Source organism: Monodelphis domestica, chromosome 2 (assembly GCF_027887165.1).
Source record: "Monodelphis domestica isolate mMonDom1 chromosome 2, mMonDom1.pri, whole genome shotgun sequence".
Lineage (NCBI taxonomy): Eukaryota > Metazoa > Chordata > Mammalia > Didelphimorphia > Didelphidae > Monodelphis > Monodelphis domestica.
The window spans coordinates 157164136-157236224 of NC_077228.1; the positions used below are offsets into that span (position 1 = coordinate 157164136).

The following is a 72089-nucleotide window of genomic DNA, read 5'->3' on the forward strand; positions in this document are numbered from 1 at the left end:
GTCCTACAGACTTTTGGGATTAGAAATTACCTTAATTAGACTCTAATACAAAGGTCTGTTAGAAATTTATTAAACCCTAATACAAGGGCCTATTATGAATTTATTCTTGGTTACTCAGCATTTTACATACATATATTTTGACATTTTGTTTCTGGTTTTGAATTTTTTTTCTTTCTACCAAAAGTTTAACTTTCTTCCATTTTTTTTCTTTATATTTTTGGGGTTTTTGTTTTTCCCTTCTTTTGATAATTGACTCATACAATCCCATAATTCAACCATGCATCCTCTGAGCTGAACTGGATGTTTCTCAACACCAACTTCAGGGGAGGATTGTATTTTAATAAGAATACAAGATTTAAATTTTTGTTCAAGAAAGATCTTCAAGGAAAGAAGCATGCTAACTCCTAAATACAAAGAATGAACTGTTGCAGAAAGATGCCAGAAAACCTACACTACAAGATCCAGAACAAACTTTGGGTGTGGTTGATTGAACTGAAGTTTGATTGAACATTTATTTGAATGTATACTCTTATGCCAAAAGGGGACTGTCCCCTAATTGGTTTTTGTCAATGTGCCCAGCAAACATTGGTTTTGCTGTCTTTCTTCTATTTCTCTCTTTTATCTAACTATTGTAGTTTCCTCTTAGAAGGTGAAATTATGTATGCATCTGCAGTTAGAAAATTTGGAGGTGCAGGATGATTATGTTTAGTGATCAATTGGGGAGACTAGCCTCCCAATCATCATCAGGGGGATTGTGAACTTTAACCTACTTAACCTACCCTACTTAGTCTAACAAAACAGGAAGGCCTACACCCCTACTTAAGGATTAATTATTGAGAAGGATGGCCTATGAAGGACATGTGCTAGCAAATGACAAATCAGAAACAACTGATAGACCCCTGGGCTGTCCTAAGTTAAGCTTAAGCTACCATGGGTACATGTGAGACATAGGAAAGTGATGTAAAAACAGTCTATATATTTGGTGTCACTTCCTCTCTCCAGCCTGTTTGCGCAGAGAGGTGGCTCTGGCGGTAGCATGTTGAACGTCTTGGCATCTTGGCGTGGCGGCAGCTATTGTCCAGCTTTGGCAGTGAGCTTCGTTGATATAATACTGGGAGAAGCTTAGTAGCCCAGCTCAGGTGAGGCATCTTCACTGAGCTCTCTTAGAGTTTAGGTTGATTCTTTTCTTCTTTACCTTCCAAACACGATCATCTTAGGAAAGCCTCTGAAAAAAACTTGTGGCAGATGTTTTTGAACTCCCCTTGGTACAGGCCAGGTGGGAGAAATCCTATACCCTTCCCTCTCTCTTCTCCTTAATTCTTTCCCTCTATATTAATTAAACCACCATAAAATTTCGAAACTGACTTGGGTATTTTATTTGGGATATTCCCTGGCGACCAAAATTAATTTAGATTAAGTTACAACCCTAAAATTATTACCCTTACATAATCTAGAGTCCTATTTGGTCTGATTTGGCAAAAACCAAGTCAAATTTTACATCATCCCTTTCTCACATACTTTCCCTTCCCCAAGTCCTTTCTTCTCACCTCCACTTCCTAGTAACCTAGGATTCTTTCAATACTCAGTTCAAATCCCACTTGCTAAAAGATACCTCTTACTCTCCATCTCTACCAGTGCTTTCCATGGGATTATCTTCAATTTAAACCGCATATATCTTCTACACAGTCATTTGTATATTGTCTCCCACTTTAGAATGCAAGTTTCTTGAGGGCACATTACTGCTTTTTCTTTTTCTTTGTGGATGCAGCCTTTAGCATAATAATTGGAATATAGTATGCCCTTTATAAATACTTGTGGATTTAGGTTTATCTACTCAAATTTATCTCAGTTTCCTACTTTCTGATCATGTGAGTGTACCTCAAAAGAATAGTGAGTGTTTTCCAAACAGGCACATGTCAAGGTTCTGTCTTATTTATGTTTTTGGTCACTCAGAAGCTGGAACTCCCTTTTATAATAAAGGCTAGAGATATAGTAACTATTTTTTAAAAAGCATTTTCCTGACTGACTGAATTAGTTTAAGAGCTTGCCCAGTGTTGCAGATTAGAAAAATGCTAGGAAATTTAACATCAATAAAATTTAGGGATGCCCCCAATATTGACTGGATTTTGTGAGTGAAGTGAAGGGCACAGATGCAAAAGATACTACAGAGGAAGAATCAACAAAATTAGATTGATTCTAATTTTATAAATCTGTGTGACCTGGAGTATGATGGGGTCCTTAACAGAAGTTTACATGAGGTGCAAATTCAGGGGTGGAAGGGAGACAATGAGTTCTCCTTTAGGTGTATTGAATTTAAGACACCTTCAAGAAAAAACAAACAAAAAAAAAACTAGGAGATATTCAGTGAGTGTGCACTTGAACACACAAAAATATATTGTATGGATATGTATGTCAGTCATGATATAAAATATTATTCTTTTCAATTTTCCAGTACCATTAGCCTTTTGCATGCATTCCAGTACCATTAGCCTTATTTTGCAATAAACTTTATAAATCAGGACAGAAAGGGTTCCCAAAATCTATCACTTGCAAAAAAAATTTTTTTTACCAGTCTTTTCCAGCATTATGTAGTAGGCTCTACCTTTGTCCGTTTCCCCTCTCTCCTTCTGCTCTCGTTATACTCTTTCTTGGCAAACTAATTGACTGTCACTGGCCCAATTGCCAACTCTATATAGTCAATCTTAATATCTCCTCTCAACTTCAGTCCTCCTCCATGAAGTCTCTGCCAAATATGCCCTCCTAGTTTTCCTGGAGGAACCTTAAACTCAATATGTCTAAAACAGAACTCATTATCTCCCTCCCAACCCTTAGATTTGCTCTTCATCTAAACTTCTGTTAAGGATTCCATCATCCTCCAGGTCACTCAGAATTGTAAGATTGGAATCAACCTAATTTTGTCGATTCTACCTCTATAACTTCTTTTGCAACTGTACCCTTTACTCTACTTACACTACTACCCTGGTTCCTGCGCTATCAAACCTCTTCTGGAATATCTGCCTGTTAATTGGTCTTCTTGCAACCAGTAAAATTTGAGCTCTGTGAGCACAGGTATTAGTCCCTTTATGAATACATAGCATCTAGTAAGTGATAATTACTACTCACTGTTATTTTTCAAGTACCAGGGAAAATGCTGATATGACAGCTTCTTAGATTGACTTTGATAAATGCTTGTTGAATGGAACAACAAAGGCTTTGAGAAGTACACATACAGTGAGTTCATTTTCAAATTAGATTAAAATTCTAAGTCTGTCTAATGTGTTAACTACATTTTTTTTTCATTGAGCTGATGATCCAAACTTTAATTGTGCTACATTAAAGCCAAAGGTCTCATCACACCCAGACTGTGGAAAAAAAAACCTTTGGATATTCAACAGTGTGTTTTATATAACTACATTTCTAAAGACATTCTGTATATTATATACCTAAGTGTCTCAGTAACAAATGTGATGTAGTTAAAGGAATATGAGTTTAGATCCAAGAAAAGGCTGGTTTTGAATATTGGCTCTGAACCATAGAAGCTCTGTCACCCTGGGAAAGTCACTGAATCTTTCAAAGCCTGAGGTTGCTCATCTGCAAAACAGGAAAAAATAAGACTTGTACTACTTATCTCACAGAATTGTAGTAAGGAAAGTGCCATGCATACTTTTAAACACTAAATAGCCTCATTTTTATAACTGATCATTATCATAACCTCAAGATGAGACTTTTTCTCATCTTTTTTTTTTTCATTTTATAGATGGGAAAGCAAGCCACAGAGAGGTTAAACATCATGTTTACTTAACCCAGCCAAAGGATGTCAGAGCTAGAATTAGAATTCATAAGGCCTGAGCTTCCAGCTCTATTACCTAGCCTTCTGAGTGATATTACCTCTCTATGAGTACATCAAAGAATTCCAAATTTTTAAAAGACAATATTTTCAATATGAGTCTCCACCTGTTTTCAACTACCTTATTTATTTTAATATTTGTAAGAGATAAATAAGCAAACAACAACAACAAAATATGGGGAAAGGACTTTAAACAATTTTTCTTCTTGGTATAATAATAATAATAAATCAAACCCTTATGCCACTTTAAGTTACACAAGACTAATGCTGCACCTGGATAGGAATTTGATTTTCATGACATGCAAAATTGATTAAGAGGTGAACTCTTCTTCCCCCCTTCCCCTGAACATATTTATAAACTTCAATGGGGCAAATTCCAACTAATATTCTCCAAACCATTTCTCATTTCATAATTAACCCAAATCATGCACACGACTGCAAGAGGAAATAAACAGAAAGCTTTAAGCATAAATAAACCATAATGGATTGTTAATCTTGTATAGTCAATCCAGCATTAAGACTAATTTGATCTTTTAAACATTTTATGGAAAACATCTGTCAAGACTTCTTTGGAGGAGCCACAAAGGTTTCAAGCACTCAGTTATCATAAACCTGATGGCATAAAAGCCAAATGGGCTGAGTACCAATCAGACACCACTTGAAACACACCACTCCTTAGCTGACAGGAAAGCATTTAGCACAAACGAGCTTTACTTTCGGCAGCTCTGCACAGCTGTCACAATTTCTTGCAAAAGGCTATCTCTGTTTTCCTTTGTAACCTGTGGGAAAAAAAAGAAAAAAAATCAGCGCTAGGCTTCAGACTTCCCATCATTCCCTTTATTCCTTCAATGGATAATATACTAACTAAAGGCACCAAAAAATTCACTGGGAAAAAAACATGTAGATATGTCCCAATTAAGAAGCCCTTCCAGGTCAATCTGAAGATGTTTCTGTGTGATTTCAGTCTCTACACTTGAAAATAAATCAATTAATATTTATGAAGTATCTGTCTACTATATGTTCTCTTGAGGGCAGCTAGGTGGTAAAGTGGATAGTGCATTGGCCCTGGAGTCAGGAATACTCATCTTCCTCAGTTCAATTCTGGCCTCAGACAGTTATTGGCTGTGTGACCCTGAGCAAATTAATTAACCCTGTTTGCCTCAGTTTCCTCATCTGTAAAATGACATAGAGAAGGAAATAGCAAACTGCTCCAGTATCTTTGCCAAGAAAACCCCACTTGGGGTGATGAAGAATTAGATATCACTAAACAATAAGAATCACATGATGAGCTTAAGGATATGAGCTTTCTCAAGAAGATTATACTTTGGATAGGGAGATAAACTTATGAGGAACAAAGAACCTTCTAAGATGGCATTTATCTGAGAGAATATAGGCACCCCTTTAATCAATTGGGGAATAGCTAAACTAATTGTGGCATATTATTATGACAGAATACTACTATGCCATAAGAAAAGATGAACAGGCTAATTTTAAAAAATGGAAAGATTCCCATGAAATTATGAAGAGTGAAATGAGCAGAACCAAGAGAACATTATATATTGCAATAGAAATATTGTTTGAAGAGTGATTTGTGCATATTCATCTCCAGTGAAAGAACTGATGTGCAGAAATAAGCACAATATAGTTTTATACATACATATATCTTTTTGTCAAATGATGCCTTCTTTGGTAGGGGAAGAGAGAGAGAGAAGGTGTATTTTAATGTAACAAATCAACAAAGAAAATTTAATTTTTAAAAAAGAAGTAACATGGTACAGTGCAGAGAGACTTGGTTCTGGAGTCAAATGTCCTACGTTCAGATTCTGTGACTATGGGCAATTCATTTAGCTTTCCTAATTCTTTGTTTCTTCATCTATAAAATCAATAGTTTGGACTGGAGGGTCTCCAAGGTCTCTTCTAGTTCCAGGATTATAATCCTTGTAGGCTTCATAAACCTTATCAGGGAAAGCTCTATATTTTATTTAATTATGTAACAATAATAATTATAGCTGACATTTATATAGCAGTTTAAGATTTGTAGGCATTTTAGAAACATAATCTTCTAAGAATCTGTGATTACACTTCTCCAACATAGCAATTTCCTCTATCAATAGAGCTCAACCTCTCTATGGCTTAGTTTGAGATGTCTGAAGTGATATGATTGGTTAAACAGCTGGTGTCAGGGGTAAAGTTTGAAGGCAGTTTTCAAATCAAGTCAACAAAAGCTTATTAAATATCTACTATGTGCACGCATTGTGCTAAGTGCTATGGCTAAAATAAATAAATAATTCAGTCTCTGCTCTCAAGGAGCTTACAATCTAATGGGGAAGACAACATACAAACAACTATATACAAATGACATATAAACAGAATAACCTAGAGGTAATCTCGAAGGTGCTAGAATTAAGAAGGATTGGGACAAGCTTCCTGTAGAAGGTGACATTTTAGCTGAAACTTGAAGGAAGTCAGAGAATGAAGAGAAAGAAAATTCCAGCAATGGGGGACAGTGAGTGAAAATGCATGTAGTATGGGGATCGAGGGGGCAGCTGAGTCACATAGCAGACAGAGTGCCCAGGCCTGAATTCGGGAAGACTCATTTTCCTGAGTTTAAATCTTACTTCAGACATATTATATCCTCTTCATCTAATCAATAGTTTATTAATCTGTTTGTTTGCTTTCTGTCTCCACCATTTGATTATTAGCCCTTTGAGGGTTGGGACTATCTCTTGCCCCTTCTTATATCCCCAGTGCTTAGCACAGTATGTGGCATATAGTGACACTTAATATGCATTGACTGAGGGAAAGGAGGGGCAGCTAGGCAGTGCAGTGAATAAGTTGCCAGGCCTGCAGTCAGGAAGACCTGAGTTCAAATATGGCCTCAAATACTTCTAATATGTGTGACCTTGGGCAGTTACTTAAAACTTTTTGCCTCAGTTTTCTCATTTGTAAAATGAACTAGTGAAGGAAATGGCAAACCACTCCAGCATCTCTGTCAAGAGAACCTCAAATGGGGTCATGAAGAGACAGATGATTAAAAAATATTTAACAACAAATAGCAATGGAATGTCTTGTGAGAGAAACAGCAATAAACCAATTTCAATCGATTGCAGAGTGCATGAAGGAGAGATAAAGTATAAAAAGACTGTAAAGGAAGTTTTCCTAACTATAATTGCAGCATTCTCTCCATTATGCCACACTGGATTTTTAGGTTATACAAATATATGGCTATTATTATTATTCCCATTTGGCAGATGAGGAGACTGAGTGACAGAGCAGTTATATGGCTTACTCAGTCACTCATCTATTAAGTGGTGGTGAAGCATAAATTGGACCTAGGTCTTCCCAATTCCAAGTTCATCCACATTATCTTACCTCTTTTATTAATTATTTTCCAGAACCCTGAGCAATGCAATTCACAGGCAAGGCATGAAATAACTGTTAGATTAATGAATGAGTGTCAAAGAATGTCACAAAGTGTATAAAGTTACCAATGATGGCAAATAGTGTAAGACATATGATATAGTTATTGAGAATTTGTGACATGCTTCCAGGGGAAACACATTTAACTTCTATAGTTGCTAAAAATATCTTCAGGACATATAAAAACTAAAGGATGAGGACATCTGATCCATGTAGAAGAAAACAGAATTTAAAATTTAGAACCAAAGAAGCCTCAGGGATACTACAGCAACTTTTATCAGAGCACTCAATGTACTCAGTGCCTTGACAAGACTCAATGTTTCCAAAAAGCCAGTTGTTCATTCCTTTAGGTTTATGGCTCAAATGTTATTACAACAAATACCCCATCAGAGCAAAAAGAAAAAAAAAACTGCCAAAGCCCAGCCAATGTAGTAGTGACTATACTAAAACCTTGGTACAACATGAGGATGGAGTCGACTTTGTCTTGGGTCTGAACTGAAATAAAACCAGGCTCACCATTTTGCCCATTCCCACTGTCTTCTTGTAAGGGCTCGGATGAGCCTCACTTTCTGCTCCAATAACACTAGAGGGATTCGAAAATAATCTGACTTCAAGATGGAAAGACTGACTTTTCAGGAGAAAAATACCATCTCAGAATCTAGCGTGTAGATAGTGTATAATGCCTCAGTAAAGGACAGAGAGTAATCTGACATGATATGGGGAAAGGAGGGCATTCATGATATGAGAACTCCTTCCCCCGCCATCCTCTTAACAAACACAAGACAGAAAAGAGCTAAAGAAATAGAGTTAGACAACAGAAAACAAGGAAAAAGCAAAGGAGGAAAGAGACATAATCAATAAGACAGAGCTAGAAAGAAACAAAAAGAAAGAGGGATGTGAGCAAACCTTCTGATGCAAAGAACCAGCTCGCAATTCCTCAAGGTAAAAAATAGCCAGAGGGAATGCCAGTTATGACATCTTTCCTTGTCCTGTGTATGACTCTCCAGCAAACGAAATGGATACATAATTAGAGGGTCAGTGTGGCATAGTAAAAAGAATGTGGTTTTTTTGAGGTAGATGTCTGGCATTTACAACATACTTCTAACTCTTGCTGCAACCTTGAGGAAATTAGTTTCCTTCTTGGCCTTGGTTTCCTCATCTGTAAAACAGGATTAAAAATGCTTATACTTCCTGTCTTGTGAGGACTGAATGGGATCATATAAAGAACTGTGTAATTCCCAAAGGGTTATTATATGTTAGCTATTATTTTTTCATGTCCAACTCTTTGTGAACCCGTTTAGGATTTTTATGGCAAAGATACTAGATTGGTTTGCCATTTCCTTCTCCAAATAATTTTATAGATAAGGAAACTGAGGCAAACAGCTTTGTTAAGTGACTTGTGCCCAGGATCATACTTCTGGGAAATGTCTGAGGCCAGATTTCAGCTGAGGAAGATGAGTCTTCCTGACTCCAGGTCCAGTGCTCTATCCACTTCACTACCTAATTGTCCCCTTATACTTCAATTATTTCCAACCTAGCTAAATTGGTTCTCAGAAAACAGACTGTCTCTGGGTCCAGGCCACCCAAAGCTAGCCCTCCACTGTTACAGCCTCTGAGACAATGGGGTCCCCTCCACATATGATAATCAAAACATTTTGTTTTTTTCCTCAACATAGTTCTGACATTACTGAAATAAATACTTCAAAACTCCTTGGCCATCCAATATGAATGATTTCATATTGGGCAACTCCAATTTTGCTCAGAATAAATATGACTTAATTTAAGAGTGAAAAACACATAAGATAACTGCAAATGAACAATGAGGTAGAGAAAGTGCCATTTCCTTAACGGCCATTAAGGATAAAGACAGTGATTTCATTAGTACAAAGAACTCCTACGTGAGCAAACTGTCTACAAATGCTGGTTGGCACCCTCTCTTTATCTTAGAATGTCAAAGTTATCTAGAGCAAAGAGGGATTATATAATCTGCCCAGTGGCTAGATTTGAACACAGTTTTTCCTGGTACTGAAGTCAGTTTTTTACTGAATGTGCTGATAACTCTTTATGTGGTCTACTCTGATAAAATGTAAAGCTCTTTGAGAGTAGGTAGTTTCTCATTCTTTATAATTATATAACTTCATATGTGTGTGCACATGTGTATGTGTACATGTAAAATTATATATGTAGAATCTAGTACAAGATGTGTAGAGCATAGAAGTTGAATGATTAATCACAGCTAGGTGGCACAGTGGATAGAATGCTGGACATGGAATAAAAAGGTCTTTTTCTTCACCTATAAAATAAGGATAATAATAGTACTTACTCCCTAGGGATAACATTTGAGATAATTTTGTAAAGCACTTTGGAAACCTCAAAATGTTATATAAATGAGGTTATTATTATTAAGGATGAATAAGAATGACCCAGGATTATAATGTTGAAGAAAATCAGAGCCACACAATTCTTTAATGACTATGTAATCCAACTTCCTAATTTAATGATGAGGACTCTGATATGGACAGAGACTGGGCAGAGCACAAAGAATAAAAAAAATTATGTTTCTTTAAAGACTTTCAGGTGGATGGACAGATAAATATATGGAGAGAATAATGAGCTCTGTGCTAAGAACCCCTAAACCAGGTAGTTACCAAGAAATGTAAATCTAAAATATATAAAATATTATATATATATATATATATATATAACATATATAAATATGTGTTCTTTCTTAAGAAAGGTATTTTTTGCTTAAATTGATTCACTACTAGAATCAAATAACCATTTTCTAAAATAATTACATTAAGTAAATTCTATAAAAGAACATTAAAAATATCATAAGACAACTAAGTGGTACAGTGGATGGAGTGCTGGGTCTGGAATCAGGAAGATCTGAATAGAACTGGCCTCAGACACTACTAACTAGCCATATGACTCAGAGCTAATCATTTAACCTCAGTTTCCTCATCTGTAAAATGAGGCTAATAATAGCACCTCACTACCAGAGTTGTTCTAAGGATAATAAAAGATAATAATTGTAAAGTGCTTAGCACAGGGTCTGACACATTTTAAGCACTATATAAATGTTAGCTATTAAAATTCTCTGATATATCTAATATATATTATGCACATTATATAATGTGTAATAGTATAAATGAAATTATATAATAATCATAATAATTGTTACTATTGCTATTATCATTATTATGTTTCTAAAACTGGATTCAGAAGACTCACTGTCTAGGATCTAGCTAGAGTGCCAAAAAAGAATGGAAAAATCATTTTCAATGATTCTAAATAGATTTCTCCTTCTATTCCAATAAGTACCTTTTAAAAAGATCAAGAAGAGTTGGACACACCTGAAAGTGGCTGAAATGACTATGTGCTAAGAGAGCTATCTTTAGAGCTAAGAAGATCTGAGTTCAAGTCTTGTCTTTGATATATATTAGATATGTAATACTTGGGTCTATGTCAGTGATGTCAAACTCAAAAAGAAATGGAGAGCACACATAAGGATTCTTGACTTAGAAAACTACAAATGAACATAATCTATGCTTTTTAAATTTTTTATTTTGATAAAAATTTCCCAATTATATTTTAATCTATTTTGGGCCATACTCAAGGCAGTTTTGTGGTAGCGGACCTATGGCCTGCCTCTATTCTGGGCAACTTTTTAAGGCAATAAATTTCAGGGAAGGTGTTGACCTGCATTAATAGAGGGAATTGACAACACAGGACTAGTCATTTACCAGAGGAGTAATTTCTATCCTAGAGAAGAGAAAATGTTGGTATTGTCTTCATTTCTAATCCTAGAGAGGGGAAGATGTTGGTACTGTCTTGAATTTATAATCCTAAAGAAAGGAAATGTTAGTATTGTCTTCATTTCTAGTCTTAGAGAGAAGAAAATGTTGGTATTATCTTTAGACTTTAACTTCTAGACTTAAAAGTCAATTGACTATCACCATTTGTCTGATCTGTTAGGACTTTTAGATTAGATTAATTTTATCCATTCCTGTTTCAAGACCTGAACACCAGCAGTTCCCAAGACTTCCAGACTTGGAATTTGTACCTACTGACCTCTTGATAACTTAATCTGTATTTATGGCCAATCATCTTCCATTACCTATCTCCCTAGAAACACTATATTCATCACAAAGAACTCCTTATCTATAAGATATATATATGATATAAGGCCCAATAAGAGAAAGAGCAGAGAACATCTAAGCTTTCTGCAACTTTAGAAAGAAAACAATTTGAAATCCTATAATCTTTGAAAAATAAATTGAGTCTTTAATTATGTTCCCCAAGATCTCTCCGCTTAAGGGCCTGGGAAGGCTAGGTTAAGTCTTCATGCTTTGTTGCTGCTTTCATGAATTCATGACTTAAATGTCAATAGTCATATCTATGGTCATATTGACTATGGTTACATGGTTACATGATGACATACAGCAGCCTGAATGCTAGTCTACAGCTATTGTCAATAATGAGTCCTTAAATGTATTTACACTCCTTGACTTCATTAACTTGCATTACAATGGTCAGTTATAAGCACTATCACCAACTAGGAATGAAAAGGAAACAGAATAATAGAGAAGGGAGGAAAACCTAGAAAAGTAAAAAAGATGGTAGAAAATAAGGTAATTCCAGACTTCAGAGATCTACAATTATATCATTGTAGGGGGACATCTTCTATAGATGCTAATAACATTTCATTATATCCCAGTAAGAGTTTTGTCAGTTGACTTAGCTGAAAAGATTCAGCAGCTTGTAGTCTTCTGGTATTTCTTCTCTTTAAATTTTACTTGGTCAGCCAAGGGCCATCCATTCCTAGACCCATTCTCATAGAGTCTATATCTTGGTAGGAACTGCCAATATGTTGAGATAGCCAGTGGTAGTCTCTCGGTGATCGAGAATGACTATTGTCTTTGTGCAGTTTCATCTAGGGTGTACCCTCATGTGGCTTTGGAGTCCAAAGGCTGAGGCGCAAATTTTGTGGCACATGGGGCATGGGACTCCAGTTGTTATGGGAGGTGCTAGCCTCTGATAACCAATAAGTCATCTCCAGTAGAAGACAGATAAGAAAGACAAGATTTATATTTAGTAGAGAGCCTGTGGAACCTGTATCTTTCCTATGTCTTAAGCTAACAGTCTTTTCTTTAAACCACGTTGCTTCTGGAAGCTATGAGTTAATGTTTATCACCAAGCATTTATTAAGCACCTGCTATGTGCTAGGCAATAGCAATATAGTTCCTGTTCTCAAAAAACTTATATTTTTTAGGGTGAAAGAACAGGTATACATTTAAGCATATAAAAAAATACAAAATAGCAGCTTAGAGGAATCAGGAATAGTCTCTTGTAGTAGGTGACACCTGAGTTGAGTTCTAAAGGAAATTAAATATTCCAAGGGTATTCCAAGGTAAGGAGGGTGAAGAGACAAAGAGGTAAGATGAGAAATATAGGGAGATTTTCAACTCCTCCTGATTCTGGTCTGGTCTTTGTGGCTTAGCCTTATGATTTGATTTTAAGTGTTATGAATTCCCAGAAAGTCAGATACATGCACATTAAATTTTAAGGGTAAAAAGGCACTCCCAAAATAAATACAAATTATTTTTGGACTCCTTGCTGTTGGGGTCATTCCCTCCTTACATGTTTGGGACAACAGAGTTACTTATACTTACACTGAACACTTTAACATCATTTCTGTTTCTTATTTCTTCCACAAGTGTCAATGGCTTTCCTTTAGGGATGGGTATTGTGCCAAGGATCACAGTCCCCGGGCTGGAGAGAGTCTGACGCACAGCCTGAATGAAAGTCTGACTAAAGAGTTCCATTTTCCCAATCTCATCAATGATGCACACCTTCTTCCCAGGGTTGTGGCCAGCATCTGCCTGTGGATTTTAAAAATATATTAAATCTGATACCAAATTCCCACTGTGTAAACTGAAGACATTTTTCCTTCCTCTATAAACATCCCAGTCAACCAACAAGATCTGAGTTTAAGTTGGTGAATACACCTGAATAAGTCCACTATCCTTTGGATATTAACCAGTTACTCATGGGAAACAAATAATTTTTCTAGGGAATCCAGAGCCATTTAATAAATGATCTCTGCCAAATCTGACTAGGACTATGGCTACCTAGAAAACTTTCTTTCCCAATGGTAAGTGACTGACATTTTTTTTATATCCTTACCCTCTATCTTAGAATCAATACTAAGTATCAATTCCAAGGCAAGAAGAGCAGTAAGGGCCAGGCAATTAGGTTAAGTGACTTGCCCTGGGTCACACTGCTAGGAAGTGTCTGAAGCTAGAGTTGAATCCAGGACCTCAAGGACCTCTTATCTCCAGACCTGGCTCTCTTTCCACTAAGCTACCTAGCTGCCTTTGTAATTGATATTTTGATGAAAGTTGTTTCATCACCACCTATTTAACCACTATAGTTATTCCAATGACCAAGCTTTTTATTTGCATTCCTGAAAACAAAAAGAAAAAGGACTCAACCATTCTGTAAGGAAGATGGAATTATGTTAAGAAAGTGATTAGACAGACTCATAATGAAAAATGGTATCCATAGCCAAAGAAGGAATTGTTGGCCTTTGATTACAGATCAAAGCATGCTATCTTCCACTTTATTTCCTTCATGAGTTTTTTATTGTATGTGTGACATGTCTTCTATCACAACATGAGCAATCAACTATGAAATGTGTTTATGCATGAAAGCATCGGTATAACCTGTATCAGATTATTTACCACCTTGGAGAGAGAAAGAAAGGGAGAAAATCTGAATCCTAAAATGTCAGAAAACAATTGCCAAAAATTATTTCTACACGTAACTGAAAAAATAATTTTAAAAGAAATTGACCTAGACATTCCACAGCTAGACACATGCCTTCAAGAAGATTAAAGATAGAAAGATTCCAAAATAGTCTGTAATAGCACTTCTTGTAATAGCAAAGAAGTAGAAACAAAGTAGATGCCCATTGATTAAGGAATACCTAAATAAATTACAGTATCTGAATATGAAGGAAGATTACTATTCCAAAACCATACAGAGAGGCAGGGGAAGGCATATATGAACTGAAGTAAAAGTACATACAAAGAACCAGGAAAATAATATGCACATATAATACACATACATATATGCACATACAACGAAAACTAAAAATGCAATTTTTAAAAAGTAAAATTAAACTCTGCAAATATAATGACCAAACTTTTGTCCTAAGGAAAAGACTAAAAAAATAAAGCTTCCTCCTCTATATGCAGAAGGAACTCTAATAAAATAAATGGCTATGGAGAACTGCCTATTAAGTTAGACTCATTTGGTGTCTTGTTTAGTTTTTCTGAACCTTCTTTTTTCTCTTTCTTTTTTAACATTTGTTACAATGGATAACTCCCTGGTCAAGGAGGAGGAAAAATATTTTTGAAATGAAGGTGAAGTCAAATAAATTTTTTAAAACAAAAACAAAGTCCAAGTGACCCAAGCTTAAAGGAAATCAATATGGAGCTCAAAGAAAACTAACAGTAATAAAAGTCATATTTCCATAGCACTTTAAAAATTACAAAGCACTTTCCTCATAATAACCTATTGTGGTAAGTAATATGTTATTATCTCTACTCATTTTAGAGAAAAGGAAATATCAGTTATTAAGTGTCTTTTCTCTGACCTCTTTTAAACACAATTTCCACTAGATCTGTACCTAATTTCCATCTGAATCTTGATCTTCAATTCTATGGAAAGTGTCTTTCATTTAGAAGAGGCTTAATAAACACTTGTTGAATTAAAAATAGGGGAGTCTTGCTTGATGCATGAGAATATACCCACGTCTCCATCAATTGCTATGGGGAGGGGTGTGAAAAGATTTCCAAACACATAGGAAGATGTTACAGACAAAAGAGTGGTTGCCATAAACTGTTACAGATAAAAGAGTGGTTGCCTTAAACTATTACTGCAAAAATATGGTTTCAAGACTTTAAATTGACAAAACTGTAAAGATAATTTTTAGTGTCTTGATTTTATATCAAAAATAAATTGGTCTCCATGGGAAAAAAAAACCCAAATATGAAATTCCCAAGTCAGCTGGGTTTTATGGAGATTTTGATTAATACAAATTAAGGAATTAATGAAAAAAAAGGAGAGAGAACAAGAGAAATATAGTATGAGGGGGCCTGAGCCTTAAGAGAGACTAGTCAGTCTTTTATCAACTTACCACAAGATTTTGTTCCAAGCAAAATTCTAGTGTTCAGAGAGACCCTCCAGTTTAGCTCAGAAAGCTGCACTCAGTTCAGAGCCCCAGCAGCCTCCTCTGACTTCTGACCTCCAATTCAGCTCCAAAGCTAAATTCCATCCAGAGCCCTCCAGCTCCTTCCTTTTAAAGAAAATTTTCTCCTGTCACCGCCCCTAAATTTCTACATCTACAGTACACAGTACACAGTTTTCCAAAGGACTGACCATTCTTAATTCACACCTGAGTAGACTAAAACTTTTGAGTAATTCATACTTGAATAGACTAATCTTGTCCTTTGCAAGTTGCCTGATTAATTTGATCTTCATAGGTACTTAGCACCCTTTTGTATTAGATCTAAAAATAGACCTAGCTTAAGGGCTTGGCCTCACTATAAGTATGGGTTAAATAATTTTTTAATTGTTCAGTAAGGAGTTTACAACTTTATCTTCCCCTAAAGTATGCCTAAGTATGGGTGGAGTAAGGTTAGAATTCCCACCGACATTCCTAACCAAAGTCCCTTCATTGTTTTAAAATGGGGAATGGTCCTAACCAAATGTTCTAAGGTAGAGTCTGAGAATTTTTAAGATTCAAAAGTCTGAGAAATTTTAAGATTCACAAAAAGATGGTCACTAAATGTAGGTAGGCTTGTTCTCCCTACCCCTGTGATGTCCTTTCTGCCAATCTATTTCCATCAAACATTTACAAAATCTAGTTTCCAAGAAAAATATTAGTTAACAGATTTATATTCTTAAAAAACTATGAAACAGATGCTGTCATAATCCTCATTCTATACAGAAGTAAAAGGTGGCTAGATAGCATGGTGATAGAGTGCCTGGTCCAGAGTCAGGAAGACCTGAGTTCAAATCCAGACTCAGATACTTACTAGCTATGTGATTCTGGGCAAGTCATTTAATCCTGTCTGCCTCAGTTTCTTCATGTAAAATGTGCTAGAGAAGGACATGGCAAACCACTTCAGTATTTTTGTCAAGAAAACCCCAAATAGGTCACAATGAGTTAGACATAACTGAACAACAAAATGATTTGCCTGTGATCCCACACTAGTAAATATTAAGGGCAGGATTCATACCCAGGTCTTTCCCGACTCCAAGGCCAGTTCTCAACCTCAGCCTTCCCTGACTGACTCAATCTGGCTCTGATCATTCTCTTATTCTGCAATTGTTCACCACATAGGGAAACCCTTGATTTTATACCAGCAGATGTTTATTACACAATTAGTATTGCTATGCTAATTTGTGTATTCATGTTGTATTTCCCACAGCTAGATATTAAACTTCTCAAAAACTTTTAATGGTTGTCTAGCCTTTTCAGATTCCACAACCATTTACTTCATTGAAAAAAGGTATATGGTAAATAGATGAATGAATGTTGGATGAAGAATGCTGTTTGTATACTACAGAGACATGTGTGGGCCAAATGATTTTTGAAAACTGTCCTTAAGGCTTATTTACAGAGCATTTCTCATCTAAGGATTTTTAAAAGTCCTTGATAGCTATTTCAAATTGTCTCTGGGAGATGAGCAGTGCTTTTTCTCACTTTTCACCAATGCATATAGGGTGTGGCAAAGCCCATACAATGGTACTACTGGGAGCAAACGTTCTTACTGTTGTTCAGTCATTTCAGTGGTTTCCAACTCTTCGTGACCCCATTAGGGGTTTTCTTGGCAAAGATACTGGTTTGCCATTTCCTTCTCCAGGTAATTTAACAGATAAGGAAACTGAGGCAAACAGAATCAAGTGACTTGCTCAGGGTCACACAACTAGTAAGTTTCTCAGGCCAGATTTAAATCAGGAAGATGAGTCTTCCTGACTCCAGGCCCAGTGCTTTATCCTGTACTACCTAGCTGTACTACCTAGCTGCCCCCAGCAACAAATAAGGAGGCTGCAAAGTGGCAAGAACACTGGACGTGGCAGTCATGAAGAACTGGCTTCCAATTCTGCCTCGGACAATTTGGCCAACCAGTTAACATCTCTCTACCTCAGTTTCCTCACCTTTAGATTAAGGATAAAAACAGTGCCTACTCTATAATGCTCTTTTGAAGATAAAATAAGAAAGGTCTCTGTCAAGTGCTTTTGCAAACATTAAAACAGTCCATACATGTCAGCTCCTATTCTTTGTCATTAATAGTATTAACTTCATACCCCACTTAACCAGGACTAGAAAGAAACATTTCAGCACTAAAGGACTTCTCCTCTCCAAACAACTCATCATTCCCACTTGACAATATAAAGTCACAGGATCATACATTTAGAACTAAAAAGGACCCCTTCATTTTACAGATGAGGAAACTGAGATCCATAGAGATGAAATGATTTGAGTTGGTAGTAGCAAAGGCAGGATTTGAACCTCGGATTACAAATTTAAGAGTTCTTTTCCACTATACCATGCTACCACCAGAGCACAGGATAGGATTTTAAACAGGGTACTACCTATGGCTGTAGCCACTTTAATGTTAAGTGATTCTCAGGCCTACTGGAATTCAATTCAGTTTAGAATCTAGGGCTGTGTAAAAGAGCAAAAAGGGAGGAAACAAGATACTTTGAAATATCCATGGATTTGAGTTCTGATCCAAGGATTTTAGATCAGGTCTAAAATATGCCATCACCTCTTCCTTAGTCTATTGTAACAGCCTCCTGACTCCCATCTCAACCTGCTCAAATCCATGCTATACACAGCACTGCCAAAATGTTTGCTGCTTCCTCCCCCCTTAAGTGCAGATATGACCATGGCAATCCCCTACTCAATAAACTCCCAGCCCTTCTTCCTACTTACTGCCTTTGGAATGAAATATAAAGTTCTCTGTTTAGCTTCAAACTAAACCTATGTCTGTAGGCTTACTGTAGTACATTCTCCTTCCAGCCCAGGCTGGCCTTCACATACACAATACCTATAATTTCCATGCTTTTACAATGACTCTCCCTCATACTAGGGATGTATTCCCTCCTCCCCTTCCTCTCACAGAATTCCCTCTTTCTAAAAGATAAACCTCAAGATCTACTTTTTACATGACGGCCCATTGCCTATCCCCATCCTCAGCTGTTGACTTCGCTCCCTAAATTTTGTTGTTGTTCAGTCGCATCTGACTCTTCGTGATCTCATTTAAGGTTTTCTTGGCAAAGATATTGAAGTGGTTTGCCTTTTCCTTCTCCAGCTCATTTTAGAGATGCTAAAACTGAGACAAACTGGGTTAAGTGTCTTACCCAGGGTCACAAAGCTAGTGTCTGAAGCCAGATTTGAATTCAAGCAGATGAGTCTTCCTGACTCTATGTCTGATGCTCTATCCACTGTCCCACCTAGCTCCCTAAAGTACTTAGTATTTATTTTTCTTATTCTTTCTCTCTCCTCTCTGTCTCTCCATATATATATACACACATATGAATACATATGTATGTTTATATATGCAAATATATACTTTTATATATGTAAACTCCTTACAAGAAGGAATTATTTTGCTTTATTCTTCTTATTTGTATCACCAGCATCTGAGCACACTAGTGTACAATCAATGCTTAATAAATATTTTGTTGACTGATTCTGCTACCACCCCTACAGGTCATAATCCATGCCATCGCACTTTGTTATTATGCTTGTCCATATCATCTCATAAATCCTTCAAAGAATATCTACTCGAAGCACTGCAAGCCTTAGTCTCGGTCTCTCTCTCTTTTTTAAAAGCTTACCTTCCATCTTAGAATCAATACTATGTATTGATTCCAAGGCAGAAAAGCAGTAAGAGATAGGCAATAGGGATTAAGTGACTTGCCTAGGGTCACACAGCTAGGAAGACTCTGTGGGTAGATTTAAACCCAGGACCTACTGTCTCTAGGTCTGGCCCTCAATCTACTAAGTCACCTAGCTGCCTCCTCTTTGTGAGTCTTTTAAATTGAGTCAACAAGTATTTATTATGTGTATACAATATGCCAGGCACTGTCTGAAACACTGAGAATGCAAAGAAAGGCAAAAACAGTTTCTGCCCTCAAAGAGCTGTCTAATGGGGGATACAACATGCAAAAAGCTATGTACAAACAAAATACCAACATGAAAAATTGTAGACAATCTCAGAGAAAGGTACTGGGGCCCATAAAAGTCTTCTTGTAGAAAGGGGGATTCTAGTTGAGACTAGGAGGAAGGCAGAGAAGGTGGGCAGCAGAGATAAGGAAAAAGAACAAGGAAGCCAGTGTTCCTGGTTTGTATCTTATGCAAGGGCATATGAAATGCAAAAGTGAAAAAGCATGAAAAGGTCCAGTTATGGAAGGGTTTAAAAACTTTTTTGACATTTCATGAGTACCAATCTAACACTCTTTCTCTATTCAATATAGTTTGCCTCCTTTTCTGATTGTACGGTCCCTCATGATGTCTTTTTTTTTGTCACTTCCTGCACACAATTATTGCTGATAATAATAATTCAGGCTACTTATAACAAAGGGCATCTTTCCATTGTTCTTCAAAGACAAGAGCATTTTAGAACTCACATCCATGCAGTATCAGTAAAACATTGGGATGAAAAAGATGAACTTCTGCATCAGGAAGCAGCTCATAATCTTTGAAAACACTAGGAAATTTCTCAAGTGCAATGCAATACCCTCTTCCTCTCAGGACTTGGAAGTCAGGAAGCCTTGCCTCAGATTTTTTATTTTTAAACCCAAACCTTCTGTCTTAGGAGCAATAATATGGGTTAGTTCTCAAGTGGAAGAGTGGTAAAGGGCCAGGCAATGGGGGTTAAGTTACTTGCTCAAGGTCATACAGTGAGGAAGGGTTTGAGGTCCCATTGGAACCTAGGACCTTCCATCTCTGGGCCTGGTCAGTACAATTCAGTACAACTCCTGGTTAGGGTTGGGATTCTTTATATTTCTAGTCACTGTGTTTGCTTGGATCTATTTCCTTAAATCTGCGACACTTCATAGAAGTCTTTCCTCGATTCTCTGAATTCCTCTTCTTTATTCTTCATGAGAATAATTCTCCATTATGCTTGTATATTATAATTTATTTCAGTCATTTTCAAATTGACATATCTTCATTATTTTTAGTACCACAGAGAACACTATGAATATCTATCTAGTGACTATCTAATCTATCTCTATTGTCCATCCATCTTCTTATCTATCTCTATCTATCCTTTCTTATCTTTTCAGTCTTATTCCATTTTAAACTCTTATTTGTACTTTATAATCCAGTAATACTGGCCTAAGATCAGCTATGTAACACAATAGATAAAGTGCCAGGTTTGGAGTCAGGAAAACTTGAGTGAAATCCTTAGACACAAACTAGCTGTGTGACCCTGGGCAAGTCACTTAACACTATTTTCCTCAGTTTCTTTATCTATAAAATGAGCTGAGGATGGAAATGGCAAACCACTCTAGTATTTTTGCTAAAAAAAAAAGAAAGAAAAAGAAAAAGAAAATCCCAGAATCACAAAGTGTAAGACATGACTGAAACAACTTAACAACAACAAATACTGGCCTACTTGGTCTCCTTCCTTATCTGTGCCTCTAATCTTCCCTGGGTTCCTTCAAGTTTCAGCTAAAATCTCATCTTCTACAAGAAGGCTTTTCTGAGAGCAGCTGGGTGATTCAGTGGATTGAGAGTCAAGCCTAGAAACTGGAGGTCCTGTGTTCAAATCTGACTTTGGATACTTCCCAACTATGTGACCCTGGACAAGTCACTTAATCCCCATTGCCTAGCCCTTACTGTTCTTCTAACTTAGAACCAATATACAGTAAAGGTTTAACAAAAGAAAAAGAAAAATGCTTGATTCCTAACTTTTTCCCACTATAACACATGATTTCTTAGTTCTTCTACACAATGGAGGTTGGTCCATAAGCAATGTGACAAAAAAGATAAAAATTTCTGAGGCAGTTTATCCTTTTGAATGTCCAAATCTCTCTGTTACCAATGGGGAAGCAAGTGGAAAGTAGTCCTGGAAAGTAAGCCCTGGGGCTCCAAAACAGCTAATCCTCCACATCCTATCAGACCCTCATGATGTCACTGGTCCTCTTTGAAAATGAAGGATGAACATCCACAATCAGCAAAGGTGATGCAGAGGGGCTGGCACATCTCCCCCTCTCAGGGCAAGTCACTGATTAGCACAGGCCTTTTCTTCAGAAGGAACACTGATATCGATAGAGAGAAAATGGAATTGAAGCCAGCAGCCACTTGTCTCCCAGACATGCACAAAAGACATCCACCTCACCAGCAGGTTTTATCTTTCTGGGTGCAAGCCAGTCTCAATCAGCATGACTCTTATCAAGGATGTGTTGGACACATTTTTCTGCCTCCATCTCAAGATTCTATGAATAATTATGGAGCCTTGTGAATTTCCTATGGCACTATTGGAAGCCAAATGGAACTCTATTTTGGCATGTCAAAGTGACAGTTTTGAAAGCAGCCAATTCAGGAGGTATGTAACACTCTGAAAGTATATATGTATGTGTGTGTGTGTGTGTGTGTGTGTGTGTGTGTGTGTGTGTGTATTTTTTAAAGAAAAAGAACAAAACCCAATAACCCTCCCTGCAATTCTCAAGAATCCTCACCCAAATTAAATCACGCCTACATTATTCAAACACTGCTAGGAAAAGAGACATTTGGACACATGTGAAAATTCCATTTTCCAACCAAATGGAAATGCTCACTTTGAAAATTTTACTTCCTTAAGACTTCACATCTTGCCAAAAAAAAAAAATAGGAAACACACTTGTCTGTAGAAACTCAGGGGATAAGGAATTGAGGTTACTGACTTACTGACCTTAAGAGAAACTGCATTTTCTGATAAAAGGTGATAGAATGGAATCTCACAATATGGGCAATACAGTGGAAAGAGAACTGACTCAAGTTCATAGGACCTAGGTTCAAATCTTATCTGAGAAAATTTACTATCTATATAACTGAGTATAAGTGATTTAATCTCCCTGGGTCTTAGTTTCCTTATTTGTAAATTTAGGAGGTTAAATAAGATGGCCTCAGAAGCTTCATCCAAGCTTAACTTTATGATCTGATGACTATATAAAGTAGTATTTAGTGAAATGGCTTTATCTTGAACCATTTTGGAATTAGTTACAATAATGTCAAAGAATTCCAGAATTTCAGAATTGGGAGAGACTTCAGTAGCACCTAGTCCAATCCATTTCTGAGAAAGAATGTCCTTTACAACATCTCACAAGTAGTGTTCCGGCCTTTCTTTAAAGACTTCCAATCAGAGGGAACACACTACCTTTCCATTTCACTTTTAGGTAAAGTTAATATTAATAAATAATAATAATAATATTTAACTATATAAATGCTATATATTATTAAGTCATTCCTTATATCAAGTACCTCCAAGTTTGCTCCTCAGAAATCAAAGAAAACAAACCAATTCACTTTCCATAAGACAGCCCTTTAAATATTTAAAGAAGCTATTACGCCCCCACCCTTGTCTATTCTTCTCAATACCAAAAGCAGTCTTATATATATGGTGCTTTAATATATGAAGTAGTCCCAAAACATGCCATTCACAGATGGCTGTAATGAGGTTCCAATGGAACCATAAATGCCAGCAGCATACAAGCTCATTATCAATGGGTTTTGCTTTTTTCCCTCTTCAGAAAGTGATGATTTCTCATGTTGATTTAGAAGCAGATATTGTATGCCTTTCAAACCTGCAACACCTGGTCTTTTGTTTTTCCTATTTAATACAGATAATAATTGCTGACATTTCTACAGCTCGTTAATGTTATCACATTAAAGACTTAAAACAATCCTGTAAGGGAGGAACCAGAGATATTTCTCTGATCATTGTAAAAAGAGAAGGGGAAGGTAGAAATGCAGAGGTAGAAAGAGACAGAGGATGAGGGAGAAAGGGAGAGAAGAAACAGGAGAGAAAGGAGAACAAAAGACGATAGTGAAAGGGAAAAGAGAGAGAGAGAGAGAGAGAGAGAAGACACAGAGAAACCCAGAGACAGATAGGGCCAAGACCTTTAGAAGTCATCTAGTCCAATCCCATCATTTGACAGATAATGAATTAAGGCTGCATTGGCAAAGCCATGGAACCTGTACACAGTCAAGGCACTGGGGAGCTGCTTCAATTCTCCCTCTTCCCAGTGCCGGAGGACATTTTCTTGCATGCCCTACCCCCCTCTTTTCAGTCACCCAAAGCAAGCATTTTCTCCTTCAGCTTTCTCGGGCACACAGAGAGCTTGATTATACCCTCTGGACACTGGAACTGGCAACTCTGAACTATGGCCTAGAAAAGCTACATAATTTCCTCAAGGTCAGGAAAGGAATTAAATGTCAGAGCCAAGCAGGACACAAGTCCCAAGTCGCCAGCTTCTCCAATAATCTTCCCAATCTACTTTACTTTCTCCAGTCCTGCTACAATACTTCTCTCCACACTGCAGGCCAAGGGGAAAGCTCTGCAATAGAATGGTCCCTTATGTTTAAAATAAGGCATATTTTTTGAACCAGGTTAATCTGGGAATTTTTACTTGCTTATACATATTTGTTGTGAGGGGCTTGTTCCCTTCCCTCTCCCAACAAGGGAGAAGTAAGATAAGAGAAAGAGGAAAATAAAGAAAATAATTTAACTTTTTAAAAAGATGAAGCTCTTACATAATTTTTAAAGCCTGGATGAGAGTCTTCTAACCATAATCACCATACAAGCAAACAAGTCTTGTATTCAACTTTAGTTATTAGTTAAATATGTTACACTATGATTAAATATTTATATATATTTACATGGAACATTAAGATTTCAAAATACTTTTGCAGTCCAGTGGCACATCAATTTAGTGTCACCAAGGGATAAAAATACAAGCTGGAAGAAGACATAAAATAGTTCAGATTTTCAAACTCACTTCTCAGCCTAACATTCACCTTGTCATGCATTTTCTGGGTTGTAGGAGGTTGGGGGTTCTTCTATACAGATGGAACCCTTTTCTAATTTTATAGCCTCATCATAAGGATCCCCTCTTGCCCCTGGCTTTCAATGTCCACAGGATCCCCTTGATACCTAACTGGTTTTTAGACCCTAAGTAGGTATGGAGGGAGGTTCCAATCTATTAAGATGAATTTTAGATTTCTAGAGGCCTTTAGGGTATTCTTTATCAAATGTGACATGTCTTAAAACGAAAATACTATCCCTGATGTCTAGATTTCAGGAGCCATCTTGAATTAATGGGGAATGTCTATGGTAACTGACAGCCCAGCTCCTTCCCCTTTGTTCTAGGGAACATGGGAATTAATCAGAAAATCTGAATAATGGCGCCTGTTTAAAGAAAGGTGGCATCATTCCCATTCCCTATAAGCATGGAGGGCATGGAATCATATGACTTCACTTCAAAAGAATGTAAAAAAAAAACAAAAATGTCAGCTCTGTCAGTTTCCTCAGTGGGAATTCAAGAAATAACAAATCCAAGAACCACAGTCATAGGAACATAGAAGCTGAAGGTACTGATGCTACCCTCTCCCCGTAATTTTACAAATGAGAAAACTAAGGACCATAAAGGTGAAATGACTTGCCTACAGTCAAATGGCTGTAAATGTCAGGGCTAGGATATGAAAAAAAATGGCCTCTGATCCCAAATCCATTGATTTGCTGGAGTTTTCTCCTTACTTACCAAGCTGCCGCTCATTAAAGATGAGCAGTCAGAGCTCTGAATATTCTGTTAAGAAACTATTTTGGGGACAGCTGGGTGGCTCAGTGGACTGAAAGCCAGGTTCAAATCTGGCCTTAGACACTTCCTAGCTGTATGACCCTGGGCAAGTCACTTAACATCCATTGCTTAGCCTTTTCTGCTCTTCTGCTTTCGAACCAACACATAGTGTTGATTCTAAGATGGGAAATAAGGTTTAAAAAAAAAACTTTCTCAGTAATTCTGAATTAACTTTTAAAAATCCATTAATTTTTTAATTACAGAGTGATTAATGCATTATACCCAAGAAAATCCAATAAGATATGACAATTTTATTACCCTTTCTCCCATTACTCAGTGATTAAGGTATCTAGGATCCTGGCTTACCCAATATGAAAATACATATATAGAGTTTATTATTATATAAGAATATATTATAATCCATTTTCAGAAAAGTAACTATTTGCAAAGAAATGAATAGGTCCTCCCTGGGCTACAGAACTTATACATTTGAGACAGCTAGCTAGCAACAACAGATAGAACATTGGACTTGGAATCAGAAGTCCTAAGCTCAAATTTAGCCTCAGACATTTATTAAGCTATGGGACTTTCAATAAGTCTCTTAACCTCAGTTTGCCTTAATTTCTCCATCTAAAAAATGAAGATAGAGAACCTACATCCCAATGTTGTTATGAGGAGCAGATAATATTTATAAATTGCTATGCAATCCTTAAAGCACCATATAAGTAATAGCTATTATTACTATTTGAGTGTACTTTTTTTGCAAAGGGGAAGAAAAGATCTGCCCACTAATTCCTACTGTATTTCTGTCTCAAATTTTTTCATGTGAATGTTAAGGGAGAATTGCCAAAAAGAAGAAAAAAAAAACCCTTGATTTGAGAATTGTTTTGATAAATTTTCAAATTTTTGATAAGACATTGGTATTTTGCTGTTACAAATTTGTTTGATTCTTTTTTGTAAAGTGGTTAGGGCAGAAATGGCAAACTGTGGGATTCAAAACTGATTTAAGTCCTATCTCTGACATATGTTGGCTATGTGCCACTGGACAAGTCATTTTAACCTCTTAATATCCAAGGTATCTCTCTAAAAGAAAAAATCACAAATACTGCTTTGGTAAAGTAACTTTTCTTAGTGATAATTATATAAGGCAAAGAAATCATAGGTTTGGTGAAAAAAACAATTTTTTTTTAAATAGCAGTATCAAATTCAACAATAAAACCAATTTCCTTCAAGAACTTTTTTAGGAGTTCATTTGGGTTTAAGTATTGGAAAGGTCATAAAAATGTATTTGTAAATGGATAAAGCTGATGAGAAATTGTTTGTACTTGTTTGCAAACACTCTAATTCCAGCATAATTTAACAATAATTTTTAAAAATCTTTTCAAGGAAGGACTGCCTATCTTCTTTATGATCTTACAATGTCTACAAATTTTGTCCACCCTGGACCAAATCATGAAGCAGGTGAAATTCATCTTATGTATGCCCAGACTTCCTTCCTAAAATATTTTCCCTTCTTCTTGGACTATTTCCTCCCAAATTCTAAGTAGCATTTCTCTGTTCCCATCCAATGCAAAAATCAACACACCCACTAAAGGAAAGATTATGAAAAAAATTAACTCATAGTAATCTGTAAATAACTGAAAAAATAGGGTTATTTTTCCCAGAGATATTTGCATATCATATGAAAAAAATTAACTCATAGTAATCTGTAAATAACTGAAAAAATAGGGTTATTTTTCCCAGAGATATTTGCATATCAAGGAGCATACAGAAGCCTTTAAGAAAATAATGAATCTCTAATGAAATTTCAGAGATTAGAAATATAGTAGCAGAAAGATCTCATTTTAACAGATGGTATCACATATAATATGATCCTAAAGAATGAAACTTGAAAAGGAGTCATAAATAATAATTCTTATATCTGGTTGGACCAAATTCAGTGGAGCTCCCGAAAGAAAGGGTAGCTTGGAAAGATAGTGCCATGTTGCAAAGGATGGCATGGGAAGGCAGGAAATGCCCTGACCCTTAGAGAGAGTCTAGCCAAGAACCCTACAATATATTCACCTATGTACCCCTGAAGGAGGGAAAGGTTCCCAGAGGCTGGGAGACCCAGGAGAGGGGTGCTGGGGAAAATAAGCCTGAGGGAAGAAGGGTGATCATATGACAAGGCTAGCTTAGGACTTCAAAGTATAGGAAAAATGGTATATATAAAAGCAGAAGCATTGCTTTAGGAGAAAACACACTCCCTCTCCCACCAGATATCAGTAACCTGGGGAAAATCCCAAATCAATTCACTCTGGTTATGGTTCAGCCTAGAAGAGAGCATGATAGTGAAATTCCACTGCATTGTCCTAGTCTGCTTCACTGCTAACATTTTTCTACTAAAGGGCAGTGGCCGCTTTTGCTTTTGATGCCTACATATTGATTAAAGGATAAGCTAAAATAAGAAGGAAATATAATACTCCCTTTGTGGTCAATTCCTATCCTTTGTAAAAATTAAATGATTGTCTACACTTTCCAATAAACTTTATAAGATATATATCTGGGGTACACCTTCAGAGGTATGTACCCACTGGAAGCTGATTTCTCTTAAATTTGTCTCAAGCTCAATGGTCTGGAAAAATACAAGTACTGTTACTAGGTCAAATATTAAGAAAATAGGTTTCTCTATACAAGAATTCTCTTCTACTTTCTCTCCTACTTCCCAAGTTGCTTCTCAACTCTTTGGTAGCATCTATTTCAGAGTTAAAAGCAATTTCTACTCTCAAAACAAATGTTCTTGTTTTCTGGAAAACCTTGGTCTGACCAAAATAGACATGTAAAATGTTGTAATATGTCACTAAGTGGTTTCATTCTAGAATTGTGTCTCTTTATGATTATTTATATTGTTCCCCTAATGCTGAAGTATCCTAGCATCCTTGAAATAAATTCAACTTGGTCACAGTAGATAATTTTTGGAGGTATCTTGCTGTTGTCATTATACTAATATTATATTTAAAATTTCTGAGTCAATATTCATTAATGAACATTGTCTATGGTTCTGTGTAGTTCTGTGTACTTGATTTATTCTTCCCTGGCTTAGGCAGTGTTCTATTTGTCTAATTAAAGGAGTCTGGTAGAATGTATTCATTCTCCATTTTGGAGAATAATTTGTATAGTATAGTACTCCTTAAATGTTTGGCATACTTCACCTGTAAAAATGGTGTCTGCCTGGACAAGTTTCCATCCCCACCCTCCTGCTTTGGTAGACCCTTTAAAGCTAGTTTAATTTCATTTTTTCTGAATCTGGATTATTGATGATGTCTATTTTATGTTTTCTTAATTTGATGCTTAACATGATTATAAATAGTCTTCCATTTGTTTTAAATTCTCAAAGTTGCTATTAGGTAATGGAATCATAGCGTAGTAAAGGAAGCATAGTACAGGGATTAGAGACCTAGGTTCAGGATAATGAAGACTCACACACCTGACAAATACTCACAATATGATCCTGGGCCTTTTGGTGGTCCAAAGAATGATCTTAAGATTCAGGTTTGCAGGTAGGATGCTGACCTGCATAAGGAGTTTCCTTACAAAGAATTATTTATGCCACTGAAATCACAAGCCTAATACAAAAAATAATTGTCTCTAGAATATTCAGATATTTCTTCTCTGATGTACTCTCAACTTATTGATTTTTATTTGACAATCTGATTTTCCTCCTCCTTTCTTTAGATTAGATTAGTAAAGGTTTATTGATTTTGTTAGTCTTTCCAAAGAAATAGATTTTAGTTTTGTTGACCAATTCTATAGTATTTTTCTACTCCTACCTCTCAACGTGTTTATTTTTTATCTTATTTTCAAGAATGTCTCTTTCAGCAGTGTGGTTGGTGGATTAACCAGATTCTAGAAGACCTGAGTTCCAGTTCCTGCCTATGATACGGTCGACTTTTGTGATTTGGAATAAATCACCTAACCTCCCTGGGCTTTGGTTACCACCTATGTAAAATGAGAGAGAGGTACTAGATGACCTCTCATTTCTTCTCTAATTCTAGACATGTGATTCTATCTTTTGGGGTTATTTTGGGATTACTTACAGATTTTCTAATTTTCTAAATTGTATATTCAGTTTCATTAGTCCTCCTTTTTTCTATTTTGTTAATAATAGTTTCCTTCCATAGAACTACAAGTAAATATTCTTCAATCTTCACAATGCTATCACACATTGCCATACTATTAGTTAGCATTGATATAGCACTCTAAGACTTGCAAAGCCCTGTACCTGTGGTTTTATTTGATCCTCACAAACCTGTTCGGGTAGGAGGTGTTATTCCCATTTTATAAATGAGAAAACTGAGGTTGAAAGGGTAGCGGCTTGCCAAGTGTCATACAGCTGTGTCTGAGATAGAATTGGAACTCAGTTCTTACTAAATCCAACACTCTTACCTATTACTCACATAAATTATTACCTTTACTAACATACTCTATTACTACTTTGCCTTTGTGAGGTCAATCATTTACATCACCATATCTGAGGTTAATATTCCACCCTTGTTCAGTTGTGACTGACTCTTCATGGTCCTTTTTAGGGTTTTCTTTTCTTTCCTGTTTTTAAACCTTTACCTTCTATCTTAGAATCAATTCTAAGTATTGGTTCCAAGAAAGAAGAGCAGTAAGTGCTAGGCAATGAGAGTTAAGTGAACTGCCCAAGGGTCACACAGCTAACAAGTATCTGAGGCCAAATTTGAACCCAGGACCCCCCACTTCAAGCCTGACTCCATCCACTGAGCTACCTGGCTATCCTTTTAGGGCTGCAAGTTATAAAATAGGATACTCTGTATCTTCTTTATGGCTCTGGTGGAGTGATTTGCCATTTCCTTCTCCAGTTTATTTTATAGATGAAGAAACCGAGGCAAATACAGTTAACTGTCTTGAGCCTAGGGTCACACAGCTAGTATATGAGGCTGGATCTGAACTTGGGTTTTCTTGACTGCAGGCCTGGTGCTCTAACCACCTATTTTCCTTATATTATATCCCTACAATCTGGGAATTCAGCCCACATCTTCCAACTTTAAATCTAGTTCTCTTTCCACTATCCAAATTGACTCATAGAAAAAATATAACCTGCAGTTATCTCCCTATATTAATGGATAAGAAGACATATATTAAGAAATTATTTGATTTAAAATCTCAAATGCCTGTTTTATGATAACCATATTAAAAGTTTCAATGCCATCAGAAATGGTAACATTTTTCTGAAATCTGACTTGAAATATAAAATTTTCCAAGACCCACTCTACATTTTCTGTATATCAATGGGTTAAGAAAAACGTTGGCTTGCAGCAAAAGAAATGCCTTCTTCCCTCTTCACCTCACCTTCCAACTCTGCCCCAAATATTCTACTCAAAGCCAGAGTTGAAGACTTTCATTGTATCACATATTCTGTGATAATGGACCTTGTTATGGTAAGCCTCTAGTGTCTGAGTAATTAAGAAATCTTTAACACTGGATAACTCACATGGCATATTCCAGTTTAAATGTCCTTTCTGCAAATCTAATGCTCAGGTCTTCAATTTGCTTAGCTAAATTGGCAACATTCAAAATTCTACTCTTTCTATTTCCCCATCTTGTTTTTCTTCCCATCTTTTCTTGAAGCCCCAATCAAATTCACTTTCTCCTACTTAAAAGTGAACAGAATCCAGATGACTCACAAGTCATACATGGAGGCACAGAATTAAGACTTTTATATCTGGAGCCTTTATCCCCCTGATGCTGTGAGAGCCTGTGTTTAATAATCAAGATGGAAGTGGATAGGAGAACTTCTGGTTTGTTTCCTAAATGATTCAAGTTCTTTACTTAGATAAAAAATTGATTTCCTATGCAATCATACAGGCAAATATAAAAAGTTTATAAGGTCACTTTTCTATTAGGCTATGTATACAGTGTGCATGTTAAGCAAAGTAAATAAAAATCAATATGCTTCTCTACTTGTTCTAAGGACACACATCCAATTTGCCAACAAGTCTGTCGTAACTTGAAATGTCTTAGGCTCACAAAATCATAGATTTAGAACAAAAAGTTCTCTTGGATATCAACTATTCCAAAATCCTCCATTAGAGATGAGGAAAGTGAAATCTGGAGATAGAGTGACTTGTCCAGGGTCATAAAACAAATACAAAGCTAAGATTTAAAATCTTATCTTTGATCATAAAAAAGTATTCTTCCTACTATATCATATTCATTTGCATTTCTTTTTTGGTTTTCCTTTTTTTCTTCTCTCTGACCATGGACCTTATGGATGTTGGGGTGGTATGTGTGTGTGTGTGTGTAGGATTCTAGCCAGAAAAGGACAACTTGAGATATGAATTTAACCTTTGTCACTCCTAAGCTCTAGATTTCCATTCATGCATGAAATCAAATGCCTTTCTATTAAAAAACTAATTCTTGACTTTCCATGCCTCTGTTGAATCTATTCATTACAGTTGGATGGTAACTCTTCTGCTAAATAGTATCCAGTGAAACTTGAAAGGGAGGTCCAGGATAAGTTGTATAGGGTTTTATTTATTTATTTGTTTGTTTTTATTAAACCCTTACCTTCTTAGAATCTTAGAATCAATACTGTATATTGGTTGGAAGGCATAACAGAGGATAAGGACTAGGCAGTAGGGGTTGCAGGGGTCATACAGCTAGGAAATGTGTGAGGCTATATTTGAACCCAAGACCTCATGTCTCCAGGCCTGACTCTCTCTCCACTGAGGCATCCTGATGCCCCCAGTCATTTCTAATGCTTCCTTATCTCCTCCCCATAATATCCAATGGGTTAGGAAGGCTTGTCAGTATTACATGCACTCTATATCTTTTATCTCTCCTCCCTATGCACTAATGAGGCTATCACCACTATTCAGAGCCTGAACATTTCTCTCCTGGAGGCCTCATGGTTCCACTGTTCTCCTCTTGTTTGACTCCTTTCCAGCCAGACCATCCTTGACAGAAATGACAACCACAACCACTTTCCAGTGACTATATCTCACCAGATCCCCTGCTCAAGGTTATGAGATAAATTACAAATTCTCTAAGTGGCCTCTGATGTTGTCCAACCTACCTCAGCAGCAAGAGGCACCTTTTCACAGTAATCACAGAGTCAAAACTGGAATAGCCTAATTGTTCTTTCCTCCAATTCTTCCCCCTCCACAGAATCTCTGAGACAAATGACAAACAACAAAAACCCACAGCCCTCCCCCGTGTCCCATTTTTTAATGAAGCCCATGCCTTCTGTATTAGAATCATTTCTGAGACAGAAGAGAAGCAATGGTTAGGCAATTGGGTTAAGTGACTTGCCTGGGGTTAAGTAGCTAGGGAGTGTCTGAGGTCATATTTGAACCCAGGACCTCCTGACTCTAATCCTGGTACTATCTAGCTACCCCACCCATTCCCTTTTTCAATACACAAGTCTAATCAAGATACTCTTCTGCTCAAAAAACTCAAATGTCTCCCTATTGCTTATAAAAAAAAAAAATTCTGTATTCAGATTTTTGATATCCTCCAAAAGTGGCTTCCACCTATCTTTCTAGCAAAAGGCAAACTGTCATAATAACAGGAGGAAGGAAATCTTATTTTTAAAATCTTAGTTCAAGTCCTGAATGTGCCACTTACTAGTTTTGTGATAATTAACAAGTCCCTTCACCAATCTGGGTCTGTTTCCTTAACTGTAAAAGTAGGGCTAGAGAACCTCCAAGTTCCCTTCTAGCTCTCAACTCAACAAGGTTAAATAACCTGTTTTAAAGTGGAAAGAAAAAACCCATTTGCATTTAAATGAAGGAAAATGAGTGGTTGACCTCTCTTGTGATTAAGTATGAGGGACATATTTAATAAAATACCTCAGCCTATGGCCTAGATGCCATAAAGTATAAAACTGGACTTTCATCAATTAGAAATAAACTTTTCTGTGTGACCCGGGCAAGTCGCTTCACCTGGTTGGCCTCAGTTTCCTCATCTGTAAAATGAGCAGGAGAAAGGAATGACAAACCACTCCAGTATATTTCTGGCAAGAAAACCACAAGTGAGGCCCCAGAGTCAGGCATGACACTGGTCAGAGGGTCAGCAGAGTGTCCCCTAATGGCAATGGTGTCTGGGAAGATGAGATGCTTTCCTTAAATACTCACATTTTTCAACACTGGGAGAGCTAACTGCTCAAAAGAAGGAAGATCAACCACATACTGGCCCACGCGGCATTCACGCAGTCCTGCAGGAGGCTCTGACCTAAATGGAAAGACAGTTTGTTGTAAGTCCCACCAGCTTCCTCCTGGGGGAGTTCGTGTTCCTTCCACCCACTGTCCTTGTTAGGAGGGACATATTTCATATTTACTTTTCATTCTTTCAGTGAGCATTCATTAGACTCCTTCTGTGTACCAGGCATGTCTTGGCATTGGGGAATATAAAGATTAAAAAATAAGATTAGATAAAAATTGGATCTTTACACTACAGCATTTGGAAACATTATTTCATTTGATTCTCAGTCCTGTGAAGTAGGTCCTAATACTGATCATACTTAATAGAAAAGGAAACTGAGGTTCTGGGACATTAAGTGACTTGTCCCAGGCCACACAGCTAATGCACATGCAAGGCAAAATTTAAACCCAGGTCTTCTCATTTCCAAGTCCAGTGCATTATCCCTTCCTCGTGTATCTAGAAGTAAATGTTAAAAAACAGTTGGAAGGAAAGTGGATAGAGCTGGGTCTAGAGTCAGTCTAGAAGTCCTGAGTTCCAATCCGACCTTACACTTACTAGTTGTAACCCTGAACAAGTTTACTCAGCCTCTGTTTTCCTCAGTTTCCTCAACTCCAAAATGGGTTTAATAGTAGTACCCACCTCACGAGGTTGCAGCAAGAATCAATTGAGATATCTGTAAAAACGCTTAGCACAGTGCCTGGCACATAGCAGGTGCTAATAAATGCTTGTTTCCTCCCTCCCATCTCCTATGTAAGGGTAGTTTTCCCCAGCAGAATGAAAGTTCCTATATGCAGGAGTTTTTGTCATAATTGGATTGCTATTCCCAGGACCTAGCAAATGGCTGGCATTCAGGAGATGTTTAATGAAGCCCAAAGTGATTTCATTTTCTCCCTCTGAACTAACAGAGTCCTGTGCTGGAAATTCTTCCAGGATTTTCACATTTTGCTTTAATTAGAATTATATATGGATTATCTGCAGGATAATACATATGACAGCTCTTCCTCGCCATATTTCCCACAGCACAGCATGATGTTTGCAAGTATTCAATAAATATTTGCAGAATTAAATTGATTTCAAACCTATTTCTGTGTTTTTATTTTCTCTGGGAAAATTGTTAAGGTCTGGGCCAAAACATCCAGATTCATTCACTCAGGTCCCAAAGCTCTACCCCTTTTAAACATTATATCCATATATAAGAGGGAGGGATATAGAAAAAGTTTTCAATGTGATGACTTTATAAGTTGCTCACAGAGCAATAAACTTCCATATCAGAATAGCAAGTCTCCCAAAGCAGTTTAAGTACATCAGAGAGGAAGAACCCCGACAAGTTGAAAATCAGTACCCAACTCTAGACAAAGGTCCCCTTGATCCAGACAAAGTGACCACATCAAATCCTACTCTTCGCCCGCCTTGTCTAACTTCTTCTGTATAAAATCCATCAACAGGCATGCCCAGGGATTTGAGAGCATCACTGGCTTTCTGGATTAGTGTGGTTTTTCCAACCCCTAAAAGAAAAAAAAAGGTACCCATTAATAAAGCCAGAACTTGCAAGCTCCAGAATGCTAACCACACTAAACAGTTTGCAAATACATCCTATGAATATTTATTAATTTTATTTTAATTCTAATTGCTCCAGGTGTGAACTTTTTTAATCTCAAGAAGGAACAAGAAGAATCAAAATCTGCTGTTTTAGGGTTTTCTTTTTACATTTTGGAGCATGAGTACTTTGTTGCACACAGTCCCACAACCCATTCTAGGTAACAAATGGGGCTTTGAAGTTAATCTCTCCCAGCAATTAAAATCCTATGGAACAAGCCTTTGTTTTCATCAGGTAGACAGAAGACTTGGTCATTTTTCCATCCAGGAAACAAAACCAAGTTGCTTAGGCCAAAGGCCTTAATCCACGTGGAGCAAGATTTGGACTTCGTGGCCATTAACAGAAGAAACACAGGAAAAAAAAATCTTTTCCCTCTGACTAAGGACCAGAAAACAGGGTTAGCTCCACACCTCTGTGTGTCTACCACAGAATCTTGCATAAGCAGATACTTAATGTTTGTTGAATTCCCAATGTAGGCAGACAAAGTGTCTCCAAAGCACTAATTTTCAGGTGAGTAGCTCCTTCTACGTGCCCTCTGGTGCCCTGTACACTAAGGATGAAAAACTCTAACCCCCACCCCAGTGTCCTTAAGGAATCCCTCTGGCCCATTCCTATAGAGGTGGAATGGAACAGGCTAGTTTAGATAACTAGCTGCTTTGCTAGTGGAAAAATGGGTACTAAGGATCACATTGTATCTTGGAAACATTTAAATTTTGTTTTCTTTAGACATCAAGATTTAATCCAATGGAATGACTCTAATCATTTTGGCCAAAGGTTCTGAGAAGCTACAAATAGCACACTAAACCAGGAGTTAGAAAACCTTATTTTTGATCTCATGCTTTTAGCTGTGTGACCTTGTTTAGGGGTTATCACTTAGAGAATGAACAAGTTGTGATAGATGGTTGTAATGGATTACTTCTGTGCCATAAGAAAAGATGAAAAAGATGAGTTCAGAAAAAGATTTATATGAGCTGATGCAAAGCAAAGTGAGCAGAACCAGAGAACATCATACACAGTAACAGAAATATTATACAATCAACAACTGTGAAGGACTAAACCATTTTCAGCAAAGCAAGTTTCCAAGATAACCACAAGGTTCGAATCAAGAACACATGTGATACCCAGTGGAATTGCGCACCAACTATGGGAGAGGTGGTGGGAGGGGGGAAGGGAAGAAAAGAAAATGATCTTTGTTTCCAATGAATAATGTTTGGAAATGACCAAATAAAATAATGTTAAAAATTAATTAATTAATTAATTAAAAAAAAAGATAACCACAAGGTACTCATGATGAAAATGCTATCCACAGCCAAAAAAGAAACCATTGGAGTCTGAGTGCAGAATAAAGCCTGCCATCTTCCACTATATTTCCTTCATGAGATTTTTATGTGTGTGATATGTCTTCTATCATGACATAAGCAATTATGGAAATATGCATTACATGAAAGTACTGCTATAACCCATATCAGACTATTTACTACCAGGGCAAGGGTGTTCTAAATTTTAAAATGTCAGAAAACAATTATCAAAAATTGTTTCTACACGTAACCAAAAAAATAATTTTAAAAAAGTTTGCTATTCCTTTCCTCTTTTGTTATAGTTTTCTTCTTTGTAAAACAAGGATAATAGTCTTTGCACCTTCTACTCAACTCACAGGGCAGAGCTCTTTGAACTTTTGAAATACTCTATACTTGCAAACTATTCTTATTTTGGACCTTTCTCTAATAATATCAATCAGGTGGCTGCCTAATCTGCAAAAATATAGGGTTGGCCCAAATTCCTAAAAAAATGTTTAAGGTTCCTTGAAAGTATTTATGATTGTGGCAGAACTATTTAATTTGTATATGTTTATGGTAGTGTAGAACCTTTCTGATTTCACCCAAATATCCAACAGGATCAGAGCTGCTAAAACAGGAAAAACAATGTTTATGGGTTTAAGTACCTCAAAGAACTAGAAAAAAAAAATGCTAGTAAAAAGACCATTTTAGGAATCAAAAACCCAAGCTTTAATTCTGGCTGTAACCCTAAATAACCCATCATTTGGGTCATCTCTCTTAAATACCTTTGCGCCTTACTTTTCCAATATAAATGGCTATACTACATAAGTGGGCAGTGTCAGAAAGATTCATCTTCCTGAATTCAAATCTTCACTTCAGATACTTAATAGTTGTTTGACTCTGGGCAAGTCATTTAATACTGCTTGCCTCAGTTTCCTAAACTTTAAAAACAAGCTACAGAAGGAAATAGCAAAACCACTCCAGTATCTTTGCCAAGAAAATTCCAAATAAGGTCATAAAGAATCAGACACTACAGAATAACATATTCTAAAGTATGTTTCTCAAATGGATGTCATTGGGACAAAATAACATACTATAAGTTAATGTGCTTTAGAATTTTTAATGGGTATAGAAAAAGTCTTCCTTCCAGCAAAATATAGTTCTTCTAATCTTAAGATCCCTAACTCTAGCTTGTTACCATAATATATCCACTAAGTGATTGGTTAGAGGGGCCTAAAGGTCAGTTTAGGAAATGAACCTAATATGACAACTTCTTCAAGGAAGAGACTATTTTTGTGTTTATATTTCAATAACCTTATATACCTTTGTAAAAACAGAAGTGCTTCCTTAATAAATGTCCACTGAAAGGAAATTAATTCTATGGGGAAATGCATATGGAACTTTAGAATATAATTTATTTGAAATCTGGAACACTGCCTATAAAATACATTTTTAAATGTTGATTGCTTTCCTCTGGGTTCCTTTTGAATCTTAACCTCCAAACTCAACTTTTGCTATAAAGGGCAGTGACAAATGTCATTTATATTAGAAAGAATTTTATCTAAAATAACACCAGAGGTCAGCACCTCTGATGGTCAATGGAAAGAGGAATAGTGAGTTGAAGTATAGTGTCTGACTCTTTATGACCCCTGTTGGGGTTTTCTCAGCAAAGATCCTAGAATGGTTTGCCATTTCCTCCTTCAGGCCATTTTACAGATGAGGAAAGTAGCCTGTAGCATATGATGACTAATGTCCCCATAAGTGGCACAAAGCATTATCAAGAACAGCTATCATAATAGATAGCCTAAATGGTACACCGGTCCCCAGAAAGTATTAAAAATATAAAACCTAAAAACTAGAGAACCAGCTTGAGCCTTGGGATGATGCTCTTTAGAGATTTACATAAAGATATATACAGGAAACACAGGACAAGATTACATGGAGAATTGGGAACTGCATCTGGGCAAGGATTAGTAAATAACACTAAGCTTGCTGATAACAATGAACCATTTTAATCCATTGGTGTTCATTTTTTAGGCCTACTGGGAAAACTGAGTAATAAAGAAAACAATTTCTTTGTATTAAATTATTTGAAATTATAGGGACCTCTACACCAATCATATATATATATATATATATATATATATGAAACTGAGGCCCAAGAGGAATGAAGTCACACAGCTGAGCCAGTATTCAAACCCAGGTCTTCTGGCTCAAAATCAATCAACAAGTATTTTTTTTTTAACATAGGGGATACAAAGAAAAAGCAAAATAGTTTCCCTGCACTAAAGAAGCATACAGTTAACAGAGGAGACAACTTAGGTTTCTTTCTTCTCTCTTTTATATGTGTGTGTACATATATGTGTATATATACATATATATACATATATATACAGAGAGATATTCATCTCTGTAGATATCTATCTATAACTATATAAATCTATATAAATTAATATCTCTATTATCTATCTATCCAGCTACCTATCTATCTAGGACAGCTAGGTGGAACAGTGGATAAGCGCATCAGGCCTGGAATCAGGAAAATCTGAGATCAAATCTAACTTCAGACAAGCTGTGTGCCCTTGACAAGTCACTTAACTTCTATTTGCCTCAGTTCCTCATAATAATATGGGGACCCACTGGAGAAGGAAATGGAAAGCCACTCTACTTCTTATGCTAAGTCCATAGGGTCATGAAAAGTTGGACATGACTAAACTATATGTACATATATACATATACACACATCTTTCTAACACCTACACCATGCAGACCATAGCTTCTCCCTATCATAGAATTAATTTTAAAACAGCAACTGGGCTTTGTTTTTGAGCCCTTTCCTTTCTTCTTAGAATCAATAATGAGTATTGGTTCCAAGATGGTAGAGTATAGTAAGAGCTAGGCAATGGGGGTAGGTGACTTGCCCAGGATCACACAGCTAGTATGTGTCTGGGGCCACATTTGAACCCAAGACCTCTTTCTGTGCCTGGTCTCAATCTACTGAACTACCTAGCTGCCCCATAAAACAAGTTAATGGCTTAATTATCTCATCACTATTAGTTCTCTCCCCTCCACCCCACCACTCCCCAATTAAAAAAAAAAAAGTCCAGAGGTTGAGGATAAATAAGGTCTCCTCCAGCCAGGAAGACCAATTTCCTCAACTCGCATCTGAGTGCTTCATTCTTCATCCCGGTCTCAGTTAATAAACTTGACCTATCTTAGGGGCGGGGCAGGAAGAGAAACGGTTTGGGACCTAGACCGGGAGAGCTCAGAGTAGCTGGACGTTGTAGCTCCTGCGGCTATAGCCTCCGGGGCAGAGGAGGGACTTCTGCAGGCACCACCCTTGCCAGGTTGGCATAGCCCAGCGGCACCATCAAGATGAGGCCGAACTGCCACGGGGGTAGGGGTTGGGGGGAATGGGGAACCAGTGGAGAGCGGGGTAACGCACACAGACCTAAGCAGAGGTGGGGAGGGCGCACGCGCAACTAAGCCAAGAGTGCTATTCACCCCCTAGGAAGGACTGAGGGCGGGAGGATAACCTAGACTCTTCTTCTACGTCTCAAACTGTAGCGAGGGGAGAGGGATCGATACCAGAAAGGGGCCTGCGCTGCAGGGAAGCTTCCTTTACCTGGGGGCCCCGTTAAGAACACGTGTTTGGTCATGCTGGACTCTGCTTCTCTCAAATCCGGCTCCACCTCCTTCTCTTCCGTTTCCTCTCCCCGCCCTGAGGGCGGAGCGTGCCCTGCAGATGATTCTCTGCAGAGTCTCTGAGTCCCTTTTCCTTTGCATCATGAGTTCAAGAGCCAGAGTTGTTCTGACAGCAAGGAAAACCTTATTCTGCGCTGAACAGACTGCCGCTCACATGGAAGTCGGAAATCACATTACTAACAAATTAGAGGACGCATTACTGACACCGCCATTGAAAGGGAAAAGCTCATTTATTAAGCACCTATTATGTAGTGGGCTCTCTGCTAAGCACTTTATAAATACTTAATTTATTATAATACCCTCTTTGGGAGATAAGTGTTATTATAATCTCCATTTTTCAGTTGAGGGAACAGATAAACTGACTAAATGACTTGCCTAAGGTCACACAACTTTAAAGTTATCTGAGGCAGCATTTGATATTTAGGTTTTCCTGTCCTCAAGTCCAATGTTCTATCCACTGTTCTACCTGAGTGCCTCAGCTATACCTATCTCTATCTCTATCTCTATCTCTATAGATATATGGCTAAACTGAAATGAACACTGGTTTGATGAGACCCTCTCCCACAATTTAAAAAAAAGCCACAATAAGGATACTTTTTCTTTTTTTTTTTCTTAAAAAGAAAATTCTTACCTTCCATCTTAGAATCAATACTGTGTATTTGTTCCAAGAGGGTTAAGAAACTTCAATACTGTTCCTTGGTTGAAAGGGGGTTAAGTGACTTGCCCAGGGTATGGACAGTTTTATAGCTGCTGGACATAGTTTCAAATTGTTCTTCAGTATAACTGGACCAGTTCACAAATTCACTAAAAGTTCATTATTGTACCTTTTTTCCTTCATCCCCATCAGCATTTGTCATTTATGGTATGTTTGTAATAAATACCTCAGGGTTGTTTTAATTTGCTTCTCTAATCAAGAGTGGTTTTTATAAATCAAGAGTATTTTATGACTATAGATAGCTTTGATTTCTTCAGAAAACTGTCTGTTCATATCCTTTGGCCATTTATTAATTGTAGAATGGCTCTTGTTTTTATAAATTTGACTGTTCCCTATATATATTCCATATAGATTCACTTGATCAGAGAAACTTGCTGTAAATTTTTTTTGAGATAACAGTGTGGCACCTTTTAACAAAATGTAATTTCTCAGCTTATCTTTTTTAATTAATTTTTTTATTTTTAAGTTTTTTAATTTTATTTGTTTTAAATTAAATTTATTTTTATTACTTATTTAATTTAATGTTAATTAATTAGTTTAATTAATCTCTTGCGTTTTGTTTCGTCTGAGATCACTTGCTACTTGTATACTTCAAGAGAAGCAGAATAGATTCTACTTCAGTCCCTTAATTTAACTTTGTATGTGTCTTTCAAATGTATCTCTTGTAAACAAGATGTAAGATTCTGGTTTCTAATACATTCTGCTATCTACTTCCATTTTTATGGGTGTATTCATACATAAATACTACAACAATGAAAATAAAAGAAAAACTTGATTTAGAGTACCATAATTAAAATGACCAAGTTTTTAAATGAAGAAGAAATGAGAAAAAGCACCCTCTTCTTTTTATACAGAGGTAGTAGACAATATGTATGGAACATTGTGTATGTTTTCATACTTACTAGATATGTTGTTCAAATTTTCTGACCTGTTTTTCTTCCTATCTTTTAAAAAAATTTTCATTACATGGAAAGGTTTGCTGGTCTGGGAAAAAAATATTTTCTTTGGTATAAAAAGCTCCTATTTGGGCCTTTATTATGGAAGGAGGTGAATGGTAGTCACTAAAATTTAAAGCTTGTTTTAGAATGTACCTCACTCCTGAAATTATTGGCTATTAGTCCATCTAAGGACAGTATCCTCTTCATTCAATCCTTTTCCCAATTGTTGATAGCAGAGAAAAGTGTGCTCTAGGAAGAAACTGAGACAAGATTATTGGAGTTTATTAAAGATATTTTATTTTCCGAATTACATATAATAACAATTTTCAGCATACATTTTCTAAAACTATAAGATACAGATTGTCTTCCGTTCTCCCTTCCCTCCTGACTTTTGAAGACAATAAGCAATTTCATCTGAGTTATACTTGTATTATCATGCAAAACATACTTCCATATTGGTCGTTGTTATAAGAGAATACTCATATGAAACAAAAATCCCTAAGTAAAAGCACAAATAAAATGAAATGGAAAAATAGTACGCTTTGATCTGTATATTTCCAACTCCAAAACAGTTCTTTTTCTGGAGGTGGATAGTATTCTTTGTCATAAGTCCTTCAAAATTGTCCTGGATCATTATATTGCTGAGTAGCTAAGTATTTTACAGTTAATCATCATACAATATTGCTGTAACTGTGTAAAATGCTCTCTTGGTTCTGCTTATTTTACTCTGTATCAGTTGATGTAGCTCTTTCCAGGTTTTTCTGAAATTATCCTGCTGGTCATTTCTTAAAGAACAATAATATTCCTTCACCATCATATACCATAATTTTTTTAGCCATCTCCCATTTGATAAACATTCCCTCAATTTCCAGTTTTTTGCCACCACAAAGAGTGGCTGACAGGTAGACTATTCTATGTTCCCTTAATTTACTTATGGTATCATCTTTTACATCTAAATCATATACTCATTTTGACTTTATCTTGGTATAGGCTGTACGATATTGGTCTCTACCTAGTTTGTGACATACTCTTTGTAATATTTATTGGGAAAGGAAATAGGATTTGGAAAACAGGGGGATAATGGGAGGTCTGTAGCAAGGGTATGGAGGAGTTAAGGGGAAAGAGGTATATTGCTTGATGAGGCAAGGGAGGGAGATGCCCCCTGTTGAGAGGAAGCAGCAGGGGTCCGATAAGGCCTGTTTGTCCTGTAATGACTGAACTGAAGTTCAGCTCCCTCTATGACCAGAAAAGATAGTCCACTTATCTGACTGTGAATTCAAATAATATAAAGTTTAAAAACCAGTTGGTATTGGAGTTTTTTCTCAGCTACAGAGTTGAGGCCAGGCCAGAGGCTGGTGAAGGGTTTGTCCCACTCCTGTCTACTGTATATCAGTCCCCCCCCTTTTTTTTTTAGAATCTTAGCAGTAGACAGAAAGCAAACAAGAACAATTCTAACTTTCAGAAGTGATTGGGCCTGAATCTTCGGGCTGAACCAAGAAGAGGCACACCACACCAGACTGGGCTGACAAGCTCCTTTCTTCTCCAACCCCAGGAAGCAAATCTCAACCAGCAGGCAGGAAGTGCTAGTCACAAGACCCAACTGCCACTCTCAGATTCCCCTTTCCCCACAAACAGTCAGTCTTATTTCCTTTCCACATCTTCCAGTTTTCACAGTAATTTTTGTCAAAATGTGAGTTTTTATCCCAAAGCTCTTTGGGTTTATCAAGCACTAGAATGCTATGGTCATTTCCTTCTATGTAATATTTACCTAGATCCACCATTCTTTTTATTAGTCACTACCAGCTTTGTTTTGATGATTACTGCTTTACAGTACAGCTTGAAATCTGCTACTACTAGGCCATCTTCCTTCATTTTTTAAAATTAATTCCTTGATATTCTTGACTTTTTGATCTTCCAGATAATTTAAAAAATTTTTTCTAGTTCTATGAAATAACATTTTGGTAGTTTTAATGGCATAGCACTGAATAGGTGAATTAATTTATGTAGAATTGTCATTTTTATCATATTAGTTTGGGCTACCCATGAGCACAATATTTTTCCAGTTGTTTATATCTAACTCTATTTGTGTGGAAAGTGTTTGCAATTGTGATTATATAATTCCTGTGTTTATCTTAGCAAGTATATCCAGGTATTTTATATTATCTGGAGTAATTTTAAGTGGAATTTCTCTTTTTATCGTTTGTTGCTAGACTTTGTAGTAACATAGAGAAATGCTGATCATTTATCTAGGTTTATTTTATATCTTACAATTTAGCTAAAGTTATTAATTATTTCAACTAGTTTTTAGTTGATTCTTTAAGTATTCCATCATATCACCTGCAAAGAATGATAATTTGGTTTCCTCATTGCCTACTTTAATTCCTTCCATTTGTTTTTCTTCTCTCATTGCTAAAACTAGCATTTTTAGTACAACATTAAATAACTGTTGTGATAATAGGCATCCTTGCTTCACCCCTGACCTTATTAGGAAGGCTTCTAACTTATCCCCATTGCAGATGATACTTTGCTGATAGTTTTATATAGATACTACTTATAATTTTAAGGAATGCCCCATTTATTTCTATGCTTTCTACTGTTTTTAAAAGGAATGGGTATTGTATTTTATCTAAAGCTTTTTTTCTGAATTTACTGAAATAATCACATGATTTCTATTAATTTTATTATTGATATGGTCAATTATGCTGATAGTTTCCTTGCTAGTATTTTATTTAAAATCTTGGCATCTATATTCATTAGTTAAATTGGCCTTGAATTTTCTTTCTCTGTTTTTGCTCTTCCTGGCTTAAGTATCAGCATCACTTTGAGGACTATTGTTTTAGAATGTTTTAATATATTGTGATTTTTTTCTTGTCAAAGATTGCCATAAATGTTACTTCAAATTGTTATGAGGTATAAAGATATGTCAGAGGGCACAGGGAAACTATATCAGTTTGTACTTCTCTTTTTTACTAAACAGAAGTGACTTGAACATAGCATAATATTAAATTAAATGATTTTTTTTCTGACTCACTTGTGCCTTAAGTGGTATTCATGTTTTTCTTCAACAAGAGTAAGGGAGGAGAAAAATACATTTCAAATAAAAGTGATATAAAAACAAAAGCTAGTAACAATTTTTTTTAAAAGAACTACATTTTGATGGGCAATCAAATCTCTGCTTCAGTTAACTCTGTTTCAGTTTTGTTTCCTGTTAAATGAGGGGTTCGACTAGATGACCACTAAGATTCCTTCTATTTCCCAGATCCTATGATTCTAAACCAAGGATAAACATGCTAACTGCATATATTTTTTTGTTTTGCTCCCTCCCCTCCCCCCCCACCGAGTATAACATTCCTTTCAGATTTGATCACTAGAGCCAAGAATAAAATTCAGTTTCCTGATGACTACTTCTGGCATTGCTGGGAAGGTTTCCACCAAGCTCTACCCAGAGCAGCTATGTTAAAAATCTTGACACATTAAAGACTTTCCTGATTTCAGCATAGCAGTATTTTCAGTGCTCAGAAATTAGCAGAACTCAAACCAGGAGGACAGATCAGAAAACTTTGGCAACATTGAAAACTTGCATATCCTCAGACTGGGCAATCCCTAAAACCTTGGAATGACACAATATGCAATATTTAATTTTTACAAATGGGAGTGCTAGTGAAATGGGAATAGAAATGAGAACTGTTGAAAAAAAAACTGGAAAGAGAATTAACAGTCTGGAAGGTGAAGTACACCTTGCCCAACCACCAAACTCCTTTAAAATTAGACTAGAACAAATAGAAACTAATGACTTCATAATACAAAGAAATATTAAAACAAAGTAAAAGTCAAAAAATAAGAAAATAAATGTAAGATATCTCATTTCAAAATCTATTGACCTTGAAGATAGATCTAGGAAAATAATCACCCAAAAGATTGCCTAGATATGATATTGTAAGAAATCATGTAAGAAAAATGCCTCCATTTTCCAGATCAAAGGAAAAATATTACTACAAACAGGCAGAAATAAAGAATTCAAGTACCAAGCAGCCAGTCAGGATCACATAAGGCATAGTAAAAGATGTAGAAAGCATGAAATACAAGATTCCATAAGGAAAAAAATATAGATCTGGGAGCAGCTGGGTGGCTCAGTAGATTGAGAGTCAGTCTCAGAGACAGGACCTTAATACATGACTGATGGATCTATGAACTGGTCCAGTCATTCTGGAAATCAATTTGGAACTCTTTGACTTGGGGATATTACTTCTAGACCTATGTCATAAAGAGATTAAAGAAATAAGAAAAAGAAATCATATATGCAAGACTTCCGGTTAAGATGGCGGCTTAGAGAAAGCTCAAGTTCAGATCTCTGGAAAAACCTTCCCGACCGATCTCAAACTATAAGCTCCTAAGGCGCCGAAATTCAAAACGATCAACAGCACAGACCCTGGGAACCCTCCTCCTGGACCTGGACCCGGTTCAAAAGGTACGGCTCCCCTCAAAAGCCAGAACCCGAGATCCCTCGGACCTCAGGGGTAGGAGCGCAGAGTCCAAGGCTCCCGGAAGCCGCAGCCCTGCCGGCTGGGCTCAGAGAGCAGAACCCTCAGGGCCTTCTACAGTCCAGGTGAAAGTTACTGCCTGGGGCTTCCGCTGCAGAGAGCTGGTCGAAACAACAGCAACCCTCAGGGCGGGCAAGACAGCCTCACGGGCTGGATCCTGCTATCCAAGTCTCAGTGAAAGTCCTTGCTCTCGGAGCTTGGGTTAGCTGCAGCCCATCCCCCCCGCAGGCCGACGAAACAGCCTCACGGCCAGCGATTCTGAAGGCAACTTCCTGAAAGCAACGTGGTCAGACCCTTCCATTCCAGTTCCAGTGAGGCATATTCAGTTTAACGCAGGGAAAGTCATAGAACCATCTGCCCAGGACTAAAGCCTCTGAACACCAGACAGAGACAAGAAAAGCCAATCCTCCACATTCAGAGATGGAAAACTCCACAGAAGCACAGAAGCCCCAAAATACCAAGAAAAATAAGAAGAAAGGGGCGACTTTGGACACATTCTATGGAGCCAAAATACAAAATACAGAGCAGATAGAAGAAAATATAAAAGAAAATGCTCCAAAACCTTCCAAAGGAAATGGAAACTCTCCACAAACCTATGAAGAATTTGAATCAGAAATGACCAAAAAGATGGAAGCCTTCTGGGAGGAAAAGTTGGAAATAATGCAAAAGAAATTCACGCATCTACAAAACCAGTTTGACCAAACTGTAAAAGAAAACCAGGCTTTAAAGGCCATAATCAGGCAGCTGGAAGACAACGATCATGTAAAAGAGCAAGAATCAATAAAGCAAAGCCAAAATACCAAGAAATTAGAAGAGAACATAAAATATCTCACCGACAAGGTGATAGATCTGGAAAATAGGGGGAGAAGGGATAATTTAAGAATAATTGGACTCCCAGAAAAGCCAGAAATAAACACCAAACTGGACATGGTGATACAAGATATAATCAAAGAAAATTGCCCAGAGATTCTAGAACAAGGGGGCAATACAGCCACTGACAGAGCTCACAGAACACCTTCTACACTAAACCCCCAAAAGACAACTCCCAGGAATGTAATTGCCAAATTCCAAAGCTATCAAACAAAAGAAAAAATCCTACAGGAAGCCAGAAAAAGACAATTTAGATATAAAGGAATGCCAATCAGGGTCACACAAGACCTTGCAAGTTCTACTCTGAATGATCGTAAGGCATGGAACATGATCTTCAGAAAGGCAAGAGAGCTGGGTCTCCAACCAAGAATCAGCTACCCAGCAAAACTGACTATATACTTCCAAGGGAAAGTATGGGCATTCAACAAAATAGAAGACTTCCAACTTTTTGCAAAGAAAAGACCAGAGCTCTGTGGAAAGTTTGATACCGAAAATCAAAGAGCAAGGAATACCTGAAAAGGTAAATATTCAGGAAAGGGGAAAATGTTATCTTCTTCTTTTACTCAAACTCTCTTCTATAAGGACTACATTTATATCAACCTATGTATACTAATATGTGGGGAAAATGTAATGTATAAATAGGGGGTAAAGAAAGACCAAATAGAATAATCATTCTCACACAAAGATTCATATGGGAAGGGGAGGGGAAGAAAACTCCTATAAGAAGGAGAGGAAGAGAGGGGGTGGGGATTTACTTAAACCTCAATCTCAGGGAAATCAACTCTGAGAGGGAAAAACATCCAGATCCATTGGGATCTTGAATTCTATCTTACCCAACAAGGGTAAGGAGAAGGGAAAACCAAGGGGGGGAGGGGGAGAGGGAGAACAAAAAGGGAGGGAAAGAGAGGGGGGAAGGGGAGGGAACAAAAAGGGAGGGACTAAAAAGGGAAACATCAAGGGAGGGGACAAGGGGGACTGTTTCAAAGTAAATCACTGGACTAAAAGGTAGAGCCGAAGAAGAATAGGTTAGAATTAGGGAAGGCAATCAAAATGCCAGGGAGTCCACAAATGACAATCATAACTTTGAACGTGAATGGGATGAACTCACCCATAAAACGTAGACGAATAGCAGAATGGATTAGAATCCAAAACCCTACCATATGTTGTCTTCAAGAAACACACATGAGGCGGGTTGACACCCACAAGGTCAGAATTAAAGGATGGAGTAAGACCTTCTGGGCTTCAACTGATAGAAAGAAGGCAGGAGTGGTAATCATGATATCCGATAAAGCCAATGCAAAAATAGACCTGATCAAAAGGGATAGGGAAGGTAATTATATTTTGTTAAAAGGGACTATAGACAATGAGGAAATATCATTAATCAATATGTATGCACCAAATAATATAGCACCCAAATTTCTAATGGAGAAACTAGGAGAATTGAAGGAAGAAATAGACAATAAAACCATACTAGTGGGAGACTTAAACCAACCATTATCAAATTTAGATAAATCAAATCAAAAAATAAATAAGAAAGAGGTAAAAGAAGTGAATGAAATCTTAGAAAAATTAGAATTAATAGACATATGGAGAAAAATAAATAGGGATAAAGAGGAATACACCTTCTTCTCAGCACCACATGGCACATTCACAAAAATTGACCATACATTAGGTCACAGAAACATAGCACACAAATGCAGAAAAGCAGAAATAATGAATGCAGCCTTCTCAGATCACAAGGCAATAAAAATAATGATTAGTAATGGTACATGGAAAACCAAATCTAAAACCAATTGGAAATTAAACAATATGATACTCCAAAACCGTTTAGTTAAAGAAGAAATCATAGAAACAATTAATAATTTCATCGAGGAAAATGACAATGGCGAAACATCCTTTCAAACCTTTTGGGATGCAGCCAAAGCAGTAATCAGAGGTAAATTCATATCCCTGAATGCTTATATTAACAAACAAGGGAGAGCAGAGATCAATCAATTGGAAATACAAATGAAAAAACTGGAAAGCGATCAAATTAAAAACCGCCAGCAGAAAACCAAATTAGAAATCCTAAAAATTAAGGGAGAAATTAATAAAATCGAAAGTGATAGAACTATTGATTTAATAAATGAGACAAGAAGCTGGTACTTTGAAAAAACAAACAAAATAGACAAGGTACTGGTCAATCTAATTAAAAAAAGGAAGGAAGAAAAGCAAATTCACAGCATTAAAGATGAAAAGGGGGACAGCACCTCTGATGAAGAGGAAATTAAGGCAATCATTAGAAATTACTTTGCCCAATTATATGGCAACAAATACACCAATTTAGGAGAAATGGATGAATATATACAAAAATACAAACTGCCTAGACTAACAGAAGAGGAAATAGAATTCCTAAATAATCCCATATCAGAAATTGAAATCCAACAAGCCATCAAAGAACTTCCTAAGAAAAAATCCCCAGGGCCTGATGGATTCACCTGTGAATTCTATCAAACATTCAGAGAACAGTTAATCCCAATACTACACAAACTATTTGACATAATAAGCAAAGAGGGAGTTCTACCAAACTCCTTTTACGACACAAACATGGTACTGATTCCAAAACCAGGCAGGTCAAAAACAGAGAAAGAAAACTATAGGCCAATCTCCCTAATGAATATAGATGCAAAAATCTTAAATAGGATACTAGCAAAAAGACTCCAGCAAGTGATCAGAAGGATCATTCACCATGATCAAGTAGGATTCATACCAGGGATGCAGGGCTGGTTCAACATTAGGAAAACCATCCACATAATTGATCACATCAACAAGCAAACTAGCAAGAACCACATGATTATCTCAATAGATGCAGAAAAAGCCTTTGATAAAATACAACACCCATTCCTATTAAAAACACTAGAAAGCATAGGAATAGAAGGGTCATTCCTAAAAATAATAAACAGTATATATCTAAAACCAACAGCTAATATCATCTGCAATGGGGATAAACTAGATGCATTCCCAATAAGATCAGGAGTGAAACAAGGATGCCCATTATCACCTCTACTATTTGACATTGTACTAGAAACACTAGCAGTAGCAATTAGAGAAGATAAAGGAATTGAAGGCATCAAAATAGGCAAGGAGGAGACCAAGTTATCACTCTTTGCGGATGACATGATGGTCTACTTAAAGAATCCTAGAGATTCAACCAAAAAGCTAATTGAAATAATCAACAACTTTAGCAAAGTTGCAGGATACAAAATAAACCCACATAAATCATCAGCTTTTCTATATATCTCCAACACAGCTCAGCAGCAAGAACTAGAAAGAGAAATCCCATTCAAAATCACCTTAGACAAAATAAAATACCTAGGAATCTATCTCCCAAGACAAACACAGGAACTATATGAACACAACTACAAAACACTCGCCACACAACTAAAACTAGACTTGAACAAATGGAAAAACATTAACTGCTCATGGATAGGACGAGCCAATATAATAAAAATGACCATCCTACCCAAACTTATTTATCTATTTAGTGCCATACCCATTGAACTACCAAAATACTTCCTCACTGATTTAGAAAAAACTATAACAAAGTTCATTTGGAAGAACAAAAGATCAAGGATATCCAGGGAAATAATGAAAAAAAACACACATGATGGGGGCCTTGCAGTCCCTGACCTAAAACTATATTACAAAGCAGCAGTCATCAAAACAATTTGGTACTGGCTAAGAAATAGAAAGGAAGATCAGTGGAATAGACTGGGGGAAAGCGACCTCAGCAAGACAGTATACGATAAACCCAAAGATCCCAGCTTTTGGGACAAAAATCCACTATTCGATAAAAACTGCTGGGAAAATTGGAAGACAGTGTGGGAGAGACTAGGAATAGATCAACACCTCACACCCTACACCAAGATAAATTCAAAATGGGTGAGTGACTTAAACATAAAGAAGGAAACCATAAGTAAATTGGGTAAACATAGAATAGTATACATGTCAGACCTTTGGGAGGGGAAAGGCTTTAAAACCAAGCAAGATATAGAAAGAATCACAAAATGTAAAATAAATAATTTTGACTACATCAAACTAAAAAGCTTTTGTACAAACAAAACCAATGTAACTAAAATCAGAAGGGAAACAACAAATTGGGAAAAAATCTTCATAGAAACCTCTGACAAAGGTTTAATTACTCATATTTATAATGAGCTAAATCAATTGTACAAAAAATCAAGCCATTCTCCAATTGATAAATGGGCAAGGGAAATGGATAGGCAGTTCTCAGATAAAGAAATCAAAACTATTAACAAGCACATGAAGAAGTGTTCTACATCTCTTATAATCAGAGAGATGCAAATCAAAACAACTCTGAGGTATCACCTCACACCTAGCAGATTGGCTAACATAACAGCAAAGGAAAGTAATGAATGCTGGAGGGGATGTGGCAAAGTAGGGACATTAATTCATTGCTGGTGGAGCTGTGAAATGATCCAACCATTCTGGAGGGCAATTTGGATCTATGCCCAAAGAGCGACAAAAGAATATCTACCCTTTGACCCAGCCATAGCACTGCTGGGTTTGTACCCCAAAGAGATAATGGACACAAAGACTTGTACAAAAATATTCATAGCTGCGCTCTTTGTGGTGGCCCAAAACTGGAAAACGAGGGGATGCCCATCAATTGGGGAATGGCTGAACAAACTGTGGTATATGTTGGTGATGGAGTACTACTGTGCTAAAAGGAATAATAAAGTGGAGAAGTTCCATGGAGACTGGAACAACCTCCAGGAAGTGATGCAGAGCGAGAGGAGCAGAACCAGGAGAACATTGTACACAGAGACTAATACACTGTGGTATAATCGAACGTAATGGACTTCTCCATTAGTGGCGGTGTAATGTCCCTGAACAACTTGCAGGGATACAGGAGAAAAAAACACCATTCATAAGCAAAGGATAAACTATGGGAGTGGAAACACCGAGAAAAAGCAACTGCCTGAATACAGAGGTTGAGGGGACATGACAGAGGATGGACTCTAAATGAACACTCTAATGCAAATACTATCAACAAAGCAATGGGTTCAAATCAAAAAAACATCTAATGCCCAGTGGACTTACGCGTTGGCTATGGGGGGTGGGGGGGGGAGGAAAAGAAAATTATCTATGTCTTTAACGAATAATGCTTGGAAATGATCAAATAAAATATATTAAAAAAAAAAAGAAATCATATATGCAAAAATATAGCAGCCTTTTTTGTCACAAAGACCTGGAAATTCCAAAAGTACCTATCAGTTTATGAATGGGTGAACAAATTATGGTATATGGATATAAATAAGCATTTATTAAGTGCCAGACACTGTGCTAAGTGCCAAGAATACAATATGTAAAAAGACAGTCCTTCCTCTCAAAAAAAGACAAAGACAAAAGGAAGGTGAAAAGATGGGTGGGAAGAAGAGGTCAGGGAAGGTACCTCATGCAGGGGCATGGTGGAGAAGTCAGCAAAATAAAGTAGTCCATTCAGGTAAGAGATGTAATGGATGGGGAAATGGAGCCATCCACTACACTTACTTAGATGTTAGGGAATGAGAGAGATGGAATTGAGCAAGAAGGTGGAGATGGGGGATAGATTGTTCCTCCCCTCTCTTTCCTTAGTAAAACCAGCACTAGTTGTCTTCAGAATTACAGAGTATATCTCTTCAGATACTGGGTTGAATGTAAAGTCAAGGACTGAAACTGATTTTCCTACTTGAGGAGAAAGTATAGCTCTCCTCCCCAAGCTTCATATCTCTCTCTCCCTGGATATTATGAGGCAGGCACTTGATCTAAGGAATAATTATTTATTCTAAAGCTACACACACAAGATAAGAGTAAATAGAATTGTTGGGTAAGGGAATGGAAAGTGGGAAGTAGGAGATCCCTAAGGAACTGACCCCCTCCCCAAATCCTGAAGGATCAGGTTGCTTGCCTGACCCTTCTAGGTCAGTTGTGAGAGCTGTCTTGACTTCTTTCTACCCTGGTTGTAGTCCATAGTCCAAGGACAGATGTTAGGGGATAGAGAAGAAAATCTTCTTTGGATGGATAACTTTATAATAAAAGTCCTATCCACTCCTTTTCTCATGAGCTGGATCCAAGGGGTTTGAGTTCACAGAGAGATGGTCTAATGCTCAGAAAATCTTTCTGCTTCAGAGATTTCTCTGGGATCAACCACCCCTGAAGAGTTCTCAAAGAGAAGTGAAGTAACTGCTTTGAATCTTCTCATCTCTTCTGTTCTTTTTTCAGAATTCTCTGTCTTCCCTTGCTCCTTCCCCACTTGAGTTGCTCTTTTGCATGTTGAATCTGACTTTCCTCTCTTACAGAGATAAGGAGATATCTAAACTAGGGTCTCTCTTTGAGTGGAGATTTGGAGTTCATGATCCCACTCCTAAATCAGAGAGTCAAAGAGTGATGAGGTAGAGTACCAAAGCTGATGAGATCTTCCCAATGTGAGAGATGAGGAAAAAAAGTGATGGGATTCTATTGGGCTATAAGAAATGATAAAGGGAATAGTTTCAGAGAAGCCTAGAGAGACTGGTATGAACTGAAACAGAACAAGGTAAGCAAAACCAGGAGACAAATTTATACAATATTATGAAGTCAAGTAACTTTGAAAGATTTAAGATTTCTGGTCAATGTAATGACCAACCACAATTCCAAAAATCTCACAATGAAATATGCCTCTAGAAAAAAGGTGATGGACTCAGACTGCAGATTGATATATCTGTATCCATAAATTTACATATAGATATATTTGAACACAGCCGATTTTAGAATTTGTTTTGCTTAGCTATACATGTTTACAAAAGGTTTTTGCTTTTCTTGCTTTTTCGATGAATGGCAAAGGGAAAGCTTTCACTAATTGAAACAAAGTAAAATTTAATTTTAAAATTAAAGAACTTTGAAATCTTTAAAATCATATATAAAAGTTATGATTATTTTGTTGTTTTAAGTGTAATCCTAATTCTGTGATGTCAGGGCCCATTTTCCCTGTTTCTGAGCCTTAGTTTTTTCATCTGTCATAAGATGATGCTGAGGTGTATTTGAACTTCTTTCTAATCCTAACTCTATGAAATCAAAGGGAGCAGGAGGCTTAGATCATTTAATTCTTCAAATATACATAGTGCTTTAGTTTGCTTTAGTTTGTAATTCTAAATGTAATACTTGGATCCCTTACTGATTTTATGATTCTGTAATTCTAATGTAATTTGTAATTATTCTCTTTTTCAACCTATTTTTTTTGTTAAATTCAACAAAGTCACTCTGAATAGTTTCATTTATCTAGATGCTTTGAAACCAGAGACTTTAGTCAGTGTGTATGTTCACTGTAATGGCCATTATTCACATGTCTTAAGCCCCACTTCCCACTATTGTCTCAAATCATAAGATTAAACCAACAGAAGACCCAGCTGGAAAGCTATATGTGAAGAATTAAGTGACCTCAGTCTGAACATCCTTTCCCCTACCCTTTACCAGGCAAAATGTGAATGTCAGAGAAAAAGGATGTTGGGTTAGCCTTAGGCCAGATTTACCTGTAAGCCTTTTCTCTCTAAATGAGAACATTTTGACTTGTGATCAATCATTTCTCATCTAAGCTACAGAAAGCAATTTTAGTGAGTGTTTAACTTAATCGGTTTGTGCCCACACATGGACCTCCAGGGCCCCACTTAGCTTATATCACACCAGTTAGTATTCCTTCATAACTCCCAAATGCTTTCAAAAAGGACATTTTCTCTAGAAAATATCAGGTTCAGGCAAGAGCAACAGCATCAGTGGTACCTCTCGCTTGTCCATTTACACATAGCCTTTCACCAAAAGCATATTAAGGCCTGGTGAAATTTCATTGTCTTTTTCCTTCTCTTTCTCTTATCTCTTTTGGAAGTCAAGTGGAGGGCAAGAAACTTCTGGGCAGAAAAGTCTGTTGACTAAGCTATCAAAATTAATACCAAATATTAATTTACTTCTAGGACAGAGAACAGGAAAAAAAAGTAATAGAACAGTCTTGACAATAGGGGGAACTCATTTGTAAGCTCCAACTTTTTTTCTCCAAGATTTATAGGATCTTGACAGTGGAAACCCAAAAGGGATATGGGACAATCCATACTTGAAAAATAATCTTTTCTATTATATACCCAACAAGTAATGTGCCAACTTTCACTGAAAGATTCCCACTGAGAAGAATCCATTACTCTTGCAGCTTCTTATTTCAACATTGGAGAGCTGTAATTCTTAGGAATTTTTTCCTTATGCTAAACTAAAAGTCTTTCATTCTATTTTATCCTTTTCACCTATTTCAGGATTGCCTTTCCCATATTTTAAGATAAGCATCCTGTCTTCTTTGTCTTCTCTTCTCCAATGTTAAACATTTACTTTTTTCACTGAAACTTTGTATGGCATGGTCTTATAGCCCTTCTTCATGTTGGTTTACCTCCTCTAAGTGTTCTCAAATCGATCATTGTCCTTCCTAAAGTATGAAACCCAGAAATGAACACAACATTTGAGATATGGTCTAACCTGAGCAGAGTACAGCAGTTCTATCTCTTTCCTTGTTCTAGATGCCATGTTTCTCTCAAAATAATACAAGATCTTTAAACTACCATGTCCTATTGTGGACATATTGTTTGCAACCCATTAAAATACTCATTTTTTCAAATGTTCTGCTACTGTTTAGACATGTCGCCTTTATTTGTACTCTTAGAGATGATGAATTTTAGTACAAACATTGGATTTTTTATGTCTATTAAATTTCATTTTATTAGATTTGTTTTAGTCTACTAAGATATATTTTGGATTCTGACTCCATTATCCATCAAGCTATCTGTCCCTTCTACTTCTGTGTAATATGAAATTTTGATAAGCATATCATCGGTGACTTAACCTAAATCATTGATAAAAACACTAAAAAAACAAGTACAAAGCCAAGTTCCTATCTCTATCCTGACAGTTTCAACAAAATGAGAAATTTTATTAAATAATACCTACAGCATTCCTCAGTTATATAGTCTAACAACTCTGTCAAAAAAAGAAATGTTTATTTTGTCATGACTTCTTGATTCAATTTTGCCTACTTTGTGACCACTTTCCTTTTCTATCTGCCTGCTAACCATCCTTTAATACCATGCACACACACACACAGAAGAACTGAGACAAATCTGAGTCCTGAGAGCACTTTTTTCTTTTGTTGTTTAGATATCATAGCCAAATTCTGATGTTTCCAAGGGGAATCCTATAAGGAGACATAAGTCAAAGAGATTTTACAGAAAAGTATTAGCATTAATTAAGTACCTACTATGTGTCAGGCATTATACTAAACCCAGGGATTCAAAGGAGAGCAAAAATATCAGTACCTATTACAGTCATGTGGAGACATGTAAATAATGATGTACGAACAAAATAGAAGAAATTGGGAGTACCTTCAGAAGGCTGGCGCTAAGATTAAGCAAGACTGGGAAAAGCTTCCTGTAGAGGGTAAAACTAGTTTAGAACAATTCTAAGCCACAGATTATTTAATTGACCAGTCCTCATTGGTTGCACTACATTTCCAGTTAAAAAAAGCTTATCATTATTATATTATTAGCAATGGTCTAGAAATCCAAATCCTGTTGTCAGACATCTTAAACAGCTGTTTACTTTCCAAACTTGCATTTCTTTCTTTCTTTCTTTCTTTCTTTCTTTCTTTCTTTCTTTCTTTCTTTCTTTCTTTCTTTCTTTCTTTCTTTCTTTCTTTCTTTCTTTCTTTCTTTCTTTCTTTCTTTCTTTCTTTCTTTCTTTCTTTCTTTCTTTCTTTCTTTCTTTCTTTCTTTCTTTCTTTCTTTCTTTCTTTCTTTCCTTCCTTCTTTCTTTCCTTCTTTCTTTCTTTCTTTCTTTCCTTCTTTCTTTCTTTCTTTCTTTCTTTCTTTCTTTCTTTCTTTCTTTCTTTCTTTCTTTCTTTCTTTCTTTCTTTCTTTCTTTCTTTCTTTCTTTCTTTCTTTCTTTCTTTCTTTCTTTCTTTCTTTCTTTCTTTCTTTCTTCCTTTCTTTCTTTCTTTCTTCCTTTCCTTCTTTCTTCCTTTCCTTCTTTCTTCCTTTCTTTCTTTCTTTCTTCCTTTCTTTCTTTCTTTCTTTCTTTCTTTCTTTCTTTCTTTCTTTCTTTCTTTCTTTCTTTCTTTCTTTCTTTCTTTCTTTCTTTCTTTCTTTCTTTCTTTCTTTCTTTCTTTCTTTCTTTCTTTCTTTCTTTCTTTCTTTCTTTCTTTCTTTCTTTCTTTCTTTCTTTCTTTCTTTCCTTCTTTCTTTCCTTCTTTCTTTCTTTCCTTCTTTCTTTCCTTTTTTCTTTCTTTTTTTTTTGAAGTTCTTGGCTTAAAAGAAATGAGAAAAGCCAAACCAAACATCACCATTAAGGGCTTTAATTTCTTCTAAGACTTCATAATCCTAGTAATCCTTTGTAGGTTCCTCTGGTAGTATCACTGGTCCCCATTTGAATCATCAAAAATGAGTCAGATCTGACAAGTGGGATTAAACTCTTCAATCATTGCAGCCCAAACATGCTTCCTCTTTATATTATCCAGCTTCACCCTCTACAGGAATAGTCTCATATCTATTATTTAGCATGAAGTAGTCAGCGGCCTTTCTTATTACCTTTCTCCTCTGTATCACATTATTCTGTCTCTTGACCTTCCACTCTAGGTCAAGATTTCTTCTTGCTTTATGAGATAAAGATGGAAAATCTTCTTAAATAATAGAAGGAATAGTTTTACAAAGGTCGAGTGGCCTGACTCATACCACATTTGGGATTTTTAATCTAGATATTCTGACTTCAGAGTAAGGATTTTTTTTTCTGCTTCACTATCGTCACAAATGAAATTTTGAGAGACAGAATTATGAGTGTGATTAATCAATTTATTAGTAAGGCTGATGGTCACCAATAAATTGAGACTGTTGATCTCTATCAGTGATCAAAGACACTAAAAGACCTTCATGGATGCCTTTAAATGCAGGTATATTCCTTCTGACAGTACATTATTGGGACTCCCCCTGACAAGTGAAAGAAACCCTAATTGTTGGAAATTTAATGAGGAGATGGGCTAAGAGTTTTAAACTCCTCCCTATGATTTAATCATTGGCTGAAGGAAAGTCAACTGAGGAAAGTGGCCTGGACATGAGAATCAGCTATGTCTAAGCACTCTGAGCAAGGATATCCCTGGCTTAGTTTTCCCCTTTGTAGATCACATTACCCTGAATCTTGATTTGAAAGCAAGGATAACAAGAATCAATCTCAGTAACCTGAAGGACCTCAGACTGGCTTCTGTGCTCATGGGCATTACTGTAATATGATCACATTCTTTAGTCTTTTATAGGGAGAGGTTTCCTTATTTTAGATGAAATGAAAGATAGGAATTTTGCTAGAAAATGGAGTATTACATATATATATAATCAAATGATACAACATTAAAATTAATTTCCCCATTATGTATAAAAAACAAGAAAAATACAATATAAATTGGTATATAAAAGACATGAACCATTTATATAAGTGTACTTTTCTTAGTTATAGTTTTTCATTATTTATTTATTTATTTTAAACCCTTACCTTCCATCTTGGCTCCAAGGCAGAAGAGTGGGAAGGGCTAGGGAATGCTAACTAAGTGACTTGCCCAGGGTCACACAGCTGGGAAGTGTCTGAGGTCAGATTTGAACCTAGGACCTCCCCTCTCTAGGCCTGGCTCTCAATCCACTGAGCTACCCAGCTGCCCCCAGTTTGTCATTTTTTAAAAGGGCTAAATATTAAAATATCTGAATGAAAAAAGTATTACTCAACAGGGTTTTTTATGGAATGCCTACATAAAGAAAGACTTGAAGAAAGAAACACCTAAGCACAATTTGATACCATTCTAACTAATCCTCAATGGGCATTAATTATAGCTTAATCTAAGCCTGATTTTATCCCTAGACTTGATTAGAATATATCCTTCTAACTTTCTTGTGATCTTTTTCTCATAATCATACCCTTCTTAGAGTTTTTACATGAATACATAAACAATAAGCATTTCTACTACTTCCATGTTTGAAAAGATGTTACATAGATTTCTCTCTCATGGTATAATGGCATTTTTTTTTAATCAAAAGAGAATCCACTCAAAGGAGAGAATTTTTTTTTTCTACTCCCAACTAGAATCTGTTAGCTAGAGTAGTTACTAGCACTTTGCATCCAGTGGTTTCCACTTCAGGTCATGTTGCCCTTAGCAACTAGCTCACACATTATGATCCGTCATCATCATTATCTTTTACGTTTTATGGCCATTTCATTTTCAAAGCCCTATCATGTATATTATCTTAGCTTTTTGATGCAGATTTCCTTCAAGCTACAACTTCAAATTCATGAGAGAGCATAATTTAAATTCTCAGCTCCTGACCCAATTCCTCCATGATACTTTCTTGAATTACTTTAAACCACATAGAACTTCCTTTTCTGAATCGCTATTATACTTATAATTAGCACCACACACTTGAACACTGATTCTTTAGTTCGTTTATGTATGTTAGTTTTGTCTTTACAACTAGCTTCTTGGGAAGAAAGAATATAGTTACAGATTTAAAGTCAAAGGAGACTTTAAAGGTCTTTTAATCTAACCCCTTATTTTTTCAGTTAAGAAAACAGGCTCAAAGAGTTAAGTGATTTTACCCAAAGTAAAACAGGTAATAAGTAGCAGATCCAGGACTTTGAAATAAAAATCGAACACTTTTTTCATAATGTAAGGCTACTTCTCTGCTCTTCACCACTGGCTATTTGTTGAGATCTTAGCCAGTTTCTCGTCTTCCTCACCATCCCTGAAAATATATAACCAGCTAAAAAAAAATGAAACAGATTTTTAAAAAAATGAAATGTGGTCTGAGAAATCCATTAGATTCTTTTGCATGAAGTGAACATATGTATATCCAGAAAGGAAACCAGGTAGTCAAAAATAATTAAATATAGGTATCACATCCACATAGTGGGAGTTAGGTGCACAGTGCCCTTGAGACTTAAAAAAAAAAACATGTAAAATTTTTTGGTCCTTCCTTCCTATCAGAAAAGAAGTCTGAATTTTCTTTTTCTTTTATGGGGTGTTTATCGTGTAAATTTATGTTATTAAAATAAAATGTGTTAATATTATATGTACATACATAAATATTATACATTTCTGGGTTTCTAGCCTTTTTTTGTGGTGTCTACTGGCCTTCTGCAAAACTCCCCCAAAATTCTCATTTAATTTCTCATGACAACCCATAACACATCAAAACCATGATGGGGAAAATCATGATGCGGAAGAGATACCTGTATATGGAACATCAACTAAGCTGTTGGATAAGAGAAATGTCAAAGACATGGGGCATCTATATGTTGGCAAGTAAATGATTCCTTGTTTTCTTGTGAACAAGATGAAAGGGTGTGTGTTAAAGAGTAATTCTGTGATCAATTTTTCTTTAGGCCTACTTGCTCTCAACGCTATTCTTTGCCATCACTCTGACCTCCAATTCTTCCATTACTCATTATGGTCTCAGGTCATTCGTTCTACTCTAGTTACATTCTCCTCTCTTCCCAATCTTGACCTCTTGGTGAACCAGTTCAACAGTTTAGCTATCTTATACTCTTCTACTCTGGCCTAGTACCCCCTTTCTTTCTTTTTTTTTAATTAATTAATTAATTATTATTTTTTTTAAATTTGAGCATTTCCAAACATTATTCACTGGAGACAAAGATCATTTTCTTTTCCTCCCCCCTCCCCCACCTCTCCCATAGCTGATGCTCGATTCCACTGGGTATCACATGTGTTCTTGATTCGAACCCATTTCCATGTTGTTGGTTTAGAGTGTTTATTAAGAGTCTCTCCTCAGACATGTCCCCTCCACCCCTGTAGTCAAGCAGTTGCTTTTCCTCGGTGTTTATACTCCCACAGTTTGTCCTCTGCTTGTGGATAGTGTTTTTTCTCCTAGATCCCTGCAGATTGTTCAGGCACATTGCATTGACACTAATGGAGAAGTCCATTACGTTCGATTGTACCACAGTGTATCAGTCTCTGTGTATAATGTTTTCCTGGTTCTGCTCCTCTCGCTCTGCATCACTTCCTGGAGGTTGTTCCAGTCTCCATGGAATTCCTCCACTTTATTATTCCTTTTAACACAATAGTATTCCATCACCAACATGTACCACAATTTGTTCAGCCAATTGATGTCCCCTTTCTTTAAGGAGAGTAGAGAGATCAAATTATCTGACTCCAATTTCCTGCTTCTCCTCTTAACAGGAATTAATATCTCTCTTGGAGAAAGAGGATAGGGGAGAAGAGACTAGATGTGTCCATTCTGCCTCCTTTTGAGTCATGCAATGAAATCCCCATGTTATATGTCGGGACAGTCCCATGAAGACAGGTCACAGTGAAGATATGTCAGCAATAAAATAAACTTTCCCAATTTGACCCCAACCTACCTTTCCAGGTTCATTACATATCACTCCCATCATCTACACACATGATTGTCTTGCCAAACTGGTCTTGCTGTTGCCCAAAAGTATTACTCCATCACCTGAATCCCTGCTTTTGTACTAGCTATCCTTTATGTCTGGAATGTCCTTCAAAACCACTAGTTTCCTTCAAAACATGCATCAGCAGTTACCTTCTATAGGAGAAGGGCAGGTATTATCCTATTTTTTTGGGGGGGGTTAAAACCAGTCAACTACTCCCCAGCTCTTTTAGAAAAAGGAGGAAATTTTTGTCTGACATCTAAATGTTTTTCTTTAGATTTTCTTGTCTTGTTCTCTCAGAATATTGGCTTCTTCCATCTTTCATTCAGGATCTTAACTAGGATGCATCTCCTCTCCTCAGTAAGAGAATGTAGTTCATTAGGTCCCAAAGCAAGATGCTTCCAGACACCCAATTAAGATTAATTAAGCCCTAAGGCTTAATCTTTATATTTGAATCTTAATTTTATCAGATCAAAGGTTCTTAATTTTATTTTGGTCTTAGAGCTTCTATTTATGTGGGCTATACCTATTGATATTAATATATTAGAAATCAAAATTGATCAATTTTTAAAATATTTTATTCATTTAAGATAGTAATAAACACTATATTTAACAAAATAACATTTTTGAAAATAAATGTATTATAGTTTCCAAAACAAACAAAAATTACTGAGAAAGAATGGCATTGTTTTATATAGTTTTACCAATCTCTTTAATGTTTGACTTAATAAAAAACAGCTGGATTCTTGTATCTGCTTCTTCAATCTGTTGTGATATGTTCTTTTTGCTGAAGCATATGAAGAAAATCCGGCTTCACACTGATTTGTAGTTGGAAAAGGAAAGGGTATTTTTAATAGTCAAATAAAGAGTTAGTGTTATTATGAAAATAGTTTTGACCTTGAATACCCTCTGAAAGGATCTCAGGGAGGACAGCATTTTGAGAACCTCCAATGGACCTTTCCTGGTCCAGATGCTTGGGACTCTGTTAGAGACCTCATTGTAGGTTATAGTGATCATTCCAAATGGACCTCCCAGTGTTAATCCTTGAAGGTTAAACTTCAAAACGATTTTATTTGACTATTGACTTCCAAACAGCACTAGAGTTAGAGGTTTCCCAGTTTTCAAAAACTAAACATCTTCTGTTCTCTCCTGCAGATGAGTGGGTCAGGAAATGACATAGAGACAAACTAAGCCCATGGGTATTGTCACTGTCTCCTCTGCCACTTTGAACCACATTTCTGGTCTTTTTATATGCAGATACTGTTCACTCAAAGCCTCATAGAGGTCTTTTAGCACTTCTTTACACGTAGAAAATGAATTAAATTCTTGAAGGCCAAGAGAATTAGGCATTACTTAAAAATTACCAATGGAACTTACAGTCTGAACAAAAGCCTGCCCAAAGCTGGGATATTATTCAGACAAAGCTTCACCAGTCAAGACCCAGATACATTATGGTTTCTCCTATCCCTCATTTCTCAAAATTTCTTACTATCCCCAAAGTTTCTTATCTCTTTTTTGACACTATTTGCCAATCCTTCTTCTTTCATCGAGACCCCAAAGAGATATGAAAGTAAAAGGAAGAAGAGGAGGAAAGAAATGGTTGGTGGAGAAAAAAATGAAGTGTTATTCTTATATCAAATACCTCTCTTCCCTTTTCAGCATTCCTTCCACCCTGGTATTTCTACGATAAAGGGGAAAGGAAAGGGGAGGAACAAGGAAAAATGTTGGAAGAGGAGAGAGGAAGATAGGAAGTTGAAGGGAGGTTGAAGGAAGGGAATATTTTTGTGAAATATAAAACAAGAGCTTCAGAAAATAGGGTATGGTAGCATAAGAGCTTGAAGAAAGAAGAAACGATTTAGGACAGCTGCTGTTACTAGTGGTCTAGAAAATCAGTTATGGTGGAGTACCAGGACTACTTTGCTGCAGAGAAGACCCCGTTTACATTAGCTTGCATAAATATGTAGTGTACCAAATTATCATAGTGTGTTGGTGGAGAGGGAAGTTTCCAAAGAAATGACACAGTCTTTTGTTTGTTGAATTGACCCCTGCAGAGAATAAAGTTTTGTTCATGAAGTTACTTTTGGACTTTTCATCATGCCTTCCTACCCCAGGAAACTCATCACTGGGAAATCTTATTCTGCAAGTTTTTATCAGCCTTGGTACTCACATTTCTTCAGTACACTCTGCATTTCTGATTAGATCCTTTAACTGCAGGGTAGAGGCATAAACTCCAAAATCTTCGTTTAAGAAAGAGTTCCAGCACATTCTTCCACTTATTTCTTACCAACTGCTCTGCTTTTGGACTTCCCTATAATGTCCCCATGCATAGTCCCTTCTCCCTCTTCCCCATCCCCATTTATCAATTCCCTTTTTCTGTCTTGTCTTACCCCATTAAATTATAGGTTCCTTGATTGCTTGGGAAGTTATTCTTTTATTTATATTTTTATTCTTAGCACTTAGTCCAGAGCCTAGCACATAACAGGCCCTTGAGAAATGTTTGTTGACTATTGACTTTGCCAAGATTTTACAGAAACAAAATTAGTGAGTATTAGAGATCGTACAGATTTTTAAATTTATTATACAGATTTTATTATCTCATAAAGATCATAATAAAAGTTAGAAGAGAAGCAGATAAAATTACCTTTCACTTCTATAGATGGGTAGAGGGTAAATTCTGAGTCAATCAAAAATAAAGGAAATCAAAATTGATAAAATAGAATAATAAAACAGGATAAAAACTGACTACATGAAGTTTGAAAGTTTTTTATGTATAAAATTAATACAACAAGGATAAAGGGGAAGTGGTCAACTTGTTAATATTTCAAATCCAAGATATAGAGACAACTATAAAACAGAAATTTAAATAACATTAAAGACTAAAATCTATTTCCAATACATAATTTATTTAAATTTTACATTTACTATAGTTATATTAAAGTAAATTTAAAACTTGTTGGTAAAAATTATATAATTACAAAATAATAAAATTATGTATTTTATATATTTATATTAGAGATTGCTTGTCAAAGGATATGAACAAAATAGTTCTTAAAATGCCAATTATTAACAATCATATGAAAAAAATCATCCGAAGCCCTAATAAGAAAAAATGAATATCAAAACAGCATGGAAGCTTATCTCATACCCAGCAAATTAGCAAAAGTGACAAAAAATGGTGACATCAGACTTAAGAGAGAGAGAGAGAGAGAGAGAGAGAGAGAGAGACAGAAACAGAGACAGAGAGATAGACATATGTATATAGACACACACACACATATATATATATACATGTATGCATGTATATGCTGTTGTTGATCAATTATTTTAGTTATATCTGACTCTATGTGACCACTTTTGGGTTTTTTTTTTGGCAAAAATACCGGAGTTGTTTGTCACGCGAGGCTAGCAGGGTACAATGACTTGTCCAGGGTCACACAGTTAGTAAATATCTGAGATAAGACTTGAGTTATGGAAGATGAATCATCTTCACTGTCTCTCTCTCTCTCTCTCTCTCTCTCTCTCTCTCTCTCTCTCTCTGTCTTTCTATGTTTATCTGTCCATCCATTCCTCTCTCTTTCTCTCTCTCTCTCTCTCTCTCTCTCTCTCTCTCTCTCTCTCTCTCTCTCTCTCTCTCTCTCTCTCTCTCCTGTTTGCCTATAATTCTTTCTGATCTTATTTTGTTCCTCTATGTGTTAAAAATATTTATTTCAGGGCAGTTAGGTGGCTCAATGGATAGAGAACTAGACCTAGAGATAAGAAGTTTGGGGTTCCAATTTGGCCTTAGACACTTTTCAGATGAATGATCCTGGGGACAAGTCATTTAACTCCAATTGCCTATCCCTTTCCACTCTTCTGCCATAAAACCAATACCTAGTATTGATTCTAAGACAGAAGATAATGCTTTAAAAAATGTTTCAATAACATTGTTTTCATTCTCCTTTCTTTTTTGGAGCTATCCTATTAGTAATCCTTCTCTTCCTGTCATTCTTCCTCCAACTGAAAAAGAAAGAAGAAAAAACAAAGCACTTGTAACAAATATTCATAGTTAAGCAAAACAAATTTCCATATTGGCCATATCTGAATTTCGCATCTAGAGTTGATGCATCACCTTTTTGTCAAGAAGCAAATAACCTGTTTTATTATCAGTTCTCTGGAATCTTAGTCATTGCTTTGATTAGTGTTCTTAAATATTTCAAAATGGTTTGTTTGACAATGTTCTTGTTATTATATGAATTGTTCCCTTAATTCTTCTCACTTCACTCTGCATTAGTTAATCCAACTTTTTTCCAGGTTTCTTTGAAATGATCTCTTGTCATTTTTTAAAGCTCGATAATATTCCATTATATTCATAGACTATAATTTATTTAGCTATTTCCAATTGATGGGTAATCCTTTAATTCCATTTTTTTTGTTATAATGAAGCTGCTATACTCACTTTTCTATATTTGGGTCCTTATTTTTCCTTCTCTGTCATCTTTTTTGGAATATAGGTATAGTAGTGGTATCACTGGGTCAACCACTATTGTGGTTAGACTTGTGGCTTAGGAAGGTTATTTGGGCAACTGTGTGAAAGATGGATGAGAGAAATGAGACACTAGTATAGGAAAACCAACCTGATGATTATCAGAGAGCTCTAAGACTAGGGGGAATGGAGATAAGGATTTTAAGTAAGGTAAGGAGAGAGTAAGAGGCAGATGCAGGGAATATGAAGGAATAAAGGATAAGACTTGGCAAATAACTGAATATGGGATGTAAGGGAGAAAGAAGTAATTGAGCTAGGATGACTCTGAGCTTTCTACCTCCAGTACTGGCTGCTGCTGTGCCATTTATGAAGCAGTGAGTGAAACTTGAAATCCTCAGGCTAAAACTGTCCCCAGGGCAGGTGACTCTGCACTGACTCATCAGAGACAAGTAGGAGGATGATAGTACATCCAGATGACTTTGGTGTTCCTTCATCTGTGGTCCCCTGGTTGGCTGAGTCATTAACCAGCATTAGGCTAAGCAGATTTATTTAGTTAATGGTTAAAACCATCACTGACTTGGTTGATGCTCACAAACAATTTTATCATCCAGTGACATTGAATAAAACATTCAAAAATATCTGAGGTAGGATTGATTCTCAGATCCTGTGCTTTATCTACTCTGTTAACTTCACATAGTCCTACTAATGGAGTAATAGCCATCGCCCTCAAACAATGCTGGTAGGCTGTTTGGCAGTGGATGCTTTCCTGCACCTGTCTCAAACTACCACTCCCCCCCCCCCCACTGACCTTCTATGAGCTTAATCTCCCATTTTCTTGGCCTGAAAGATTCATCATTGTAATAATAGCTCATATTTATATAGTTTTTGTTCCATTATAAAGAATGACCTATAATACCATATATATATCTAGCATCTGTTCATTGTTCTGTGTGATTCAAAATAAGAAGAGCTAACAATCTGAATTAAGAAGACCTTAGAGATTCACCCTACTATTTACTATCCATGTAAACTTGAAAAATTATTTAATTTTTTAGAATACCGACTTCAGGAGCCTGGGCCAGTCCATTAACATTCCAGTGTTCTAAACCCCTCTTTAAAAGAGTTGCATTCTTAGAGAGAGTTTCCTCATCCAGAAATTCCCCATGCCATTGATAGCATAGGTCAAGTTCCTTTTCCCACATCTATCCTTAGGTGCAAATGATTGTCCCAAAAGTAACACACAAAGTATAAATGATGGGATTTAATTCATAATAGGAGTCATATCATACCTCTGATACAACCTGAGTTTGTAGTCCACTAAACTGCCTCCATTTTTTTTCAAACTTATTGCTATCTAATGACGCTTCCCTCATACTATACTTTGGAAGATGATTTTTTTGGAACCCAAGTATAAGACTTTACAATTATCCCTACTGAATTTCACCTTATTAGGTTCAGTCCAGTGGTTCTTAAACTTTTTGTTCTCAAGAGCTCTTTACACTCTTAAAATTTCTTGAGGACTCTCCTCCCAAAAGTTTTTGTTTATGTAGTTCTTATGTATCGATATTTGACATATTAGAAATTTAAATGAATGAATGAACATATCATGTGGAAAGTACTATGTTAAGCACTGAGGACACAAATAGAAAAACAAAATGATCCTTCCTTTCAAGGATCTCATAGTTCATAATACATATGGAAGATATTAGCTGCAAATTAAATGGGAATGTCCTATGCTTAGGATACAGCAGCAAAACAGATGTCAAAGTTTCTTCTTCAATGTCATTTCTACTAATAATATACTATCAATTCTGATACTGACCTATTTAAGAGGGCCAAGTATTTTGGTGAAAAGAATTTTCCTCTCAAAGTCTTCAATACCTGTAGTATTACAATACCTGTAGCACTTACAAGAACAGTTGCCAGGCTGCATTTCCATAGATATAGCTGCCCAGGATAATGGCAGAGAATACTGAGCTGGAAGCAGTACTACCACCAAAGCTCTTGGATTAATGGTCCTGTGTCTGAAAAGAAGGTCAAGATGGTGGTAAGGGTGATTTGACTTACCTGGCATAAACTCCCTCTTGTCTCTTCTTCAAGTATCCTGCTGCTTCAACTTAGGACTAAATGTATTTTTATGAAGGAGTTTCACCAAAAAGATCTCAAGAACACCTGACTTTGGCTAAGGGAAAGATGGTTTCTGACTTTGAACATGAGTCTAACATCATTAGACTTTAAAAGGCCTTTAGAGCACTTGTTTATTCCTTTGCTTGCGTTATCCACTCTTTAAAAATGCTTTTTAATAAGGTGGTCCATTAGGCTGCATCCCAAAGAGACAGTGGCATCAAAGACATCACAAGGGGCACTGCATAATGAAAAGCCAGAAAAAAGGAGAGCAGTTCTCTTACTGGTGTTTTCTAGCTTCTTATCAAATAAAGTCAATAAACATGGAAGGTTAACAAGTATGAACTGCCAAACTCCATTTATGAGGTGAAAAAATATGCCCATCAATTTGGGTCTTTCTTTGATTTAAATCCCATTTGACCATGAATGCTAATACTTTGCAAATATATTTCTTTTAGATTGCTATTCCCTAATATTTGGAGAATCTGGTTTGTTTTGTTTTTTTACTATTTTTATCTGTCTATTTTTATCTGTTTACTATTTTTATCTGTTAATAGGATAATAAAACATTTGTTCTAGTTAGAATCAATTTTAGATTAACCAGAACCCCAAACTTCATGGTTGGTCCTGAGCTGGTTGTCTTAGGTGTATTCCTCATCTTCAGGGCATTCCAGGGTAATGCCATCCTGTCCATGTATACCCCATTCAGTTATCCCAACCTAGATGGCACCCCATATGGTGATGGATGTTCATGGAAAAAAATAAGGAATAAATAGGTTTCCTGTATTTCATTTCTCTTAAACTCCTAAAGGTCTTTCTAAAGCTCAGTTCAGAGTCTATCAGGAGAATACTGATACTGTGGATCATCTAGAGGCCTATTCTGAAGAGACCAGCTCAACACCTAGTGCTGTTTTATAATGAGGTGCCTGTCTATCTGCTTAGGTGTAAACTGTCCTATGTTTATTCAAAGTTTATTGTCTCCCTATAAATCATCTGCATGTGGAGTCTAATTGCTTTTTAATTTGGTTGGAATACATCATCACTAGAATTGTTTGTACAATGCGAGCAGGCAAAGTAGGCCGTTCTTTTAATTAGACTTATTCATCCCCATAGGAATATTGGCAGTTTTCACTGCCTCATCATGTCTTCTTGTACATTCCTAATTAAGGGGATGGGTTTCAGCTCCATCAGACTGACAAGTTTATAAAGCTTCTGCTGACTGAAAATGATGAGAAAACTTTAGAAATAATTCCCTTTTCCTTTCATTGTACATTATTATTTGTCCTAAGGGAGCAAATAAATACATTCTGCCCTTTCTTTATTCCTCATGCCCCTCTAAAGAAATTGATAGGTAGACCTAAGAGTTTGCTTACATAATCCTTTTTCAATTGGTAATAAATTGAGTGAAATGGAAAGAAGTGTTGATCCTCTCCATTTTCAGGCTATGTATTTAGTTGCAATTTCCTTAAAAGCTAAGTAGGTAAAGAATAAAATGAGGTTCATTTAGTCATACTTTTTCATTAATTCATACAGTAAATATACTAGATCTAGCTACAGTCTCCCTCTCCCTCTCTCCCCATCTCTCTATCCCTCTTTCTCTCTCTCTTTCTTCTCTCTCTTTCTCCCCCTCTTTCTCCTTCTCCCTCTCTCCCCATCTCTCTATCCCTCTCTCCCCTCTTCCTCCTTCTCTCCCCTTCTCCCTTTCTCCCTCTCTCCCCTCTTCCTCCTTCTTTCCCCCTCTCCCTTTCTCCCTCTCTCCCCTCTTCCTCCTTCTCTCCCCCTCCCTTTCTCCCTCTCTCCCCATCTCTCTCTCCCTCTCCCTCTCTCTCTCCCCTCTCCCTCTCTCTTCCTCTCCTTCTCTTCCCTCTCTCCCCATCTTCCCCCCTTCTCTCCATCCCTACCCCCCCTCTCTCCTTCCCTCCCTCCTACCTGCCATCCTCCCCCTAGCCTGCCAGATTCTAGAATTGGAGGAAATGGAAATAAGGGTGACTTAAAAGGGAGCAAAGAAAGCCCTTTTTAAGGAACACTAACCAGCAATAGGGCTATTCCAAAACATTGTGAAGTTCAGATGTAAGCAGACTTAAATGGCCCCATGTCCCAGGTGACATGATCCTAAAACGACTGATTACCAGAGTCCTTTATTTCCTCTGAAACAGGCCTATCAGAGAAAAAAGGTTGGGGCTCAGAAGGTATTGTCAGTGATATACCTGTTATTAACCTTATGACACAGGCTCATTATTACTTAGCCCTTGGGTGATCTCTGCAGTTTGCAAACCCCAAGCAATTTGTAGCACAACCCAAAATCCAATATATCTGCAAAATTACATACAATGTAGGGAAATATAAACAAAAAAAGCCATGTAGAACACTGTAGGGAAAGTGTTGGGCTTAGAGTCAACAAGACATGAATTCAAATTCTGCTTCAGATACTGGTTGTGTGACCCTGGAAAAATCACTTAACCTCTTTCAGACTCAGTTTTCACATCAATAAAATGAAGAGGATCTTTCTGGCTCTAAAACTATGGTTGTATTCCCTTAGCAGCCAAAGACATGCAGGAGAAGACTCCCAGAAACACCTAGCTCCTTCTAACAAGCCACACTGTTATATCACAAAGAGATCTTAACTGATTTTTTTTCATCAGCCTTTGAACACAATTAACTCTATAAACACAGTATAATAAGTATGAATTGAAGAAACACCTGACCATCTCCAGGGCTCTCCTTGCTCAGCTATGCTGCTTACATACAGCGTTAGAGTAGGAGAGAGATTGACTCCTTTTAAGGTTCTTGACTACAATTATTGCTTTCCTCCTCCCAAAGCTACACTTCCCCCCTCTCCAGATTGTGGAAAAGCTAGGAAAATATGCTATTCCAGACACATAGACATTTTTGCATCCATTTAGATCTTCTAGTAAATAACCTAAAGATTTCATTTCAATTCCTTCTTGAATTCATCATTTGACTACCGAGTATTTTGCTCAAATCCAAGTATATTGTGCTGAATTTAAAGTCATCACATACTCCATCTCAGCTATTATAGCTGACTTGTTTGGAAAAATCACAGCTCTTTCAGTGCATGGCATTGAGAAGGAGGTAAGAACCAAAGGTCTAGCAAAGACTCGGACACTGCAGAATGAGATCATGAAATCATACTTTGCTGCCATTTAAAATTCTACCTAAGTGGTCGGCTCTTACTGAAATCACATCTTGGGCAGTGTGATTGGGTCCTAATAAATAAATGTGGCCCCCAAACCCCCAAAACTGCACTTTGGATATTCTGTAATCTTGAGGTCAAAAATAAAAACTGAGGCAAATAAATGAAGGACTATAGAAATAAGCTGATTCCACTATTTAATAGAAATGTCACTGGTGAGGAATCATGGAAGGAAAGAATCACAGAACCTCAGGTGGGAAGGGATCTCAAAGTTCATCTAGTCTTACACATTTTTAGACTAAACTAAAAACCCTTCTACAAAATGTGACATATGATCATCCAGCCTGTACCCAAAAACCTCCCATGAGGTGCAACCTTCTACTTCCTACAGGAATTCATCCCACTTTTGGAAAGCTTTCATGGTCAGGATGTTTTTCTATATTACAAGGCTACAAGAGGCAGGGAAGAGCCAAGCCCAAGACAGGAGGTTCCAGGTACGAATCTAGTTTCAGACACTTTCTAGCTATATAACTCTGGGCAAGTCACTTAATCCCCATTGCCTTGCCCTACTGCTCTTCTGCCTTGGAACCAATACACAATATTGATTCTAAGAAAGAAGGTAAGGGTTAAAAAAAAGTTACATTTTCCACTAAAATTCCCACCTATTGTTCTTCATTCTTCTCCCTGGGACCAGCAAATAAAATCTCATTTTTTCCATATGCCAGCCTTTTAAATATTTAGTCCAGGAAATTCCTGATATGAAAACTCATTCTCTCAATGCAGATTGGCAGTTCATCTGTAAGTTATAGTGTTAATGAGTTGACTGCATCTCTTGTGCAATGGATGGAGAGGACACTGAGTCTAGAGTCAGGA

General features: G+C 36.6%; 1 protein-coding gene across 1 annotated transcript; it reads right to left on the reverse strand.

Annotated features, from left to right (window-relative positions):
- Positions 1–3955: 3955 nt before the first annotated feature.
- On the reverse strand, positions 3956–40000 carry NTPCR (nucleoside-triphosphatase, cancer-related). Its single transcript, XM_001369064.4, has 5 exons — positions 39843–40000; positions 34686–34848; positions 33277–33373; positions 12943–13152; positions 3956–4626 (listed from the first exon to the last, which is right to left on the reverse strand). Exons 1-5 carry the CDS (start codon positions 39874–39876, stop codon positions 4558–4560), a joined length of 573 nt encoding a protein of 190 aa, XP_001369101.1. The 5' UTR covers positions 39877–40000; the 3' UTR covers positions 3956–4557.
- Positions 40001–72089: the final 32089 nt, after the last annotated feature.

Coding starts and splice junctions, on each gene's coding strand:
- NTPCR (XM_001369064.4), bottom strand. CDS start 39,876: ATGACCAAACACGTGTTCTTAACGGGGCCCCCAG. Junction 34,849..39,842: donor GTTCTTAACGGGGCCCCCAG/GTAAAGGAAGCT, acceptor TTTTTCTTTTAG/GGGTTGGAAAAACCACACTA. Junction 13,153..33,276: donor CTCTCCCAGTGTTGAAAAAT/GTGAGTATTTAA, acceptor TAAAATCCACAG/GCAGATGCTGGCCACAACCC.